This window comes from Macaca fascicularis, chromosome 6, assembly GCF_037993035.2.
Source record: "Macaca fascicularis isolate 582-1 chromosome 6, T2T-MFA8v1.1".
Taxonomy (NCBI): Eukaryota; Metazoa; Chordata; class Mammalia; order Primates; family Cercopithecidae; genus Macaca; species Macaca fascicularis.
This window is the reverse complement of record NC_088380.1, coordinates 139514315-139567416: the sequence shown is the minus strand read 5'-3', so window position 1 is coordinate 139567416 and position 53102 is coordinate 139514315. Positions and strand designations below refer to the sequence as shown.

At 44.1% G+C, this 53102-nt stretch overlaps 2 protein-coding genes across 20 annotated transcripts; one reads left to right on the top strand and one right to left on the bottom strand.

The window, feature by feature from the left end:
* The first annotated feature begins 21332 nt into the window (after positions 1-21332).
* On the top strand, positions 21333-52883 carry ZCCHC10 (zinc finger CCHC-type containing 10). Of its 19 annotated transcripts, none has more exons than XM_065546739.1 (6): positions 21333-21385; positions 37217-37338; positions 38745-38861; positions 42610-42771; positions 49682-49723; positions 51012-52883. In XM_065546739.1, the coding sequence occupies exons 3-6, from the start codon at positions 38848-38850 to the stop codon at positions 51277-51279; spliced, it is 486 nt and encodes a 161-aa protein (XP_065402811.1). In that variant the 5' UTR covers positions 21333-21385; positions 37217-37338; positions 38745-38847; the 3' UTR covers positions 51280-52883. The 19 variants fall into 19 exon arrangements, with proteins under 19 accessions (XP_065402811.1, XP_065402809.1, XP_065402800.1 ...); XM_065546737.1 differs by lacking the exon at positions 37217-37338 and adding an exon at positions 25114-25179; XM_065546728.1 differs by lacking the exon at positions 38745-38861 and adding an exon at positions 25114-25179.
* On the bottom strand, positions 45558-45806 carry LOC123574038 (cytochrome c oxidase subunit NDUFA4). Its single transcript, XM_045394228.2, has one exon. The coding sequence runs from the start codon at positions 45804-45806 to the stop codon at positions 45558-45560; it is 249 nt and encodes an 82-aa protein (XP_045250163.1).
* Positions 52884-53102: the final 219 nt, after the last annotated feature.

Genomic DNA, 53102 nt, shown 5'->3' with positions numbered 1-53102 from the left:
GAAAAGACAAAGGAATGAAAGTCTGATAAATGCTACAGCATTAATGAACCTTGAAAATATGCTAAGTGAAAAGTCAAATCAAAAATATTTTTTTTAAATTTTTTTAATTTTATATTCAGAATTTAATATGATTCCACTTGTATCAGGCACCTACAATAGACAACTACATAAAGAGAGGAAAGCGGTTTCACGTAGAGTGAAATGGAGAGTTTAAGGGATACACAGTTTCAGTTTGGGAAGATGAGAAAGTTCTGGAGATAGATGCTGGTGGTAGTTGCATAACAATGTGCATGATCAGTGACACTGATTTGTACATTTAAAAATGATGAAAATGGTAAATTTTATGTATATTTTAATCATAATTTTTTAAAGTTTTTTTAAGTTAGGTTGACCTTGACCTTTCTTCCTCTGTCTGTTTTTCTCCTACCTAGGGGCAGTATCAGTAATACCAAGGACACTGTTGACCTTAATTATGACACAGTCCTGTCTCCATCTGTTTATCTCAATTGTTAATCACTGAGCAAACAGCCCGAGCTGCCTATGCTAAATTGTCCAGTGGACCTAAAGATCACTGTCTGTGTTACTGCCTGTTTCTGCCTTCCGTCTATTGGAAGACCTCCCTAGGTCTTAGCTAAATTGATGAAAAGTACACCCCTATCTTATTGTGTTCCAACTTCATACCTCAACTACCTTGTTTGCCTTGGTTCTGCTTTCAGTTTAAAATACCACCAGCCCTATCAATCTTTTTAATGATTTGTCCTTCTCAAAATAAAACATAACTACCATCAGTCACAGAGAGTACTCATCCTGCTATAAATAGTTTCCTGGATCATCAAACTTATAGCTCAAGAGATTATTCTGGGATATTTAAATAAATGAAGTCAGGAAAAGGTTATTTTAGAATCCTGAGGAATCTAAAGTGGCAAGTTTCCAAGAATCACAATTGTGAACCAACAAAGTGTCCAGAATATTTAATGTTGGAGACACTGTGATCGGAGGACAAATTCTTTCCACTTGGCAGAGTATCTTAAGTATTTAAGTATTTTAGAAGCAGGAAGTTGTTAAATGCCACTCTCAAATATGATTAAATTTAGTCCTAAGCAATTCCGGAAGTGTTTGTTTTTAGATATACAGTGTTCATAGGCTGCCCACCAAAAGACAAAAGGTTCTCCATCAACTGGGGACTCATATTTCTCCCTGCCAAGTGTCCAGTGGAATCCTGCCCTACACTCTGGAGCAGTTTCTGCAATTTTTTGCTTCACAAGGAAACTACTTCCTCAGGTAATGGTGATTTTCTGACCTCCCTGATCTTAAAGTGAGTGGATCAATGCCTATAGTCAAAGCAACAACTCTTTCTTAAACTCTAAAACTCCAATAACTCAATAATGTAATTACCATGTCTCTGGCATTCCTACAGCATATGCTAGCATTATGGCAGACATTTTACTGATTTCAATATCATAATTCCTTTACATAGCAAACCCATCAGGTAGTTGTTATTTTTCCTATTTTATAGAGACCTGATAAGGTTAAGGAACTTGTTCAAGATCACACAACTTTCTCACAACTACACTGCTTCTCAATTTATTTTTCTTTTAGATGATCATGTTCTGTCACCCAGACTGGAGTGCAGTGGCATGGTCATAGCTCACTGCAGCCTGGCCTCAAGCAGTCCTCCCACCTCAGCCTCCTTAGTAACTGGGACTACAGGCATGTGCTGCCACATGCAGCTCATTTTTTTATTTTTTTGTAAAAACGAGGATCTTGTAGCCAGGTGCAGTGGCTCACGCCTGTAATCCCAGCACTTTGGGAGGCTGAGGCGGGTGGATCACCTGAAGTTGGGAGTTCAAGACCATCCTGGCCAACATGGTGAAACCTCTTCTCTACTAAAAATACAAAAATTAGCTGGGCCTGATGTCACGCATTTGTAATCCCAGCTACTCGGGAGGCAGGGGCAGGAGAACCGCTTGAGCCTGGGAGGTGGAGGTTGCAGAGGTTGCAGTGAGCTGAAATGGTACCACAGCACTCCAACCTCGGCGAGAGAAAGAGACTCCGTCTTAAAGAGAGAGAGGGAGAGAAAAGAAAGAAAGGGAAGGGGAAGGGAAGGAGGGAGGGAGGAAGGAAGGGAGAAAGAAGAAAGAAAAGAGGAAAGAGAGAAAGGAAATGAAGGAAAGAAAAGAGAGAAAGAGGCCAGGTGCGGTGGCTTACGCCTCTAATCCCAGCACTTTGGGAGGCTGAAGTGGGCAGATCACAAGGTCAGAAGATCGAGACCATCAGGTAAGTGTTAGCCAGGAGTGGTGGCGGGCGTCTGTGGTCCCGCTACGTGGGAGGCTGAGGCAGGAGAATGGCATGAACCCGGGAGGCAGAGCTTGTGGTGAGCCGAGATCGCACCACTGCACTCCAGCCTGGGCGACAGAGCGAGACTCTGAAGAAAAAAAAAAGGAGGGAAAGAAAGAAAGAAGGAAATGGATGGGGGTCTTGCTACATTGCTCAGACAGGTCTTGAATTCCTGGCCTCAAGCAGTTCTTCCACCTCGGCCTCCCAAACTGTGTTTCACAGGACAGCGTTTGTTCTAGGAGATATCGATAGGTTAATATTACCATTTTTAAGGTTCCGAGAAGTCCTGTGGAAAACCTCTTTAACTTTGTGTAATCATAAATAAAAATATAAATATAAGAAATACTGGGAGCTCGGGGGCAGTGGCTCACGCCTGTAATCCCAGCACTTTGCGGGTCCAAGGCGGGCAGATCATGAGGTCAGGAGTTCAAGACCAGCCTGACCAATATAGTGAAGCCCCTTCTCTACCAGAAATACAAAAATTTGTCAGACGCAGTGGCACATGCGTATAGCCCCAGCAACTCAGGAGGCAGAGGGAGGAGAATCACTTGAACCTGGGGAGATTGCAGTGAGCTGAGATCGCACCACTGCACTCCAGCCCGAACCACAGAGCAAGACTCCATCTCACAAAAAAAAAAAAAAAAAAAAACTACCAGATTAATGGCTGGGCACAGTGGCTCACACCTGTAATCCCAGCACTTTGGGAGGCGGAGGAGGGTAGATCAGGAGGTCAAGAGATCAAGACCATCCTGGCCAACATGGTGAAACCCCATCTCTAGTAAGAATACAAAAATTAGCTGGGCGTCACAGTGTGCGCCTGTAGTCCCAGCTGCTCTGGAGGCTGAGGCAGAAGAATTGCTTGCACCTGGGAGGCAGAGGCTGCAGTGAGCCGAGATCGCGCCACTGCTCTCCAGCCTAGGCAACAGAACAAGACGACTTCTCAAACAAAAAAAAAAAGAAAAAGAAAGAAATACCAGGTTAAAAATACTGGGAGAACATAGTTTAGTCTTCTGCTTTTTTTACTCAAGCATTTTTCTTTTTTTTTTTTTTTTCAGATGGAGTCTCACTCTGTTGCCCAGGCTGGAGTGCAGTGGCGAGAACTCTGCTCACTGCAACCTCCACCTCCTGGGTTCAAGCGATTCTCCTGCCTCAGCCTTCCAGGTAGCTGGGATTATAGGTGCCCACCACCACACCCAGCTAATGTTTGTTTGTTTGTTTTGAGATGGAGTTTCACTCTTGCTGCCCAGGCTGGAGTGCAATGGCACAATCTCAGCTCACCACAACCTCCACCTCCCAGGTTCAAGTGATTCTCCTGCCTCAGCCTCCCGAGTAGCTGGGATTAGAGGCATGCGCCAACACGCCTGACTAATTTTGTATTTTTAATAGAGACAGGGTTTCTCTTGTTGGTCAGGCTAGTCTCAAACTCCTGACCTGAGGTGATCCACCCACCTCGGCCTCCCAAAGTGCTGGGATTACAGACGTGAGCCACCACACCTGGCCAATTTTTGTATTTTTAGTAGAGACAGGGTTTCACTATTTGGCCAGGCTAGACTCGAACTCCTGACCTCAAGTGATCCACCCACCTTGGCCTTCCAAAGTGCTGGGATTACAGGCCTGAGCCACCTCGCCCAGCCACTCAAGCATTTTTCTAAGCATAATGCTTTTTTTTTTTGACACAGGGTCTCACTTTGTTGCCCAGGCTGGAGCGCAATGGCTTAATCATGGTACACTGCAACTTCAACCTCCCGGGCTCAGGCCGTCCTCCTGCCCCAGGCTCCTAGGTAGTTCAGGCCACAGTGCATGCCACCACACCCAGCTAATTTTTTAATTATTTGTATATATAGGGTCTCTCTTTGTCACCCAGACTGGACTCGAACTCCTGTGCTCAAGTGATCTTCCCACCTTGGCCTCCCAAAGTGCTGGAATTACAGGCGTGAGCCACCATGCCAGGCCCATAATGCTCTTGATACAAAAACTACCATCACAGTCCACTTCTCTTTTTTTTTTTTTTTTTTAAGATGCAGTCTCAGTGTTGCCAGGCTGGAGTGCAGTGGTGCAATCTCGGCTCACTGCAACCTCTGACTCCCTGGTTCAAGTGATTCTCCTGCCTCAGCCTCCTGAGTAGCTGGGATTACAGGCACGTGCTACCACGCCCAGCTAATTTTTGTATTTTTAGTAGAGACGGGGTTTCACCATGTTGGCCAGGATTGACCTCACGAGGTTGACCTCGTGATCCGCCTGCCTCAGCCTCCCAAAGTGCTGGGATTACAGGCATGAGCCATCGCTCCCGGCCTCACAGTTCACTTCTAACTCCAAATTGGCTAAAATCCCAGGGTCTTTACTCCACTCTGGCTATCAAACTGTCTGCTTATATAACAGCACTATGATCTAATCGAGCGGCCTTTTCTCTTAAGCCCTATTTTTTTTTGTCCTTATTCAGGTTGGTTCACTTAATGTATGTGGCTTGCAGTGTCATTAATAGTCCCAGCCCTTTCCCTCTGTAACTTTTAAATGCTGTGGGAACTCTGCACAGATTTCTCTGGGCCACATAAGCTGACATTATTCTGAAATGTTAACCCTTTCATCTAGGACCCTTGATCATCAGTGATTTTCCTGACATGACTCACATTTTCACTGGCTCCAACACTCCTCACCTAGCCCCAGACTAGGTCTTTTTCCACCTCTAGCAGCTAATGTTCCAACTCCACCCCCAAGTCCTGCCTACTGGCCTAGTATGCTGATGCCCAACATGATTCCCTGCTTAGCTCTGCTCTGGCCTGGCCTGTCCCTGTCCTATCACTGAGTATATAGGCCCCTACAGGGAACTATACTGCAGTAACAGCAGCTGCCATCTCATACCTGCAACTTACGAAACTTTTTTTTTTTTTTTTTTAAGAGTCTCACTCTGTTGCCCAGGCTTGAGTGCAATGGCACGATCTCAGCTTACTGCAACCTCCGCCTCCTGGGTTCAAGCGATTCTCCTGCCTCAGCCTCCCAGGTAGCTGGGACTATAAGCGCTCACCACCACACCCAGCTAATTTGTTTGGTTTTTGTTTTTTGGTTTTTTTTATTATTTTTTGAGACAGAGTCTTGCTCTGTCGCTCAGGCTGTTGCGCCCAGTGGCGCGATCTTGGCTCACTGCAAGTTCCGTCTCCCGGCTTCATGCCATTCTCCTGCCTCAGCCTCCCTAGTAGCTGGGACTACAGGTGCCTGCCACCACGCCGGGCAAATTTTTTGTATTTTTTAGCAGAGACAGGGTTTCACCGTGTTAACCAGGATGGTCTTGATCTCCTGACCTGGTGATCCACCCACCTCGGCCTCCCAAAATGCTGGGATTAAGGCATGAGCCACCGCGCCTGGCCAATTTGTTTGTATTTTTAATAAAAATTGGGTTTCACCATTTTGGCCAGGCTCGTCTCGAACCCCTGACCTCAGGTAATCCACCCACCTCAGCTTCCCAAAGTGCTGGAATTACAGGCGTGAGCCACCTCGGTGAGTGTGAATTTGATAAAGGATCAGTGTGATGGTTAATACTGAGCATCAACTTGATTGAAGGGTGCAATATTGATCCTGAGTGTGTCTGTGAGAGTGTTGCCTAAGAAGATTAATATTCAAGTCAGTGGGATAGGGAATTAGATGGTGGGCAGGCTGGGGATTAGATGGTAGGCACCATCTAATCAGCCACCAGCAAATACGAAGCAAACAAACATGAAGTGAGGAGAGGGGCCTCGCCTCCCAGCCTATATCTTTTTCCCGTGCTGGATGCTTCCTGCCCTCCGACATTGTACTCCAGGTTCCTCAGTTTTGGGACTTGGACTGGCTTTCCTTGCTCCTCAGCTTACAGACAGTCTATTGTGGGACCCTGTGATCATTTAAGTTAATAAACTCTTCTTTATGTATATGAGCGTCCTACCTATACTAAAAAGGTTACTTTCGGCTGGGCGCAGTGGCTCACGCCTGCAATCTCAACACTGTGAGAGGCTGAGGCAGGCAGATTGCCTGAGGTCAGGAGTTCAAGACCAGCCTGGCTAACGTGAAACTCCGTCTCCACTAAAAATACAAAATAATTAGCCAGGCATGGTGGTGCGCACCTGTAGTCCCACCTACTCAGGAGGCTGAGGCAGAGGTTGCAGTGAGCCGACATTGTGCCACTGCACTCCAGCCTGGGCAACAGAGCAAGACTCCATCTCAATAAGTAAGTAAATAAATAAATACATAAATATATAAAATTTAAAAATAACTTTTTGTAGTTTAGAACAGTACCTGAAATATCTCCATTAGGGCTTCTCTCTCATGTTCTTTCCAAGGGCATCCTCTCTCAAAGTAGAATTCCTTTCCAAGGTTAGGAGACAAAGTAACAGTCTGAGATCTCCATGTGAATGAAGACAAATGATAACCACAGAAATGAGAGGAGTTTAGGGAAAAGCATGTAATGCAAGCACAAGAAGGAAGGCTCAAAGGGGCAAAGGCAGACAAACGTTACCCACTTTACCGTTTTGCTGAAGGGGCCGACTATGCACTATCTAATCCAGTTAGAGTAGGCTTTTTTTGGAGAGTGGCAAAAATAATTTAACATTAATAACAGAACCCTTTTAAAGGAATGGAAAGTTATGTGACAGCATATTGAATCCCTCTAGAGATCCTACCACAGGCCAAATCAGGATGTTGTTTTAATTCAAAACCACCAGGAGGTTGGGCACGGTGGCTCATGCCTATAATCCCGCACTTTTGGAAGCTGAGACAGGAGGATTGCTCGAGCCCAGTAGATGGAGGCTGCAGTGAACCCTATTCATGCTACTGCACTCCAGCCTGGTGACAGAGTGAGACTCCGTCTCAAAAATAATAATAAATAAAAATAACAAAAACCCACACACACCATGAGAAGATAAGATGGAATCAAAAACTAGGATTCCAAATACCATGGCCTAACTATAGAATACAGGGTACCTGGACCAACCAACCTTTTCTCTAGGTGCATCATGACTCTTCATTTGTTTGGGTCTGATTTGGTCAAATCTTAACTTAGTGTTCAGGGAGTACATGGAGTAGCTTCAAAGGGACTTTAAATATGAAGTTGCAAGCCAGATTGCAAAGGGACTGTGAATTTAAAGTTACAAGCCCAGCTGTGGATGTGTGGGCATGCAGGCACATGTAACATAGGGAGAGACAATGCCTGTGTGCGGGGACAAATTAAGAAGATTGGAGAAGGAAGGGACAGATCAGAAAACAAAGAATGAAGACCTGTGGTACCTGGCTGGTTTTGGAAGGCTGCTCTTAACACTTCTGCCTGACAGTTAAAATCCTATAAACTCACATCTTGAACTTCTGGGAGATCATTCCCGGAAACAGGCCATTCTTTTCCTAGTGTAGGCAGGCCCCTGATGCCTGTTCCTGAGACCTCACTGCATGCCAGGATGAAGAGGAGGAGGTGCAGCCTCAGCTCAAAGAATATGGCCTAAGAAGGGCAAGAGTGAAAAATGGTGGCTGGGCGCGATGGCTCATACCTGTATTCCTAGCACTTTGGGAGGCCGAGGCGGGTGGATTGCCTGAGCTCAGGAGTTCGAGACCAGCCTGGGCAAGATGGTAAAATCTTGTTTCTACTAAAAATACAAAAAATTAGCCAGGTGTGGTGGCAGGCACCTATAATCCCAGCTACTCGGTAGGCTGAGACAGAATTGCTTGAACCTGGGAGGCAGAGGTTGCAGTGAGTCAAGATCACGCTGCTGCACTCCAGCCTGGGCGACACAGTAAGACTCCATCTCAGAAAAAAAGAAAGAAAAAGAAAAATGGCAAAGGGAAAAGTACAGAAAAGAAAGGGCTCCTCTTTTGAGAACCACTCAAGTCAAAGATTTCATTTATTTGCCTTCTCTGAGTACACAAGTTTGCTGATTCTATCTCTCCCCACCTAGACACACACACACACACACACACACACACACACACACACACACACACCACTCAGCATTTGCTTTGCTTTCAAGTTCCTTAAGTTAGTGTCTTTCTCTAGGACTTTCAATGGAAGTTCTTTTTTTTTTTTTTTTTGAGACAGAGTTTTGCTCTTGTTGCCCAGGCTGGAGTGCAATGACGCAATCTCAGCTTACCTCAACTTCTGCCTCCCAGGTTCAAGCGATTCTTCTGCCTCAGCCTCTCGAGTAGCTGGGATTACAGGCATGCGCCACTATACCCGGCTAATTTTGTATTTTTAGTAGAAATGGGGTTTCTCCATGTTGGTCAGGCTGGTCTCAAACTCCCGACCTCAGGTGATCTGCCTTGGCCTCCCAAAGTGCTGGGATTACAGGCGTGAGCCACCGCACCTGACTTGCTTGACCTTTCGATATCATACTAAATCGTTGTCTAATGAGTCCATCTAATAGTCATGCACTTCTCAAAGAAAATGTAACTGACTTGCCGTTTTCTACTGATTAAGGTTCGGACTATAAAATTAGCTGTTAACTTATAGAAGACTGATAAATTGCAAATACTATTTGTATGGTAGAGATATTAATTATTTCTTTTTTTTTTCCTTTTCTTTTTTGCCTCCACCTCTCAGGCTCAAGCCATCCTCCTGCTTCATCTTCCGAAGTAACTGGGACTACGGGCTCATGCCACTATGCTTGGTTAATTTATTTTATTTTATTTGCAGAGACAGGATTTCTTCATCTTGCCCATGCTGGTCTCAAACTCCTAGGCTCAAGCAGTCCACCTGCTGCATCCTCCCAAAGTACTAAGATTATAAGCATAACTCACCCACCATGTCCAGCTGAGATGTAAATTATTTGTATCTGGTAGAAAAAAATATTCCCCCACAGGAGCAATGGATTGCGCCTGTAATCCCATCATTTTGGGAGGCCAAGGCAGGGGCATCACTTGAGGTCAGGAGTTCGAGATCAGCCTGGTCAACATGGTGAAACTCCGACTCTACTAAAAAAATATATAAAAATTAGCTGGGCGTGGTGGCAAGCACCTGTTATCCCAGCTACTCAGGAGACTGAGGCAGGAGAATCGCTTGAATCCGGGAGGTGGAGGTTGCAGTGAGCCAAGAGAGCGCCACTGCACTCCAGCCTGGGTGACAGAGCAAGACTCTGTCTGAAAAAAAAAAAAAAGGCTGGGCACAGTGGCTCATGCCTGTTATCCCAGAACTTTGGGAGGCTGAAGTAGGCAGATCGCCTGAGCTCAGGAGTTTGAGACCATCCTAGGCAACATGGTGACACCCCATCTCTACTAAAATACAAAAAATTAGCCAGGCATGGTGACACATGCCTGTAGTCCCAGCTAGTCGGGAGGCTGAGACACGAGAATCACTTGAACCCGGGAGGTGGAGGTTGCAGTGAGCTGAGATGGCGCCACTGCACTCCAGTTTGGACTACAGGGTGAGATTCCGTCTCAAAAAAAAAAAAAAAAAAAAAGATAAAATATTCTCCAAAATTATGTTTTTATGCTCTGTAGAATAACAAGTTTTGTATCTAATTTATAGCCAAGCATAGTGTTACCTGTGAGCCTGCAGTTCCACTCACAAGTGCCTGTATACCCAAAGGAATTGAAAGCAAAGACTCAAACAGATACTTGTGCGTCAATGTTTATAGCAGCATTATTCACAATAGCCAAAAGATGGAAGCAACCCATGTCCCTCAACAGATAAATAAACAAAATGTGCTATATACATAGACTTTTTTTTTTTTTTTTGAGACAGAGTCTCGCTCTTACTGCCCAGGCTGGAGTGCAATGACATGATCTCTGCTCACTACAACCTCTGCCTCCTGGGTTCAAGCGATTCTCCTACCTCAGCCTCCCAAATAGCTGGGATTACAGGCGCCCACCACCTTGCACAGCTAATTTTGTATTTTTAGTAGAGACAGGATTTCACCATGTTGGTTGGCCAGGATGGTCTCGAACTCCTGACCTCAGGTGATCCTCTCACCTCAGCCTCCCAAAGTGCTGAGATTAATTACAGGCGTGAGCCACCATACCCAGCTCTACATGGACCATAATTCAGTCATAAAAAGGAATGAAATCCAGATAAATGCTAGAACATGAATAAACCTTGAAAACATTGTTTTTTGGCCGGGCGCGGTGGCTCAAGCCTCTAATCCCAGCACTTTGGGAGGCCGAGACGGGTGGATCACGAGGTCAGGAGATCAAGACCATCCTGGCTAACACGGTGAAACCCCGTCTCTACTAAAAAATACAAAAAAAAAAAAACTAGCCGGGCGCGGTGGCGGGCGCCTGTAGTCCCAACTACTCGGGAGGCTGAGGCAGGAGAATGGTGTGAACCCGGGAGGCGGAGCTTGCAGTGAGCTGAGATCCAGTCACTGCACTCCAGCCTGGGTGGCAGAGCGAGACTCCGTCTCAAAAAAAAAAAAAAAAAATAAGAAAACATTGTTTTTTGTTTGTTTCAGATAGGGTCTCACTCTGTCACCCAGGCTGGAGTGCAGTGGCACAATCTCGGCTTGCTGAGACCCCCACCTCCCAGGCTCAAGTGATCCTCCCATCTCAGCCTCCTGAGTAGCTGGGACTACAGACTTATGCCACCACACTTCACTAATTTTTGTATTTTTTGTAGAGACAGAGTTTTGCCATGTTGCCTAGGCTGGTCTCAAACTCCTGGGCTCAAGCAGTCCACCTGCCTTGGCCTCCCAAAGTGCTGGGATTACAGGTGTGAACCACCACCCCCCTAGCTGAACTTTGAAATTATTATGCTAAGTGAAATAAGCCAGACCCAAAAGGACAAATAGGATATGATTACACTTATAAAAGGTACCTAGAATAAGCAAACTCACAGAGACAGATGTAAAATAGAGGTTACCAGTGGCTAAGCAGAATGGATGGGGTTGGTTGGTTGGTTGTTTTTGAGATGGAGTCTCAGTCTGTTGCCCTGCCTAGAGTGCAATGGCACGATCTTGCCTCACTGCAACCTCCGCCTCCCAGGTTCAAGCAATTTTCCTGCCTCAGCCTCCTGAGTAGCTGGGACGACAGGCGCCCACTACCATGCCCAGCTAATTTTCGTATTTTAAGTAGAGACAGGGTTTCATTATGTTGGTCAGGCTGGCCTCCAACTCCTCCTGACCTCGTGATCTGCCCGCCTCGGCCTCCCAAATTGCTACGATTACAGGCATGAGCCACCATGCCCAGCCAGATGGGGAATCGTTTTTAAGTGAATACAGAGTTTCTATTTGGGATGATGAAAATGTTCTGGAAACAGGTAGTAGTGATGGTTGCCAGACACGGTGGCTCACGCCTGTAATCCCAGCACTTTGGAAGGTCTGGGTGGGGAGATCACTGGAGCCCCAGAGTTTGAGACCAGCCTGGGCAATATAGCGAGACCCTGTCTCTACAAAAAGCATTTATTTTTATTTATTTATTTATTATTATTATTATTATTATCAGAGAGAGAGTCTCACTCTGTCACCCAGGCTGGAGTGCAGTGGCGCCATTTCGGCTCACTGCAATCTCCACCTCCTGGGTTCAAGAGATCCTCCCACCTCAGGCTCCTGAGTAGCTGGGACTACAGGCATGTGTCAACATGCTCGGCTAGTTTGTTTTTTTGTTTTTTTGTTTTTTGAGATGGAATCTCTCTTGCCCAGGCTGGAATGCAGTGGCGCAATCTCAGCTCACTGCAACCTCCACCTGCTGGGTTCAAGCAATTCTCCTGACTCAGCCTCCCAAGTAGCTGAGACTACAAGCATGTACCGCCATGCCTGGCTAATTTTTTGTATTTTTAGTAGAGTCAGGGTTTCACCATGCTGGCCAGGCTGATTTCAAACTCCTGACCTCATGATCTGCCCGCCTCAGCCTCCTGAAGTGCTGGGATTACAGGCATGAGCCACCATGCCTGGCCCTGTGTTTTTAATAGAGACAGGGTTTCACCATTTTAGGCTGGTCTTGAACTCCTGACTTCAAGTGATCCACCTGCCTCAGCCTTCTTTCTCTGTAGACCAGATTTCTCTCTCTCCAGACACTGGCTGCCCCTTAGCTCTGAATATACATGCTTCAGAACCAGCCCTATACAGGGATGAAAAGTAAAGACTGTCAGTTCTTTTTTTTTTCTTTCTTTCTTTCTTTTTTTTTCTTGAGATGGAGTCTCACTCTGTTGCCAGGGCTGGAGTACAGTGGCGCAATCTCGGCTCACTGCAAGCTCCACCTTCCGGGTTCACGCCATTCTCCTGCCTCAGCCTCCCGAGTAGCTGGGACTACAGGCGCCGCCACCACGCCCAGCTAATTTTTTGTATTTTTAGTAGAGACAGGGTTTCACCGTGTTACCCAGGATGGTCTCGATCTCCTGACCTCGTGATCCACCTGCCTCGGTCTCCCAGAGTGTTGGGATTACAGGTGTGAGCCACCGCACCCGGCATCTAAGACCGTCAGTTCTAACATAAAATTTTCAGATAAGAGGCCTTGACTGACCCAGCTCGGATCAGTCAAACTAGTTCAGTCAAGTGTGGCTAGGGGTACAGGGTCACCAACATCCAGTTTTTAGAGGACTATCATCATGAACTAGAAAGATATACTAAAATGGCCGGGCTCAGTGACTCACGCCTGTAATCTCAGCGCTTTGGGAGGCCGAGGCTGGTGGATCACTTGAGGACAGAGTTCAAGACTAGCCTGGCCAACATGGTGAAATCCCGTTTCTATTAATAATACAACAATTAGCAGTTGGGAGGCTGAGGCAGAAGAATTTCTTGAACCTGGGAGGCGGAGGTTGCAGTGAGAGGAGATTACACACCACTGCACTCCAGCCTGGGCGGCAAAGCAAGACTCTGTCTAAAAAAAAAAAAAATACCCTGGCCAGGCATGACGGCTCACGCATGCAATCCCAGCACTTTGGGAGGCCGAGGCGGGTGGATCACGAGGTCAGGAGATCGAGACCATCCTGGCTAACACGGTGAAACCCTGTCTCTACTAAAAATAGGAAAATTAGCCAGGCGTAGTGGTGGTCGCCTGTAATCCCAGCTACCCGGGAGGCTGAGGCAGGAGAATGGTGTGAACCCGGGAGGTGTAGCTTGCAGTGAGCCAAGATCATGCCACTGCACTCCAGCCTCAGCGACACAGCCAAACTCCGTCTCAAAAAAAAAAAAAAAAAAAAAACCTTAAAAGATATCTCACAGTGTTGATGTAATTAGAGGAAAAGTTGTGCACCAGAGTACCAGTGAGCAGAGGAATCCAAATAGGCCTGGGTGGGCTTTGAGTTAAATTATATGGGGGGGGGGACACTTATTTACATAACTTTCTAGTAGTTTCGCAAGGCGATATGTAGGGAGTGTGGGGTTTTGGAAGGGGTCCTGATCAGAGAGGAAGTGGGGAAAGTCATTGAGAGCCAGAGAGACAGCGGTCACGTCATCTGGCATGTGACAATCCTTTACTGCAGCCCACAAACCTTCAATAAAATCATGAGATGCTTGGCTCAGTGGGATTTCTGGTGGGCACCCACAAATGAGATGCAGCCTCTTATTCAGATGTGACCTGGAGCAGGAACAGAGACAGTGAAGCCTATGTGAAATTAAATCCCTAAAAGTATAGAGTCATCTTTCAACTACCCTAGACTTTAGATGTTGGAGCCAAGAAAACCCAGTTCTCCAAGTTCAACAAAGCCCCTAGGTAACACCTGGGTTATAATTTTAAGGGTCAAAAAAAGAAAACCACGTAGATTTCACTAATAGTAGCCTGATTAAATAACCTGTGATTACATTAAGCCCAATTAACTACTGGTTGGAAATCCAATTATTCACAAGAAGAGATTTCTGAGCTCTTTTTCCCTGTTTGCATTTTCACTGGTTGGAATGGAAAGGTAAGGATTTAAAAACTCTTCTGTGTTTCTTAAGCTCTAAGACTTCCTGTCTATATTTGCTTCTTTTGGCCCAAGGAATCCAATTTCCCTGGAGCATTATTGAAAGGCTGTTTTCTCACCTTACTGATTCAGATATCTTGAGGCTTTAAAGCTCTTAGGTGTTGGGAATAGGGACTTCTGTGACCTCTAGCTCACATTAAGCCAAATTAGGCCTTGAGGTAGGATGGGAAATTAGGAAGTACTGACAAAAGAATTGTCAAAAACAGAGTAACTTGAAATATTACCAACACGGCTGGGCACGGTGGCCCATGCCTGTAATCCCAGCACTTTGGGAGGCCGAGACAGGCAGATCACAAGGTCAGGAGATCGAGATCATCCTGGCTCAAACGGTAACCCCGTCTCTACTAAAAATACAAAAAGCCGGGCATGGTGGCGGATGCCTGGTAGTGCCAGCTACAAGAGAGGCTGAGGCAGGAGAATGGTGTGAACTCAGGAGGCAGAGCTTGCAGTGAGCTGAGACCGTGCCACTGCACTCCAGCCTGGGTGACAGAGTGAGACTCCATCTCAAAAAAAAAAAAGGAAAAAAAATATTACCAACGCTTCTTAACATTTGCCATCTCACCTTTTTTTTTTTTTTTTTTTTTTTTTTTTTTGAGACAGAGTTTCACTCTTGTTACCCAGGCTGGAGCGCAATGGCATGATCTCGGCTCACCACAACCTCCACCTCCCAGGTTCAAGCGATTCTCCTGCCTCAGCCTACTGAATATCTGGGATTATAGGCATGCGCCACCATGCCCGGATAATTTTGTATTTTTAGTGGAGACGGGATGTCTCCGTGTTGGTCAGGCTGGTCTCAAACTCCCGACCTCAGGTGATCTGCCCGCCTTCTCAGGTAATCGGCCTGCCTTGGCCTCCCAAAGTACTGGGATTACAGGCGTGAACCACCACGCCTGGCCTTGCTGTCTCAATTTTATAGAACTAAGATTTGAAAGAGGGAGGGGCAATTTTTCTGAGGAAGGGAAACATGAGACTCCTTGGACTGTCTAAAGGTCTAGAAAAAGATTCATGGTAACTTAGGAGCATTATCATTATAGTGCCACTATCTGATTTTATCTAATTTTTAATCTAATTTTGAACAAAAGTTTGTATCTTTTTCTGCTCTAAGAAAAAGTTTTCAAATTAAGTTCCATTGGAATTAAATTGTGACAGTTTGCCCACTGTGGTGGTGATTTTTCTTGATCTGCCCAGGACCCATTCTTTTTACCACGCTAACAATAGGAGTGGGCATAACCCAAGCTGAGTTATTCACAGCACCTCCTCTCACTGGACCACGATGATTTGAATGAGAGATAAGCAGATAAGCATGTGACCAAGCATATGGAGCTCTCTTCAGAGTGTCTCTTTCAGCTGGTGGAATAGTCTTTCTTTCTCCTGTTTTCACAATGTTGAACTCTATGTAAGTCCTACACTTCTGGAAAACTGAGATGGTTAAGAACCAACCGCCCCCCACCCCCCACCAACCGGTGACACACACACTCTTTGTCCCAGCTTACTGCAAAGAATCACTCTTCTGGATAGGACTTAGATAAGGCCACTGAAGACACCCCTGTTTACTTATGGCAAGACCAGACACAGACTCTCCAAATTTGCATTATTTTCTCATAAGGGGAACTGTTTCTCCCCCTGAGACTAGCTAGCCATAGAGATATTTCCTGTTCAGCTGATTGAGACTCACCTTGATCACAAAAACAATTCCAACTATAGAACAGCCCACCTATGAATTATCGACTCCTCCCTGTAAGTGTCGGACAAACATACCCTGTCAAGAGTCTGACCTTCAGATCTAAGGTGCTTTCTCTATCACAACAGCCTGAATAAAATCCATTTCCTTATTTGCTTGGGTTTTGTCTTTGACAGGCTGTGGAATCATAAGAATGTGTTCCCAAGGTTTCAGTGGCCATACTTTCAGCCAGAGAGGCCTGAAGGAAAGAGACCACTACTTGGAGGAAAGCAGAGGCTAGTCTGTCCTGCCAAAAGGCATCACATCCTTGGTTTTGGACCGAGGAGCTTAGTTTCCCTGCTCTGGCATCTCCCAGTATCTTCCCATCCTTTAAATACACTTTTTTTTTTCAAGGATTGATTTTGGTTCACTTGCAATTTGAGGAGCCCTAACGAATCAGTCTACCACATATAAAATTCATGATGCAGGTGCAGTAGGTATGTACACATAAAAATGCCAGGGATTAAAATATACTTTGAGGGTTTATCAATGATGAAAAACCCTTTAGCTGGATCTGGTGGTGAGCACCTGTAGTCCTAGCTAATCGGGAGGCTGAGGCAGGAGAATCACTTGAGTCCAGAAGTTTAAGACTAGCCTGTGTGGTCGTGAACCTGCAATACCCTATCTCTATCCTCCCACAATTTTATTTTTTTAAATTAGCCAAGCATGATGGCACATGCCTGTAATCCCAGCTACTCAGGAGGCTGAGGCTGGAGGATGGCTTAAGCCCAGGAGGTCGAGGCTGCAGTGAGCTATGAATGCACCACTGCTCTCTAATAGTCCTAGCTATTCAGGAGGCTGAGGCAGGAGAATCGGTTGAACCTGGGAGGCTGAGGTTTCAGTGAGCCGAGATCACGCCACTGCACTCCAGCCTAGGCGACTGAGCAAGACTCCATCTCAAAATTAAATTAAATTAAAATTTTAAAAAATAGCCCTTCAGAACATCGATTTTTAAATGACCTCTAATAAAATTTCATCAGAGAAAATGGAAAAGAAACAGTTTTTTGTTTTTATTTTGAGATGGAGTTTTGCTCTTGTTGCCTAGGCTGGAGTGTAGTGGCACGATCTCGTCTTACCACAACCTCTGCCTCCCGAGTTCAAGCGATTTTCCTGCCTCAGCCTCCAGAGTAGCTGGGATTACAGGCATGCACCACCATGCCCAGCTAATTTTGTGTGTTTAGTAGAGATGGGGTTTCTCCATATTGGTCAGGCTGGTCTCAAACTCCCGGCCTCAGGTGATCTGCCCGCCTTGGTCTCCCAAAGTGCTGGTATTACAGGTGTGAGCCACCGCGCCTGGCCAGAAACAGTATTTTTTAAATGCAAAGATAGAACATGAATATTTTGTCACAAAAATAATCCTGGCCCCATATATAATAAATGAACAAGTGTACTGTATTACCTAAAGTGGACACATTTACAAATGCTGGCAATACTTGGAAATTTGAAGCAAGCTTTAATATGCATGTGATCCTAGCACTTTCGGAGGCTGAGACTGGTGGGTTACTTGAGCCCAGGAGTTCAAGAGCAGCCTGGGCACGCCCACACACACACGCACACACAAACTAGCCGGGTGTGGTGGCACATGCCTGTAGTTTCAGCTACTTGGGAGGCTGAGGTGGAAGGATGGCTTGAACCTGGGAAGTGGAGGTTGCAGTGAGCTGTGATCGCGCCACTGCATTCTAGCCTGGGTGACAGAGTAAGACTCTGTCTCAAAAATAAAATTAAATAAAAACAAATTTTAAAATTATATATAATATAGTTCTATCATATATATATATATATATAATAGAGACAGAGTTTTGCCATTTTGCCCAGGCTGGTCTCAAATTCCTGGGCTCAAGCAATCCACTCACCTCAGCCTCCCAAACTGCTGGGATTACCGGGATGAACCACCATGACTAGCCCTAAAGTGTTCTTAAGCTATATTTGCTTTTTGTGGAGACAGGCTATCTTGCCATTCTTATTTATAAAACAAATTATAATTACTGTTTTATTTTGCATTACACACCATGTAAACTTAATCTTGATTTAGTATTTTTCTTTTTGAGATAGGGTCTTAGTCTGTCAACCAGGCTGGAGTGCAGTGGTGTGACCTCGGCTCAAGCCGAGGCAACATTAGGTACACTGATACTGCAGGGGGTTGAACCTGATGATCTGCTTGCTGGCAATTGTCTAAAAAGGAAGCACATAAGTTCCCAGTCCTGAGATCTGAACTTTTCTCATTCAAGATCTTTGCAAGGCCTGGGTGTTCAATTACTTATATACTATGAGCTAGCCAATAAACTTCCAATAAATTCATTGTTTATTTAGCCAGAGTTTTGTTTTGTTTTTCTTACAATCGAATCTGAATTGACATAAGGAAATTGGTTCTATGTTATCTCAAACAAAACTGGCTGAAGGGGAGGAACAGATGTGTAATGGAAAAAGCTCAAGGCTATGGGCCTTGGACACATCTCTTAACATGCCTGAGTCTCAGTCCCTTTTTTTGTAAAATGAGGATAAACCCTACCTCTGGTGATAAAGTCAAGAGTCATTTGGGGTCAAGAAACAGAAACCTAACTTGAACTATCTTAATAAAAAAAGGAATACAGGCTGGGTGCGATGGCTCATACCTGTAATCCCAACATTTTGGGAGGCCAAGACGAGCAGATCATTTCAGGCCAGGAGTTTGAGATCAGCCTGACCAACATGGTGAAACACCATCTCTACTAAAAATACAAAAAATTTAGCCAGGCATGGTGATACATGCCTGTAATCCCAGCTACTTGGGAAGCTGGGGCACGAAAATTGTTTGAACCCGGGAGGCAGAGGTTGCAGTGAGCCGAGATCATGCTGCTGCACTCCAGCCTGAGTGACAGAGTGAGACTTCATCTCAAAAAAAAAAAAAAGAAAAAAAAAAAAAAAAGGAATATACTGAGGAAGCTGAGATAACCCCAAATAATCAAAGGAAAAGCAAATCAAGTCTAGGTAGGTCTTTTTCTGTCTCTCATCTCTCTTTCTCTTGGTATGTCAATTTCCTTCTCTTCTACTGCAGACTAGTTTAAATTACCAGAGGAGCCAGCAAATCCTGGACTCACAATCACACAGCCTTATGATCTATGTTACAGCAAAGTGCTGCATCGAAACCCAAGGACTTTAAGGAACCCAAGAAGCTTCATCTGAAGATAAGGAAACATGACACAACTTTTGAGCATTTTGTTTTTAGGTCATCTTGGAAAGTGGAAATAAACTGAGGAAAGCAGCTCTCACCTCATTCTGGGGAGTTTCAGGCACTACTCATGCCCTCAAGAGCCAATCCTGTTTTCATTTGGAGAATCAGAGCTTCTTACCCACAGAGGCCCAGAATGGCCATTCTCAAATCCCCTTGCATAGCCACTCTTCTTTACAAAATGAGTGGTCACCCTGCTCCCCTAGTTATCCAAGTTAGTTTTCTTTTTCTTCTTCTTTTTTTTTTTTTTGAGGCGGAGTCTCGCTCTGTCGCCCAGGCTGCAGTGCAGTGGCGTGATCTCTGCTCACTGCAAGCTCTGCCTCCCGGGTTCATTCCATTCTCCTGCCTCAGCCTCCCGAGTAGCTGGGACTACAGGCGCCCGCCACCACGCCCGGCTAATTTTTTGTATTTTTTTAGTAGAGACGGGGTTTCACTGTGTTAGCCAGGATGGTCTCGATCTCCTGACCTCGTGATCCGCCCGTCTCGGCCTCCCAAAGTGCTGGGATTACAGGGTTGAGCCACCGCGCCCGGCCTCTTTTTTTTTTTTTTTTTTTTTTTTTTTGAGACGGAGTTTCACTCTTGTTGCCCAGGCTGGAGTGCAATGGTGCGATCTCGGCTCACTGCAACCTCCGCCTCCCGAGTTCAAGTGATTCTCTTGCCTCAGCCTCCCGAGTAGCTGGGATTACAGGAATGCAACACCATGCCCGGCTAATTTCTTTGTATTTTTAATAGAGACGGGGTTTCTCCATGTTGGTCAAGCTGGTCTGGAACTCCCAACCTCAGGTGATCCACCCGTCTCGGCCTCCAAAAGTGCTGGGATTACAGGCATGAGCCGCTGCGCCTGGCCGGGAAACATTTTCATAAATACACTGATGAATGAAAAAAGCAAGCTAGAAAACACAACACGTAAGAGCCCAAGATTTTTGAAGAACAAGTTGTGCTCAAAGGTCACATCATCACTCTCCCTAACTCCTAATCACTCTTTAATCCCTTACTCTGAGATATTTTTCGTTAAGAGTACTTATCCCATGGGAATAGTTTTCATTCATGGTGTGTAGAAAGTTCCATGTGTACACGGATTTTATTTGTTCAAATGCTCTGTCCTCAGCTCCTAAAACATTTTAAGTGTTAATTATTAATTGAAAACATATGGCTGGGCGCGATGGCTCAAGCCTGTAACCCCAACACTTTAGGAGGCTGAGGCGGGCGGATTATGAGGTCAGGAGATCGAGAAAATCCTGGCCAACATGGTGAAACCTCGTCCCTAGTAAAAACACAAAAATTAGCTGGGCATAGTGGTGTGTGCCTGTGATCCCAGTTACTCGGGAGGCTGAGGCAAGAGAATCTCTTGAACCAGGGACCTGGAGGTTGCACTGAGCCAAGGTGGCGCCACTGCACTCCAGCCTGGCGACACAGCGAGACTCTGTCTCAAATGGAAAAAAAAAAAAAGGAAAAAATATGGATGACCCGGAAACACACACACACATACACTTCAGAAAGTTATATATATTTCAGAGAACGTGTTTTAAGAGAATAATAGCTCCGTGAGCTGACATTAGATGTAGGTGCAGCTAAAATATTGTAAAATATTTGTATAGTCCTTTTCTGCTTGACAAAGCAGCTTTACACAGTCCCATTTAGTACTTGTAACAACCCTGTGAAATACATACAAAACAGAAATAACGTGTATGTTTGCACTCTATGGCTTGCTAAAGTCATTCTTTCAATTGCTGGTCAACTAATTCCTTTCTATTCTCCAGACTACTTCTAAGTTTCTGAACACCACAGTTTCATTCTTTGTCTTTGTATGTGTATCCCTCGTTCGAGAATGTGGTCCTCATTTTCCACAGATAATGTTCTTGCCTGTAATCATCCTTTGAAACCCGGTTCCGCCAGAGAACCCGAGACCCACACTGGAGACACCGGCCCCTCCCGATCCACCAGCCCCTCCCCTCCCCTCCTCTTCCGACCCTCCATCCCCTCCCTTCCCCTCCCCTCCATCCCCTCCCTTCCCCTCCTTCCCCTCCCTCCCCTCCCTCCCCTCCCCTCCCTCCCCTCCCTCCCCTCCCTCCCCTCCCTCCCCTCCCGAGCCGGCACTGAGATCCTGCCGCGGAGGCTGCCCCAGAACCCCTAGAGGCCTGTCTGGCCTCGCCTACGTCTACGGCCTGCCGGTTGGAAGCCCCGCCCTTCCGAGGAGTTTCCCAAAACCCTGCGCGGCCGGCTTTGACCGCGCTAAGATGGCGACTCCCATGCATCGGCTCATAGCTCGGAGGCAAGCGTAAGTAAGGATCCGGTTCGGGCCCACCGGCGGGCTGGGAGCGGTGAAACGCGCGTCAACGGGCTAGTGTCGGACCCCTGTTGGGACCGGCGGAGAATGTCTGTTTCTCAAACACGCTTCTGGCTCCCGAGGGGCTCGGGCCCGAGCGATAAGTCTGGTGACCGTGGGTTAGCGATTTCACGGAAGACAGCCGTGTAAAGTCTGCGGCACGGGACAGAGCGGGGTTTGAAGACAACTGTCGCGTTTGGTTTCTCTGAAGGGAACGCCCACAGTTGGTCACTCAGTGATTTATGCCCCTCCGCCAACCCCACGCGTCGACAAGGGAGCCCTGAAGCCCCGGTCCGACACCTTTATGCCGGCCGACGTAAACCTTCAGTTTCCTATTTAGCGTCCATCCCTGCTGCCTTTTCCTACTTCCTTATTCTAGCGCCTTCCCTAGGAATCCTGCCTACAATGCCGACTGCCCTCCCAAGCTATCTTATCACTTTTTGGTACTCATTCTTTCAATAAATATTAATTTATCTAGTACCTACCGTTCTGTGCCAGACATTGGGTATAAAGAAAAAGAGGTGTTTTTTAGGACAAAAATCCTTGCTTTCAGAGAGCTTACATTCTAGTGATGGAAACAGTCGATAAACTACTAAATGTAAATACAGCTGGTGATAACAGCTTTGAAGGAAACAAACTGTTGTGATGGAAAGAGAGAAAGGCCCACTTTAGGTTGGTTGGACTGAAAAGGCATCTCTGAAGAGGTGGAATTTGAACAGAGATTTAAAGGGTGAAAAATTAACAGTCATAAGAGGATTTGGAGAAAGAGCATCCGGATAGTGGCATAATTGCTTTGAGGCTGAAACTTACTTTTTAAAGAACTGAAAGATGGCCATTACGCCTAATGAATAAGAGAGAGTGGCAGAAGAGATTCACACCTGACAAATAATGCAAGGGTCACCCCAGATGCCCTTTCTTATAAAGCTTTTGCACAGCCTTTGCACATCCAAACATCTGCCTCTTTTTCATAAAATATTTCATGCCATCTCCATTTTCATGTCCATATATAGCTCAAAGTCTGCTAGTATATATATGTGTATTTATATCTTTTTATATATTTTTAATTCAAATAATCCCTTTTTTTCTCTTTTCCTTTCCATCTACACTTTCAGGCCTGATAAGAAGAGTTCCTCAAATGTACAGACAGACTTAGGGAGTTAGAGTAGTAAGCTTGGTGAAGAAAGAAGGCTTGAAGTCAGACGGTTCTTTTTTTGAGACCGAGTCTCACTCTGTTGCCCAGGCTGGAATGCAGTGGTGTGATCTTGGCTCACTGCAACCTCTGCCTCCCTGGTTCAAATGATTATCCTGCCTCAGCCTCCCGAGTAGCTGGAACTACAGGTGCCCACCACTATGCCCTGCTAATTTTTGTATTTTTAGTAGAGACGGGGTTTCACTATGTTGGTCAGGCTGGTCTCGAACTCCTTATCTCAAGTGATCCCACCTTAGCCGCCCAAAGTGCCGGGATTACAGGCATGAGCCACTGTGCCTACCATTAAGTCAGACAATTCTGAGATCAAAAATGGGATGATAATACTTAAAGGGAGTGCTAAATGATGTCACCAGGTTCCGTTTCTCCCTGTCTGTCTCTCACACTTGCTCTTTGGTTGTTGGCTCCATATTTGAATAGGCTCTATTCTTTGCTCCCAAGATGGCTGCAGTATCCAGGGTCCTTTATATTCTCTCAGCTTCAAGTTGATTGTACTTCTTTGGTCTAGATTGGATTACATGCCCAATGTTAAACTATGCCTGTGGGATTGTGAATATCTGATTGATTTAGAGATCTTATTCTCCTTTCAGTACAACTGAATGGATGACCATAAGCCAATGATAACCAGGGTAGATAGGTCAGAGGAGGTAAATGAATGCAGGATTGGCAAAACTAATGTCCACTTTAAATATGAAGTGAAAATAAGACTTAGCATCTGAATAATACTGCTATTTATTGTTTCAGAAGTATCAAAAGTTAAATGTTTTATATCTACAATGTGTCTGTATTTGGTACATGAGTTACATGATTTGTAAAAGACAAATCTTACCTTTAAGGAGCTTTTGGTCCTGTTGGGAAGCAAACATGTGGCATACTGTAAAAACCGTTGTGGTATACTGCCCCACGTTGGGCGCCACGTATCCCGGCCCACGGGATAGTCAGAGCAGTCCCTGGAGGAGGGGGTGGGAATTTGGGGAACAAGAGACAGGAGAAATGGAGACAAGACAGTGCTCTGATCAAGTCTCGTTTAATGGTGGTAATGCAATGCCTTATATACATTTGGAGGGGAAGGGGTTGGGCTAAGGCGGAAATGACCTCATTGCGGAAGGTGTGGCCAGATAGGCTTCGGTTTCTCCGGTCGGACGTCATGTTGCGCCTGCGCAGTCAGGTAGTCTTTTCGCGGGTGTGGGAAAAATGAATGAAGAAGAAGCAGGAAGAGCGCCATCTTTTAATGGCGGTATTAATACAGGGAAGAAGGTAAATCTAGGGAGAAGGTGTGGGGTGGAAATGAATATAGCTCAGGCGTTTAATCTTTAATTATTATTCGCTATGGCCGGGGCGTGCAGCTCCGGACAGACTTACACAGAGTGTAAGTCTCCAAGGGATTCAGCAAAGGAGGGCCTTTAGAGGCTTGCGAAGTCCAAGAGAGTTTGGGGAATGTATTTGGGGGGAAAGCAGGAGAGGAGCCTTTACTTTTCATTTTATATTCATCAAAAAGGTTTAATTTTATTTACAAGGAGCATATATTACTTCTATAACAACAAATTTAAAATAGTTTTTAAGTTAGTAATGAGAAGTGAGAAAGTACTATCATCATTTTTTTTTTTTTTTTTTTTGAGATGGAGTTTCGCTGTTGTTGCCCAGGCTGGAGTGCAGTGGCACAATCTTGGCTCACCACAACCTCCACCTCCCAGGTTCAAGTGATTCTCCTGCCTCAGCCTCCTTTAGCTGGGATTACAGGCATGTGCCACCCGCCTGACTAATTTTGTATTTTTGGTAGAGACGGGGTTTCTCCATGTTGGTCAGGCTGGTCTCGAACTCCTAACCTCAGGTAATCTGCCTGCTTCAGCCTCCCAAAGTGCTGGGATTACAGGCGTGAGCCACCGCGCCTGGCCTTATCGTTCTTAAAAAAAAAAAAAAAAAAAAAAAAGATCTTTGGACTAATAGAAGAAAACGGGGAAAAAAGCCTAAATACAAACTCCTCATTGAGTAGCTCTTTCAGAGACTTAACTAGTCAGTCTACTAAATCAATTGGAATGAAATTATTTTTACCTTGTAAACTGTACTTACATATACCCATATTAAGTAAACTATGGAATCTAGGCAACATTTGGGGTCATTTCTTCTATTAAACCTTATATGAGATTCCACTACTTCCTCTTCAACATCCAGAGTCATTATCAAACTTGGCTTGAAGATTTCCAGTAATGTGTACTACCTCCTGACGTGGCCTGTTGTGTTTTTCAAATCTATCTAAAAGTTTATGTTGAGCTGAAAAGAAATAATATTTATAAAGTTAAACCTCACTTTTTTCTTACTCCCTTGTTTTTGACCCTTGCTATGATTTCAGTCGGCTAAAAAACCTTGTTTTCTACTTGAATTGTCATCAAGTCAGACCTCCCCTGCCTTGTACTGATTTTCTGGACTTAAGTGTCAGACTTACCTTTGTCCTTGTTAAATTTCATCTTGTTAGATTCGACACAGAGTTGCAGCCTGTCAAGACGTTTTGGATCCTGATTCAGCCATCCATCGTTATTAGGTATCCCTGTCAGCTTTGTGTCAACTGCAGGTTTGATAAATATGTACATTTGTGTCCTCATACAAGGCATTTATGAAAATGTTGAACAAGGCCGGGTGTGGTGGCTCACACCTGTAATCCCAGCACTTTGGGAGGCCAAGGCGGGTGGATCACAAGGTCAAGAGATCGAGACCATCCTGGCCAACATGGTGAAACCCCGTCTCTACAAAAATTAGCTGGGTGTGGTGGCACGCGCCTATAGTCCCAGCTACTCAGGAGGCTAGGCAGGAGAATTGCTTGAACCCAGGAGACAGAGGTTGCAGTGGGCCAGGATTGCACTATTGCACTCCAGCCTGGTGACAGAGCGAGAGTCCGTCTCAAAAAAAAAAAAAAAAAGGTTGGACAGTACCAAACCATGCAGGCCGTAACTGGATCTTTCTCTATTTTGTCATGCACCACATAACAGATCCCATATATTAATTCTGTGGTTGTCCCATAATATTATAATGGAGGTAAAAAAAAAAAAATTTTTATTGCCTAGTGACATCTTGATGATCCTGACCCTGTGTAGACCTAGGCTAATGTGTGTGTGTCTTAGTTTTTAACAAAAAAGTTTAAAAAGAAAAATAAATTTTAACAGAAAACAGCTTATAGAATGAAGATACAAAGAAAGAAAAGTATTTTTGTACAGCTATGTGTTTGTGTGTTGTTATTACAAAAGAGTCAAAAAGTTTTAAACATTTATAAGTTATAAAGTAGGCTGGGTGTGGTGGCTCACGTCTGTAATCCCAGCACTTTGGGTGGCCCATGGCAGGTAGATGACCTGAGGTCCAGAGTTCAAGACCAGCTTGACCAACATGGTGAAACCCCATATCTACTAAAAATACAAAAAATTAGCCAGGTGTCATGGCGGGCACCTGTAATCCCAGCTACTTGGGAGGCTGAGGCAGAAGAATCACTATCACCTGGGAGGCAGAGGTTGCAGTGAGCCGAGATCGCACCATTGCACTCCAGCCTGGGTGACACAGCAAGACTCTGTTTCCAAAAAAAAAAAAGTTATCAAGTAAAATTATAGTAAGCTAAGATGAATTTAATATTGAAGTAAAAAAAATTTGTAAATTTAGAGTGGCCGAATGGACAGTATTTATAAAGTCTGGTAGTGTCATGATTACTGTAGCTTCATAGTAAGTCTTGAAACCACGTGTTAGCCCTCTGATTTTTCTCTTTTTCAGAGTTATTTTGACTATTTTATATTGTATTTCCAGATAAATTTTAGAATTAGCTTACCAAAAGCTGCCGCAATTTCAGCTGGGATTGCGTTGAGTGTACAGATCAACCTATGGAGAATTGACATCTTAACAGTATTGAGTTCTCTGATCCGTGCATGTGTATATCTCGCCATTTGTTTAGGTCATCTTTAATTTCTCTTAGCAGTGTTTTGTAGTTTTCAGGGTAGAGGTCTTGCATGTCTTTTGTCAGATTTGTCCTGAAGTATTGTAATAGTGTTTTTAAAAAATTTTAGTTTCAAAAGGCTAGGCGCAGTGGCTCACACCTGTAATCCCAGCACTTTGGGAGGCCGAGGTGGGCGGATCACAAGGTTAAAAGATCAAGACCATCCTGGCTAACACGGTGAAACCCCATCTCTACTAAAAATACAAAAAATTAGGCCAGGTGCTGTGGCTCACGCCTGTAATCCCAGCACTTTGGGAGGCCGAGGTGGGCGGATCACAAGGTTAAAAGATCAAGACCATCCTGGCTAACACGGTGAAACCCCATCTCTACTAAAAATACAAAAAATTAGGCCAGGTGCTGTGGCTCACGCCTGTAATCCCAGCACTTTGGGAGGCCGAGGTGGGTGGATCACAAGGTCAGGAGATCAAGAACATCCTGGCTAACATGGTGAAACCCCGTCTACTAAAAATACAAAAAATTAGCTGGTCATGGTGGTGGGTGCCTGTAGTTCCAGCTACTCAGGAGGCTGAGGTGGGAGAATGGCGTGAACCTGGGAGGCGAAGCTTGCAGTGAGCCAATATTGCACCACTGCACTCCAGCCTGGGTGACAGCGCGAGACTCTGTCTCAAAAAAATAAATAAATACAAATTAAAAAAAATTTTTAGTTTCACTTGTTGCTGGTGGTCTTCTGTATAATGTTCTTATGTCCTCTGACCTTACTAATTTTTTAGTTCTAGTAGCTCTTTTTTTTTTTTTTAAAGAGACAGGCTTTTGCTCTGTCACCCAGGCTGGAGTATAGTTGTATGATCATATCTCTCACTACAGCCTCGAACTCCTGGCTCAAATGATTCTCCCACCACAGCCTCCCGAGTAACTGAGACTACAGCTGCAACCCACTACACTCAGCAATTTTATTTTATTTTTTTATTTATATTTTTTTGAGGCAGAGTCTTGCTCTGTGGCCCAGGCTAGAGTACAGTAGCACGATCTCGGTTCCTTGTAGCCTCTGCCTCCCTGGCTAAAGTGATTCTCATGCCTCAGCTCCCAAGTCGCTGAGATTACAGGCTAATTTTTGTATTTTCAGGAGAGTCAGGGTTTCGCCGTGTTGGCTGGGCTGGTCTTAAACTCCTGGTATCAAGTGATCTGCCTTGGCCTTCCAAAGTGCTGGGATATTACAAGCGTGAACCACCACTCCTGGTCACAATTTTATTTTTTGTGTAGGCAGGGTGTCGCTATGTTGCCCAGGCTTGTCTTGAACTCCTGGGCTCAAATGATCCTCCCACCTCTCTTTCCCAAAGTGCTGGGATTATAGGCGTGAGCCACTGTGCCTGGTCTAGTTGCTCTATTTTTTGGATTCTTAGGTATTTTCTAGATAAATGGTCATCTTTTATGTTCCCTTTTTGGTATGCACTATTTATTTATTTATTTATTTATGACATGGAGTCTCACTTTGTCACCCAGGCTAGAGTGCAGAGGCACGATTTCAGCTCACTGCAACCTCTGCCTCTGGAATTCAAGCAATTCTCCTGTCTCAGCCTCCTGAGTAGGTAGGACTACAGATGCACCACCCCACCCAGCTAATTTTTTTATTTTTAGTAGAGATAGGGTTTTACCATGTTGGCCAGGCTAGTCAACAGGTCACTCCTGACCTCAAGTGATCTACCCGCCTTGGCCTCCCAAAGTGCTGGGATTATAGGTGTGAGTCACTGCACCTGGCTGGTGTGCACATTTTAAATTTTTTCGTTGCATATTAACAAGTTGCTCTTTGAAAAATTTGTGCCACTTTACATTCTCACCAGCGGTGTCCATTTACAGAGTGGCTATTCCCCGCTTTTGCCGACAATAGGCATTAAAAAAACAACTTTGCCAATATGGGAAGTGTGTCCTAGTATTTTTGGTATCAAAGAACGTCGTTTCACGTAAAAAGCCTGTACCATTCAAATACATCCTTCAACTTTACCTTAGCAAACAGAAATGAAATATTGTTTGAATAGATAATTCATTTGGGTAGAAAGAAATGGTAATTGTGTTTGTTTTGAAATTATGTTTGTCTAACTCAGCAATCTTTATGGAAGATTAGTATTTTTAGGGGTGATTCGTGAGTTGTGAGTGTTTAAAACATACATATAAAATATGATAATCATACCTGGGCTTCATTTGTTTTCTCTCTCTCTCTGTTTTTTTTCCTTTTTTTCTTTTTTTTTTCTTGTTTTAGAGACAGTGTTGCCCAGGCTGGTCTCAAACTCCTGAGCTCGGGTGATCCTGCCTTGGCTGCTCAGAGTGCCAGGATTATAGGCGTAAGCCACTGCGTCCAGCCTCGTACCTGAGCTTTAGATGATATTTGTGAATGTCATATTTATAACAATAAAAAACAAGCTGCACAATGTCTGGTGGATATTTTTAATGACTAGGGTCCCAAGCTATCAATTTCTCAATTTGGAGAAAACAACCTATAAGCTTGGAAAAGAAGACTATGGACCTCCACCCCCAACACCCTCACATATTTTCATTTTTAGGGAAAGTCGTGAAAGGCTTTGAAGTGGACAGAAAGACAAGATGATTACTGAGTGCTCCGTTTAGTCCACCCTTCCTGGCTATGTGACTCTATGAGGGCCCGCTTCTTTCATTGTCTTTGCACTGTTTCTCAAATCTTTAAGTCATAGGAAACTTACAGTATTGCGGAAGATTCTTGCTCGTAAAAATGCAGTGCAGGCTGGATGTGGTGGCTCACACCTATAATTCCAGCACTTTGGGAGGCCGAGGCAGGCGGATCACTTGAGGTCGGGAGTTTGAGACCAGCCTGGCCAACATAGTGAAACCCCATCTCTACTAAATACAAAAATTAGCCGGGCATGGTGGCAGGCGCCTGTAATCCCAGGTACTGGGGAAGCTGAAGCAGGAGAATTGATTGAATCTGGGAGGCGGAGGTTGCAGTGGCCTGGGTGACAAAGCAAGACTCCCTCTCTCAAAAAAAAGAAAAAAAGGCCGGGTGTGGTGGCTTACGCCTGTAACCCCAGCACTTTGGGAGGCCGAGGAGGGTGGATCACTTGAGGTCAGGAGTTCAAGATCAGCCTGGCCAATATGGTGAAACCCCATCTCTACTAAAAAATACAAAAATTAGCCAGGTGTGGTAGTGCATGCCTATAGTCCCAGCTACTCAGGAGCCTGAGGCAGGAGAATTGCTTGAACTCGGGAAGCAGAGGTTGCAGTGAGCTGAGATCATGCCACTATACTGCAGCCTAGGCCACAGAGCAAGACTCCATCTCCAAAAAAAATAAAATAAAATAAAAATTTAAAAAGGCAGTGCAATACAATCAGTTATTGCCCAATGTCTACTGACCAGTTGTCAACTATTTGTAAATTCATTTCAGCATTACTGATTGCCCATATAAGTGTGTTGTTGGAATTATCTTTTTTTTTTTTTTTTTTTTTTTGAGATAGAAGTTTTGCTCTTGTTGTCCAGGCTGGAGTGCAGTGGCATGATCTCGGCTCACTGCAACCTCCACTTCCCAGGTTCAAGTGATTCTCCTGCCTCAGCCTCTCGAGTAGCTGGGAATACAGGTGACCGCCACCATGCCCAGCTAATTTTCTGTATTTTTAGTAGAGATGGGGTTTCCCCATGTTGGCCAAGCGGGTCTCGAACTCCTGACCTCAGGTGATCCACCCGCCTCAGCCTCCCAAAGTAATGGCATTACAGGCGTGAGCCACCATGCCCAGCCTGAATTATCTTTTGAACCAGTGACAATATCTACTGGCTCCCTCAATGACTTTTTTGTTTTTGTGTTTTTCCTGAGACAGGGTCTCACTCTGTCACCCAGGCTGGAGCACAGTGGTGCTATCATGGCTCACATGCCTCAACCTCCTGGGCTCAAATGATCCTCCCACCTCAGCCTCCTGAGTAACTGGGACTATGGGGTGCCACTACACCCAGCTAATTTTTTATTTTTTTATTTTTATTTTTATTTATTTACTTTTTGAGTCGGTATCTGGCTCTGTGCCAAGGCTGGAATGCAATGGCGCCATCTTGGCTCACTGCAACCTCTACCTCCCAGGATGAAGCAATTCTCCTGCCTCAGCCTCCCAAGGAGCTGGAACTACAGGCGCGCGCCACCCCACCCAGCTAATTTTTGTATTTTTAGTAGAAACGAGGTTTCGCCATATTGGGCAGGATGGTTTCGATCTCTTGACCTCGTGATCCGCCTGCCTCGGCGTCCCAGAGTGCTGGGATTACAGGTGTGAGCCACTGTGCCCGGCCTACTTTTTTTTTTTATTTTTTTTGAGACAGAGTTTCGCTCTTGTCACCCAGGCTGGAGTGCAGTGGCACAATCTTAGCTCTTTGCAACCTCCATCTGCCATGTTCAAGCAATTCTCGTGCTTCAGCCTTCCTAGTAGCTGGGATTACAGGAGCCCACCACCATGCCTGGCTTAGTTTTGTATTTTTAGTAGACACGGGGTTTTACCGTGTTGGCCAGGCTGACCTCAAACTTATGACCTCACATGATCCACCTGCCTCGGCCTCCCAATGTGCTGGGATTACAGGTGTGAGCCACCACACCCAGCCTTAATTTTTGTTTTTTTGTAGAGATGAGGTCTCACTGTGTTATCCAGGCTAGTCTTGAGCCTGGGAGGTGGGAGGCCTGCATGCGACTTCACACCTTTTATTTTTAAAACAACCATGTTTTGCTGGGCGCGATGGCTCACGCCTGTAATCCCAGCACTTTGGGAGGCCGAGGCAGATGGATCACCTGAGGTCAGGAGTTCGAGACGAGCCAGACCAACATGGAGAAACCTCATCTCTACTGAAAATACAAAATTAGCCAGGCGTGGTGGCGCCTGCCTGTAATCCTAGCTACTCGAGAGGCTGAGGCAGGAGAATTGCTTGAACCCAGGAGGTAGAGGTTGCGGTAAGCTGAGATTGTGCCATTGCACTCCAGCCTGGGCAATAAGAGCGAAACTCCGTCTCAAAAACAAACAAAAAAACCAACAACCATGTTTTGAGAACATGTTAATTTCTGTGTATCATTAGTCCACATCGTTCTGATTGCTCTAATATGTGGATTAGTAATAATAGCTCTCATTTATTTGTTACTTTATGTCAGATGCCTTACTGCTTGCTTTATATACTTTCCAATCTATAGAATGGAGATATTGCTTCCCAATCTACAGAGTAGATAGTGCCCTTAATTCATTGGGTTGTTATGATTGGGTGTGACCACATATAAGTAGTACTTACTTAAATTCTTGGCACACAGTTTGTATGAGCCATGGTTATGGTCTCAGCTAATTCTCTGAATAACCTAGTAAAGTAGATATTACTACTTTTTCTTTTTAAATAGAGATGGAGTCTTGCTATGTTGGCCAGGGTAAGTCTCAAACTCTTGGCCTCAAGCAGTCCTCCTGCCTTGGCCTCCAAGTACTGGGATTATAGGCATGAGCCTCCACACCTGGCCAGTATTACCACATTTTTCAGAAGAGGGAACTCAGTTCAAAAATCGGCTTGCTTAGCCAGGCATGGTGGCTCACACCTGTAATCCCAGCACTTTGGGAGGCCAAGGTGGGCCGAGGTGAAGGATCACCTGAGGTCAGGAGTTCAAGACAAGCCTGGTTAACATGATGAAACCCTGTCTCTACTAAAAATACAAAAATTAGCAGGGCAGGGTGGCACGCCCTGTAGTCCTAGCTACTTGGGAGGCTGAGGCACGAGAATTGTTTGAACCTAGGAGGTGGAGGTTGCAGTGAGCTGAGATTGCGTCACTGCACTCCAACCTGGACAACAGAGGAAGACTCCGTCTCAAAATAAAGAGAGGCCAAGGAGGGAGGATCGCTTCAGCCCAGGAGTTTGAGACCTGATTGGGCAACATAGTGAGACGTTGTCTCTATTGTAATTAAAAAAAAAAAAAATCAGCTTGCTGAAGATCATATCGCTATGTAGTGGAAGAGTAAAGATTTCTTTAAAACTTTAAAGAAGTGCTGGGGTTACAGGTGTGAACCAGCACGCCTGGCCTCGGTTTATATTTTTACTGTCTGTGCACTACAGTTTAATTTTGTCTTTTTTTTTTTTTTGAGACAGATTCTCATTTTGTTGCCCAGACTGGAGTGCTATGGCGTGATCTCGGCTCACTGCAACCTCCACCTTCTGGGTTTAAGCGATTCGTAGGCCTCAGCCTCCCGAGCAGTTGGGACTACAGGCATGTGCCACGACACAGCTAATTTTTTGTGTTTTTAGTAGAGACAGAGTTTTGCCATGTTGCCCAGGCTAGTCTCGAACTACTGGCTTCAAGTGATCCACCCACCTGGCCTCCCAAAGTGTTGGGATTACAGGAGTGAGCCACCACACCTGGCTATCTCTTTAAACTTTGTATAGAATCGTTCAATTTGGATTCTTTTGAGTCTATCTTATATCTTATGTTAAATAAAGCTGTAATTTATTCTTTTTTATTACCATGAAGTATTCCACTGTATTCTGTACCACAAATTTCTGTTCTACTTTCATATTATTTCCAATTTTGAGGATACTGCAAATCATGCTGCCAACCACAGTGGCTCATGCCTACAATCCCAGCACTTTGGGATGCTGAGGTGGAAATATTGCTTGAGGCCAGGAGTTTGGAACTGGCCTGGGCAACAGAGCGAGACCCTATCTCTACAAAAACTAAAAATATTAGCCATGCATAGTGGTAGGCACCTGTGGTCCCAGCTACTTGAGAGGCTAAGGTGGAAGGATGGCTTGAGCTTAGGAGATTGAGGGGGCAGTGAGCCATGATCATACCATTGCACTCCAGTCTGGGCAACAGGGTGAGACTCTTGTCTCAAAAATGAAAAAATCATGCTATAAACATTTTTATAGTTCTTCCTCTTCCTTTCCTGAACAATGCAATCCTAAAGGTATTGGTTAGAATAAGCACACTAGGTGTCTATGCAGAGGATCAACCTGGCTTTGAAATATTAGAGCTGAATGTGGAGTCAGGAGAGCACCTACAGAGGAGCTTGAACTGGCTTGTGATGTCAACAGGTTGCAGAGGGCATCCAGTAGTGGGGAAGTCTGGTGCAGGGCGTCAGATCCCAAGCTGGGTCAGGGGTGTCCACACAAGGCAGTTTAACAAAAGTTGTCTCCTCATGGAGAGAACATCCACACAGGGTATGTGGGTGTGTATAATTTGGTATAGGGTACCGGAGCCTGAGTATAAAGAGAAATGTGGCTGGGGGGCCCGCCTGGCAATGGGAGTCAGGGGGGTGGGGGTGCAGGGCAGATCTCAAGTGAAGTGAAGAGGATATGGGGGAGGAGTCAGCAGTGGCAACAATGGGCATTTGGTTATGTAAGGGGAATTGACCAAATAAGTAATCTATTAAGGATAGTGGCAACCAGGTTTATTCTTGAAGAAGGAAATATAGAAGAGAAAAATAGCTGGGCGCGGTGGGTCACGCCTATAATCCCAGCACTTTGGAAGGCTGAGGTGGGCAGATCACCTGAGGTCAGGAGTTCAAGACCAGCCTGTCCAACATAGTGAAACCCCACCTCTACTAAAAATGTAAAAATTAGCCGGGTGTGGTGGCAGGCGCCTGTAATCCCAGCTGTTTGGGAGGCTGAGGCAAGAGAATCGATTGAACCCAGTAGGTGGAGGTTGCAGTGAGCCGAGATCACGCCATTGCACTCCAGCCTGGGCACAGGAGCAAAAGTCCATCTCAAAAAAAAAGAGAAAAATAAACAATAGTTGCTTCTCGGCTTTTTGGCTAAGATGAAGTGGAGAAAAATTTTAAAAATCTGTGAATTTGGGTTAGAATTAAGATTATCAGTGTGAAATCATGGTTTTCAAAATATTAAATATAGATGTAAGTGTGTATATTTGACAGATGAGTAGGTGTGTGTGTTCCCTAGCTCTATCCGCTGACACTAACTAGGAGCAGCAATATCCCAGTAACAGCAAGCACATGTGTGCCCCCGTGTTGGCTCCAAACATTATCAGAGCACCTTGGAGAAATGGCTGGTTTCAGGCTAGGGCAGGGAAAATACAAACTGAGCCTGGATGTTTTTGTTGTTGTACCAGAAAGCAAGGAAATACTCAAATAATAAAGGAGCCGTGTCAAAAGAACACAGAATCCAGCTTGAAGGGGCTCCCACTGACCAAAACTGTGACAATTTGAGCCTCAGACTAAAAGATGGTGATGGATTATAACCCATTGAATAAAATTGAAAAACATTAATCCATACTCATGAATAAAGGAACTAAATATTTAATGAGGAGTAGGATATTTATGGACTTTCAAGTATTAGCCCACAAAATAATTACTGTATTAGTTACCAATTACTGTGTAACAGATTACTTCTAAAATTTAGTGGCTTATAACAATAAATATTAATGCATAATTTCCCTGGGTCAGGAATTGAGGAGTGACCTAGGTGAGTGGTTCTGACTCAGGCTGTCCCATGTGGTTGTGATCAGGATGTTGGTAGGGGCAGCAGTTATCTGAAGGCTTGACCAGAACTAGGAATCTGCTTCCCAGATGGTTCACTTACATGGCTATTGACAGAAGGGTGAGGTTCCTTGCCACATAGGTCATTGTGGCGGCTGCTTGACTATCTTGATAACATGACAGCTGCTTGACCTAGTCTTCAAAGTCACACTCCCTCACCTTGCTTCATTCTGTTAGTTGGAAGCAAGTTGTGAAGTCCAAGCCACACCCAAGGAGAGGGGAATTACAATTCCACAAAATTTGTGGACATATTTTAAAACTGCCACAATTACAAAAGGATGAAAAGTAAGTTTACAGGCCAAACGCTGTGGCTTCTGCCTGTAATCCCAGCACTTTGGGAGGCCAAGTCAGCCAGATCACTTGAGGTCAGGAGTTCGAGACCAGCCTGGTCAACATGGTGAAACCCTGTCTCTACTGAAAATACAGAAATTAGCTGGGTGTGGTGATGCGCGCCTGTAATCCCAGCTACTCAGTAGGCTGAGGCAGGAGAATCTCTGGAACCCGGGAGGCAGAGGCTGCAGTGAGCTGAGATCATGCCACTGCACTCCAGCCTGGGTGCCAGAGCAAGACTTAGTCTCAAAAAAAACCAAAACAAAAAACAAAAAAACCTCACAATGGCGAAGTCTGGTAGATACTCCTTAACCAAGGGATCAAAGTGAACGTCATCAGTAATAAGACAAATTTAAGTCTTATGGTAACCTGCTAGGATACAATGAGAAGTACACAGCATCACTTCTATTTTATTCCTGCCAAAGATACTCAGAGATATCAGATGTGATAGCCAGCCTCCAAGATGGACTATGATGATCTCTGTCTCCTGGTACACCCTTGTGTAATCACGCATTATACCATGGTTGGTCTGTGTGATCAGTAGAATACAGCAAAAGTGATGGTCTTGGTCATTCACTCTGGGCAAAGCTGTGTTGTAAGCAGCACTGTGGAAAGGCCAACATGGCAAGAAACTAACGCCTTCTGCAAATAGCCACATGAGTGGGCTTGGAAGCAAATTTTCCGACTCAAATTAAAGCACACTGCAAAGATACCTGGCTTGTAATTTTCAAAAAAGTGTCAAGATCATGAAAGCAAGACGTGACGGAGGAACTCTTCCTACTGAAGGAGACTAAAGAAATGTGACAAGTGCAACTCTGGCGCTAAACTGAATTTGCTATACGGGACGTTAAGACATTTGATGAAACTTAAATGTGGTCTAAAGAGTAAATAGTAGGAATGTATCAATATTAATTTCTTGATTTTGATTGATATATAGGAGAAGTTTCTAGTTTACAGAAAATATGCAGTAAAATATTTTGGGTTGATGAGGAATCAAGTGGGCAACTTACAAATGATTCAGGAAAAATAATTATTTGAAACAGAGTTAGAACTTTTCTGTAAGGTTGTGACTGAAAATTTTTAAAAGCTATAATACATAAAGGAAAAGCAATATTGTAAATATTTTTTGGTATACTTGCGCGTGGATTTCTATTGCATGCAAGTAGAATTGCTGAGCCATAGAGTAAGCATATCTTTTCAAATATAGTAAATGGTTGTTTTTGAGGTTTTTTTTTTTTTCCAAAATAGTTGTACCAATTTGTATTCTTATCAACAGTGGATGGATGTTTCTTTTCCTACATAACTTTTTTTTTTTTTTTCTGTTTGAGACGGAGTCTTGCTTTGTTGCCCAGGCTGGAATGCAGTGGCGCAAACTTGTCTGACCACAGTGTCCACCACCTGGGTTCAAGCGAGTCTCCTGCCTCAGCCCTCCTAGTAGCTGGTACTACAGGTGCGCACCACCATGCCCAGCTAATTTTTGTATTTTTAGTAGAGATGGGGTTTCACTATGTTGTCCAGGCTGGTCTCGAACTACTGACCTTGTGATCTGCCTGCCTCAGCCTTCCAAAGTGCTGGGATTACACATGTGAGCCACCACGCCTGGCCTCTTTTGCTACATATCTTTGCTAACATTTGCTATTACTAGTTTTTATTTTTAGTCTTTCTGGGAGGGGTGTAGTGGTGTTGGGGTTTTAATTTGCTTTTCTTTGATTACTAATGAATACTTTTTCATATGTTTATTGTTCATTTGTGTTTCCTAGTCCCTTTTTTAAAATTTTTTTGTTTTTTGTTTTTTGTTTTTGAGATGGAGCCTCATTCTGTCGCCCAGGCTGGAGTGCAGCGGCGCTGTCTTGGCTCACTGCAGTCTCCGCCTCTCAGGCTCAAGCAATTCTCCTGCCTCAGCCTCGCAAGTAGCTGGGACCACAGGTGTGTGTTGCCATGCCCAGCTAATTTTTTGTATTTTTAGTAGAAACGAGGTTTCACCATGTTGGCCAGGCTGGTCTTGGGCTTCCGACCTCAAGTGATCCACCCGCCTTGGCCTCCCAAAGTGCTAGGATTACAGGCATGAGCCACTGTGATTGGCCCCTAGTCCCATTTTTGTACTGTCTTTTCATATTCTACTTCATCTTGTTTTTCTGTTATATTTTGTCTGTTACTAGCCTTTTGAATTTCTGTACACTTTTTTTTTTTGAGATGGAGTCTCAGTCTGTTGCCCAGGCTGGAGTGCAGTGGTATGATCTTGGCTCACTGCAACCTCTGCCTCCCAAGTTCAAGAAATTATCCTGCCTCAGCCTCCCAAGTAGCTGGGATTACAGGCATACACCACCACACCCGGCTAATTTTTATATTTTTAGTAGAGGTGAGGTTTCACCATGTTGGCCAGGCTGGTCTTGAACTCCTGGCCTCAGGTGATTTGCCTGCCTCGACCCCCCAAGGTGCTGGGATTACAGGAGTGAGCCACCGAGCCTGGCCCACTTTTTTTTTTTTTTTTTTTTTTGAGATGGATCCTCTCTGTCGCTCAGGCTGGGGTGCAGTGGCACGATCTTGGTTCACTGAAACCTCTGCCTGCCAGGTTCAAGCAATTCTCCTGCCTCAGCCTCCCAGGTAGTTGGGGACTACAGGTGCATGCCACCATGCCCAGATAATTTAAAAAAATTTTTTTTGGTGGAAATGGGCTTTCACCATGTTACCCACGCTGGTCTCGAACTTCTGACCTCAAGTGATTGCCTACCTTGACCTCCCAGGTAGTTGGGGACTACAGGTGCATGCCACTATGCCCAGATAATTAAAAAAAAATTTCTTTTTGGTGGAGATGGGCTTTCACCGTGTTACCCATGCTGGTCTCGAACTTCTGACCTCAAGTGATCTGCCTACCTTGGCCTCCCAGAGTGCTGGGGTTACAGGAGAGAGCCATCGAGCCTGGCTGTGTACACATTTTATAATGAGCTTGTTAAGTTCTGCACCCAAAGAAACTTTTGGGATTTTTATTGGAATTGCTTTGAATCTATACAGGAATTTGGAGAGAATTGACATTTTATAATATTGAACCTTCCAGTCTATGAACATGGTATATCCCTCTATTTGTTTAGCTACTTATATTGGTATTTAATTTATCTCAGTCAGGGTTTTTGTTTTTTTGTTTGTTTGTTTTTGTTTTTAGATGGAGTCTCACTCTACTGCCCAGGCTGGAGTGCAGTGGTGTGATCTTGGCTCACTGCATCCTCTACTGCCCTGGTCTTGGTTCAAGCAATTCTCCTGCCTTAGCCTCCTGAGTAGCGAGGATTACAGGTGTCTGCCACTGCGCCCAGCTAATTTTTTTGTATTTTTATTAGAGATGGGGTTTCATCATCTTGGCCAGGATGGTCCTGAACTCCTGACTTTGTGATCCACCTGCCTTGGCCTCCCAAAGTGTTGGGATTACAGGCATGAGCCACCATGCCTGGTCTAAGGTTTGTTTTTGCCTAAAAGTCTCACACTTCTTTTCTCTGTTTTCTAGGTATTTGGTAGTTTCTAGTATTATTATAAATATTATCTTTTTAAAATGTTCACTTATGCAGTGGCTCATGTCTGTAATCTGGGAGGCCAAAGCAGGAGGATTGCTTGAGCCCAGGAGTTCATGACCAGCCTTGGCAACTTAGTGAGACCTCTTCTCTTAAAAAAAAAAAAAATTTTCTTTTAAATTAAAAGATTCCTTTTAGCCAGGTGCGGTGGCTCACACCTGTAATCCCAATACTTTGGAAGGCCAAGGTGGGTGGATCACCTGAGGTCAGGAGTTCGAGACCAGCCTGACCAACATAGTGAAACCCCGCATCTACTAAAAATACAAAAAAAATTAGCTGGGTATGGTGGCAGGCACCTGTAATCCCAGCTACTGGGGAGGCTAAGGCTGGAGAATCACTTGAATCCAGGAGGTAGCTGTTGCAGTGAGCTGAGATCGCGCCATTGTACTCCAGCCTGGACAACAAGAGCAAAACTCCATCTCAAAAAAAAAAAAAAACAAAAAAACAAAGTTCCTTTTAAACTGTTTTTGTGGCTTGGTGCAGTGATTCACGCCTGTAATCCCAGCACTTTAGGAGGCCAAGGTGCGAGGATCACTTGAGCTCAGGAATTTGAAACTAGCCTGGGCAACATAAGGAGACCTCATCTCTACAAACTAAATACAAAAACTGTTTTTGTTGTATAGAAACTCAATTCATCTTTATATGGTGCCTCTATAGCTAATATAAGGTTCCACAAACCATGGTCACTGAATCCTGCCTGCTACCTGTTTTTGGAGGCTCATAAGCTAAGAATGTTGTTTATGTATGAGCCTCCATTTTGTCCACAAAATATGGAAATTTGTTTTCTCTCATGTTACATGAGTACCTATATAACATCCACAGTTTTGCCTCTTGTTCCACAAAGACTGTAATATTTACTACCTGACCCTTTACAGAAAAATTTGCTGACCTGTACCGGGCGTGGTGGCTCACACCTGTAATGCTAGCACTTTGGGAGACTGAGGCGGGTGGATTGCCTGAGCCCAGGAGATTGAGACCAGCCAGGATAACATGGTGAAACCCCATCTCTACTAAAATACAAAAAATTAGCTGTGCGTGGTGGTGTGTGCCTGTAGTTCCAGCTACTCCGGAAGCTGACGCAGGAGAATTGCTTTAACCTGGGAGGCAGAGGTTGCAGTAAGCCGAGATCGCGCCACTGCACTCCAGCCTGGGCGACAGAGCAAGACTTTGTCTCCAAAAAAAAAAAAAAAAAAAATTGCGGACCCAAATGTAAAACCTTGCTAAACTCACTTAATTCTAATTATTTCAAAATATTTTATCTGTAGATTCATTAGGATTTACAGTGTACCTAATGCGTAATCGATAAGAAATGACAGGTTTTTTCCTTTTCAGTTCTTTTATTTCTTTTTCTTCCTTGGCTGTATCAGTCCAATTTCAGGGACTGGATTTTTCTCAGTCTTCTAGGTAACTAGAAGTTGGCTGAAGTTTGTAAAAACTTGGGTTTATTCATAGGGTATAGCCCTTCGTCTTAACTCTGACGCAGAGTTTGTCTCCTTAGCTTGTAATATGTGATACTTACTCTCTTGTGATGGACAGACACACCCAGCATAGTTGTTGACTGAACTCTGGATTTCTGTCTTGTTCCATATCTTGTTTTATTTATTTTTTTTTTTTTTTGAGACAGAGCCTCACTCTGGCGCCCAGGCCAGAGTGCAGTGGCGTGATCTCGGCTCACTGGAACGTCTGCCTTCTAGGTTCAAACGATTCTCCTGCCTCGGCTTCCTGAGTAGCTGAGATTACAGGTGTGCGCCACCAAGCCTGGCAATTTTTGTGTTAGTAAAGACGGGTTTCACCATGTTGGCCACGCTGGTCTCGAATTTCTGACCTCAAGCAATCCGCCTGCCTCAGCCCCACAAAGTGCTGGGATTACGAGAATAAGCCACCGTGCCTGGCCATTTTTTTTTTTTTTTTTTAAGAGACAGAATCAGGCAGGGCACAGTGGCTCATGCCTGTAATCCCAGCACTTTGGGAGGCCGAAGTAGGTGGATCACTTGAGGCCAGGAGTTTGAGACCAGCCTGGCCAACGTGGCAAAACCCCACGTCTACAAAAAATACAAAAATTAGCCGGGCATGATAGTGCATGCCTGTAGTCTCAACTATTTGGGAGGCTGAGGTGGGAGAATCGCTTGAACCTGGGAGGCAGAGTTGTGGTGAGCCAATATCGTGCCACTGCACTCCGGCCTGGGCAACAGAGTGAGACTCCATCTTTTAAAAAAAAAAAAAAAAAAGAGAATCTCCCTCTGTCACCCAGGTTGAAGTGCAGTGGCGCAATGATAGCTTACTGTAGCCTTGAACTCCTGGGCTCGATTGCGCCTCCTCTCTCAGCTTCCCAAGTAGCTGGGACTAGAGGTGTTTGCCACCACACCTGGCTAATTTTTGTAGTTTTTGTAGAGACAGGGTTTTACCATGTTGCCCAGGCTAGTCTCAAACTTCTGAGCTCAAATTATCTGCCTGCCTTGGCCTCCCAAAGTGCTGGGATTACAAGCGTGAACCACCGGGCCTGGCCTGGGCTAATTTTCCAAAATTTGTGGTAGAGATAGAGTCTTGCTGTGTTGTCCTGCCTGGCTGGTCTCAAATTCCTGGCCTTAAGCAATCCTTCCACCTGTGGCCTCCCAGAATGCTGGGATTACAGACGTGAGCCACTTCAGCTGGTCAGGTTGATTATTCTTTATCCCCTTGTTGATTTGCTGATTTTTTTTTTTTTTTTAGATGGGAGTCTCACCCTGTTGCCCGGGCTGGAGTGCAATGGCGCAATCGAGGCTCACTGTAACCTCCATCTCCCAGGTTCAAATGATTTTCCTGCCTTAGCCTCCCATGTAGCTGGGATTACAGGTGCCCGCCACCACGCCCAGCTAATTTTTGTATTTTTAGTAGAGACGGGGTTTCACCACATTGGCCAGACTGGTCTCGAACTCCTGACCTCGTGATCCACCCACCTCGGCCTCCCAAAGTGCTGGGATGAGCCACTGCGCCTGGCCTGATTTTCTGATTCTTTTTTTTTTTCTTTTTTTTTGAGATGGAGTCTCACTCTGTCACCCAGGCTGGAGTGCAGTGGCACGATCTTGGCTCACTGCAAGTTCCGTCTCCCGGGTTCATGCCATTCTCCTGCCTCAGCCTCCCCAGTAACTGGGACTACAGGCGCCCACCACCACGCCCAGCTAATTTTTTGTATTTTTAGTAGAGATGGGATTTCACTGTGTTAGCCAGGATGGTCTCCATCTCCTGACCTTGTGATCCGCCTGCCTCAGCCTCCCAAAGTGCTGGGATTACAGGCATGAGCCACCGTGCCTGGCCGGAAACTCCTATTTTTAAAACCATCACATCTTGTGAGATTTATTCACTATCACGAGAACAGCACAGGAAAGACTTGCCCCTATGATTAAGTTACCTCCCACCAGGTTTCTTCCACAACATGTGGGAATTCAATATGAGATTTGGATAGGGACACAGCCAAACCATATAATTATACTTATTAGACTTGTATTCAGTCTCACATAATACAAAGAATAAAATGTTTATTTTTGTGAATTGGACCATAAGAGTAAACATAATTTTATTCTTCATATTTTTTATAGTTCTCAGTGTGAAAGTCACAAGATAGAATTTTAAGGCTTGTATTCTACTTTTTGTTCTGTAGTGAAGCAAATAAGCAACATGTAAGATGTCAGAAATGCTTGGAATTTGGACATTGGACTTACGAATGCACAGGAAAAAGAAAATACCTACACAGGCCCTCAAGGACAGCAGAACTAAAGAAAGCTTTAAAAGAAAAAGAAAACAGATTATTATTACAGCAAAGGTAGGTTTACATGTGGTATACAAAGGAATATTTTTTTAATGTGTATTTATAGACTTTATTAAAGGACCAAATGTTTAATGGTGGTTCTCCAGATTTTAATTATAATGTTAGTGATGTTTAATGGATGCTTACTATGTGCCAAGCACTATTCTAGGGTCTTTATAAGTATTAGTTTATTTAAACCTGATATCTACACTATTAAGGTGGGTAGTATTATTGTCTTCATTTTACATATGAAGAAACTAAAGCAAGGAGATTTGAATAACTTACTCATTGTCATACAGCTAGTAAGAAGAAAAAGTGTGTTAAAGCATGCAGCCTGTCCCCCAGATTCATGGTCTTAGTCATTTTGCTTTATTGCCTCAACTGTCAATGAAATGACAATTGAATTAAGAGATTGATTATATGAACTGACATGGAAAGCTATCCAAGAAGTATCAGGTATATTAAATAAGGTAGAGAACAGAATATATAATATGCTATGATTTATGTTTATAAAAAGAAGAATTGGCTGGGCACAATGGCTCACACCTGTAATCCCAACACTTTGGGAGGCTGAGGCGGGCAGATCACATGAGTCCAGTAGTTTGAGACCATCCAACATGGTGAAATCCTATCTCTACTAAAAATACAAAAATTAGCCAGGCATGGTGGCAGGTACCTGTAATCCCAGCTATTCAGGAGGCTAAGGCAAGAGAATCACTTGAACCTGGGCGGTGGAGGTTTTGGTGAGCTGAGATCGTGCCACTGCATTCCTGACTGGGCGACAGAGCGAGACTCTGTCTCAAAAAAAAAAAAAAAAAAAAGCAGCATCTTCGTAAGGGCTGTTAGCTGTAGAATAGTGTCTTAAGTATTTAGACTTTCAAGGCAGCAGTCTTCCAATTTGTGGACATGAAAGTTCTTCAAGAGTTATGCAGGAACAGATAACCAATTTCTAGATTATCAACATTCATATACAATTCTTCCTAAAACAAATCTGGATGAGGACTTGCCTACTGGTCTCCTTTTCTACTTCCCCTTTTCTAACGATGCTTTTCTAATCTCATAAAAGAAAGGTATACCTCTCACCCATCTCTAACATACCTTAGTGTATTGTCCTCACGTATGAAAACCTAGACGGTTTTTCAGAATGGTGACGTTTGTGCTGAGAAAGTGAATGGTCATAATAGTTTTGTTTGTTTGTTCGTTTGTTTGTTTTGAGACAGGGTCTCACTATGCCACCCAGGCTGGAGTGCAGTCTCATCTCACTGCAACCTCCACCTCCTGGGTTCAAGTAATTCTCCCACCTCAGCCTCCCAAGTAGCTGAGACTTCAGGTGCCCACCACCACGCCTGGCTAATTTTTTGTATTTTTGGTAGAGATGGGATTTTGCCGTGTTGCCCGGGTGGTCTCAAACTCCTGAGCTCAAGCAGTCTACCCACCTCAGCCTCCCAAAGTGCTAAGATTATAGAGGTGAGCCACCGTGCCCAGCTGGCCATAATTTTTGAGAGTAAAATTTTTTTTTTGAGTCAGAGTCTCACTGTGTCACCCAGGCTGGAGTGCAGTGGTGCGATCTCAGCTCACTTCAACCTCTGCCTCCCAGGTTCAAGTGATTTTGCCTCAGCCTCCAGAGTAGCTGGGAGTACAGGCACATGAATTAAGCTGGGCATGGTGGCTCATGCCTATAATCCCAGCACTTTGGTAGGCTGAGGCGGGCGGATCACCTGAGGTTGGGAGTTCGAGACCAACCTGAGACCAACATGGAGAAACGCCGTATCTACTAAAAATACAAAATTATCCAGGCGTTGGTGGTGCATGCCCATAATCCCAGCTGCTTGGGAGACTGAGGCAGGAGAACTGCTTGAACCCGGGAGGCAGAGGTTGTGGTGAGCCGAGATTGCACCATTGCACTCCAGCCTGGGCAACAAGAGCAAAACTCCATCTCAAAAAAAAATAAATAATAAGAATTAATTCCCCAGGAGCCATCTCTATTGAAAAAATAAAATTTAAAAATAGGAATTTAATTGATGCCAAACCTGGTCACATTCTACTATGAAGAAATATTTATTTATAGATACATAAACTAGAAAAAAATCTGTCATTAAGAAATGCATTTCCGGACTGGTCACAGTGGCTCATGCCTGTAATTCCAGCACTATGGGAGGCCGAGGTGGGTGGATCACTCGAGGTCAGGAGTTCGAGACCATCCTGGCCAACATGGCAAACCCCTGCCTCTACTAAAAATACAAAAATTAGCTGGGTGCGGTGGTGCACCCTGTAATTGCAGCTACTTGGGAGGCTGAGGCAGGAGGCTTACTTGAACCCAGGAGGCAGAAGTTGCAGGGAGCTGAAATCACACCACTGCACTCCAGCCTGGGTGATACAGCAAGACTCTATCTCACCAAGAAAAAAAATATATATATATACACATACACACACACACACACATACACATATGTGTATATACATTACCAATAAATTTGTTTTAATGTAATAATTATTAAACTTTATACTATCAACCAGATGCTGTGGCTCATGCCTGTAATCCCAGCACTTTGGGAGGCCAAGATAAGAGGATCACTTGAGGCCAGGAGTCTTAAGACCAGTCTAGGCAACATAGCAAGACCCTGTTTCTTTTTTTTTTTTTCAACTTTCAGTTATTTATTAATCAGTGTAATCTCCAGTAGATTACATCAACATGATTTTATGCATTTAGAGGAGAAATATTTCCTGGTTAAGTGGAAAATTGGGCAGATGGCTTCTGGAAGACCTTCATTCTAAAGCAGCTTTATAGTGAAACATTTCATTTAGAAATCTGTACCTTCTTTCTTTAATTTGCTGTAATCCACATTCACTGAGTAGAACTTGTATTGATCGTTGGGACCTAGTTTGTTCCAGGGCTCTGGGTTATTCTTTCTGTCCCAACAAACATCTGGATTGAACAATGCCAGATGCAAGAGAAACAGTGCTGCTCCAGTACCTCCAGTTCCAATAAATACAAAGAGGGGGATCAGCTTCGCATGCTTCTTGGCCTGACCGGTGATCGGGCGGAGCATGTTTGCGGCAGAAGCCTCCGCCAGGAAAGGAGAGAGCCAGCCTAGCCACCAGGCCCTGAACTAAGTAGTATCGCCAAGACCCTGTTCCTTAAAAAAAGGCTGGGTGGCCGGGCGCGGTGGCTCAAGCCTGTAATCCCAGCACTTTGGGAGGCCGAGACGGGCGGATCACGAGGTCAGGAGATCGAGACCATCCTGGCTGACACAGTGAAACCCCTTCTCTACTAAAAAATACAAAAAAACTAGCCGGGCGAGGTGGCGGGCGCCTGTAGTCCCAGCTACTCGGGAGGCTGAGGCAGGAGAATGGCGTGAACCCGGGAGGCGGAGCTTGCAGTGAGCCAAGATCACACCACTGCACTCCAGCCTGGGCGGCAGATCAAGACTCTGTCTCAAAAAAAAAAAAAAAAAAAAAAAAGGCTGGGTGTGATGGCTTACGCCTATAATCCCAACACTTTGGGAGGCCAAGGTGGGTGGATCGCCTGAGGTCAAGAGTTCAATACCAGCCTGGCCAACATAGTGAAACCCCATCTCTACTAAAAGTACAAAAATTAGCCAGGCATGGTGGCGGGCACCTGTAATCCCAGCTACTCAGGAGTCTGAGACAGGAGAATTGCTTGAACCTGGGAGGTGGAGGAGGTTGAAGTGAGCCGAGATCACGCAACAGCACTCCCACCTGGGCGACAGAACGAGACTCTGCCTCAAAAAAAAAAAAAAGTATCAACTGTTAAACATGTTCACATGTTCTTATGTGAATAATAGGTATTAAATTATTGTAGAACTTTTTATAATATTTATATAACATGCCCTTTGCAAATACTGAAACTTAGAATTGCTAGTACAAATTTTCCAGAAATTATTTTATTAGGAATGTAAGCAAAAAAAATGTTTGAAAACCCCTGTCCTAAAGAATGAAATACGGGTTATGAAAATTTTCATTCTAGTTTAGGCACACACCTATAATCCCAGCACGTTGGGAAGCTAAGGTGGGAGGATCACTTGAGGACAGGAGTTTGAGACCAGCCTGGGCAACATAGCAAGACCCACCTCTACAAAAAATAAATAAATAAAATTTTATTTTGACATTTATGTTTTTCTAATTGTATCTCACAAGTATTTTGGTCTAAAACGTATATAATTACATAAATCTGGCTTTGTTAAACAAAAGACTGCTGGCCGGGCACCGTGGCTGACACCTGCAATCCCAGCACTTTGGGAGGCCGAGGCAGGTGAATCACAAGATCAGGAGCTCGAGACCATCCTGGCTAACACGGTGAAACCCCATCTCTACTAAAAATACAAAAAAATTAGCTGGGCATGGTGGCAGGCTCCTGTGGTCCCAGCTACTCAGGAGGCTGAGGCAGGAGAATGGCGTGAACCCGGGAGGTGGAGCTTGCAGTGAGCCAAGATCACGCCACTGCACTCCAGCCTGGGCAACAGAGGGAGATTCCATTCTCAAAAAAAAAAAAAAAGATTGCTGAGTTTTGATTCAGTTATAATTTAGTAAGTATACTTCACCCTCTTATTTTACTCCCAAAATGACAATTCAGTAAGTAATTCCATTGTGTAAAAAACTTTACATAAATACATGTTTATGTTTGGAGACTCAGGAAATAAGGATGGAAGCATTATCTAGGAAATATAGAGAAGGCCAGAAGATAAAAACATTGGCCATGTGTGGTGGCTCACACTTGTAATCCCAACACTTTGGGGGGCTGAGGTGAGCAGATTGCTTGAGCTTAGGAGTTCAAGACCAGCCTGGGCAACATGGTAAAACCTCGTCTCTACAAAAAACACAAAATTTAGTTAGGCTTGGTGGTGCATGCTTGTATGCCCAGCTACTCCGGAGGTTGACGTGAGAGGATTGCTTGAGCCTGGGAGGCAGAGGTTGCAATAAGCCAAGATCGTGCCACTGCACTCCAGCCTGGGTAACAGTGAGACCCTGTCTCAAAAAGAAAAAAAAAAAAAAGTTAAATTTTCAGGACAGTGGTGATAGAATTAATTCTGTTTTTTCTTGTTGTTGTTGTTGTTGTTTTTATTTTGAGACAGAGTCTTGCTCTGTCACCCAAGCTGGAGTGCAATGGTGCGATCTTGGCTCACTGCAACCTCCGCCTCCCAGGTTCAAGAGATTCTCCTTCCTCAGTCTCCTGGGTAGCTGGGAGTACAGGCGTGCACCACCAAGCCTGGCTAATTTTTGTATTTTTTTAGTAGAAACAGAGTTTCACCATGTTGGCCAGGCTGGTCTCAAACTCCTGACGTCAAATGATCTGCCCGCCTCATCCTCCCAGAGTGCTGGGATTATAGGTGTGAGCCACTGCACCTGGCCTAATTCTGTAATTTAAAAACCTGATTTAGTATGCATGTTGTCTGACAGAATAGTAGCAGCAAGCCATTTGTCCCTTTCGTTCAGATTTACCAGACTTTATTCTTCATAAATAATGTGAGTGAACATAGTTTTGAAGTATTAAATTTCTGGTCTTTTTTTTTTTTTTTTTTTTTTTTTTTGAGACGGAGTCTTGCTGTGTCGCCCAGGCTGGAGTGCAGTGGCGCGATCTCGGCTCACTGCAAGCTCCGCCTCCCGGGTTCACGCCATTCTCCCGCCTCAGCCTCCTAGTAGCTGGGACTACAGGCGCCCGTGACCACGCCCGGCTAGTTTTTTGTATTTTTAGTAGAGGTGGGGTTTCACCATGTTAGCCAGAATGGTCTCGATCTCCTGAGCTTGTGATCCACCCACCTCGGCCTCCCAAAGTGCTGGGATTACAGGTTGAGCCACCGCACCTGGCCAAATTTCTGGTCTTTAAAGAGTAAATCGGCCGGGCGCAGTGGCTCACGCATGTAATCCCAGCACTTTGGGAGGCCGAGGCGGGCGGATCACAAGGTCAGGAAATCGAGACCATCCTAACACAGTGAAACCCTGTCTCTACTAAAAATACAAAAAATTAGCCGGGTGTGGTGGCGGGCGCCTGTAGTCCCAGCTACTCAGGAGACTGAGGCAGGAGAATGGTGTGAACGCTGGTGGCAGAGCTTGCAGTGAGCCGAGATTGCGCCACTGCACTCCAGCCTGGGCGACAGTGAGACTCCATCTCAAAAAAAAAAAAGTAAATAACTCGGCCAGACAGGGTGGCTCACACCTGTAATCCCAGGACTTTGGGAGGCCAAGGTGGGCGGATCGTAAGGTCAGGAGTTTGAGACTAGCCTGGCCAGTATGGTGAAACTCCATCTCTACTAAAAATATAAAAATTAGCCGGGCTTGGTGGCATACACCTGCAGTCCCAGCTACTCAGGAGGCTGAGGCAGAAGAATTGCTTGAACCCGGTGGAGGTTGCAGTGAGTTAACATCGTGCCACTGCACCAGCCTGGACAACAGAACAAGACTTCATCTCAAAAAAAAAAAAAAAAAATAGTAAATAACTCAACAGTTGGGGGACATACAGAAAAAGAAATATTTTAAATTAAAGGGCTGATTTTGAAAAATTATGAAATAGCTATTTATATGATTCTGAGAACTCAAACTACAAATTACGGCTATTGTGCTATTTGCTTTGTTCTGTTGTTCAGTAAGTAGTGATATAGCTATGTCAGCCTCAGTTTCAGACTAAAAAAAAGTAATCATCTTAACTACTAACCTACCCGACTTTTATACAGGTGCTAAGATATGTTATCTTGCTTAAATGCTGGTTAAGTTGACTGCATGTACCATATACATCCTACAATAGCAGACTTTCCACTTGCTTATAATAAGAAATACTGTACTCTAGATGTGATAAAAAGACAGAATGTTTCTCCAGAGTAAAATGGTTTGGGGGATAGCAGAAGGGCTTGTCTGAGCTGTGTATAATCACTCTATTAACAGGAGCTTTTTTCCCCCTCATGTTTATCAGCATTGGAGAAACCAATGTGGAAAGAAAGGCCAAGAAAAAAAGGTATGTGTGGTTTTAGTAGTGTTTTATAGATAACATGTAATACTAACTGGAGGGATGGGAAAGGTGATTTTAAAATAATAGCTATGCTGGACGCGGTGGCTCATGCCTGTAATCCCAGCACTTTGGGAGGCTGAGGTGGGTGGATCACCTGAGGTCAGGAGTTCGAGACCAGCCTGTCCAACATGGTGAAACCCTGTCTTTACTGAAAATACAAAATTAGCTGGGTGTCATGGCACATGCCTGTAATCCCAGCTACTCAGGAGGCTGAGGCAGGAGAATTGCTTGAACCCAGGAGGCGGAGGTTGCAGTGGGCCAAGATCATGCCATTGCACTCCAGCCTGGGCGACAGAGCAAATTTTGTCTCCAAAAAAATAGCTATAAGATTTGGATCTGAAGTCTCTTATTGCAATTTATAATTAAATAATCATCCTATTTTCCGATAAGTTCCTTTTTTTAACCTGTCTGGAAATGCATTGCTTCTGTTTCTCCTTTTACTCCAACTTTCTAGAGTCCTTATACCTGGAAACAATAAATAATTGTCGTCCCTTGGCTTAGAATAGGAAGTGTTAATAGACTGATAGGAAATTATTGGCCCGCCATATCTAGTCCAAAGTAGTTAAAATAAAGATGACGAAACAGTCACCAGCTATGCTACGTGAGGTTTAAATAGACCCAATTGTTATACTGCAGCTTTATTCTAACATTATTCCCTCTGAAACATAATATAGTAGATATGCTTATCTCGAATTCCATCCAAGAGAGTTAAGTTGCTGAAGTAACAATGCCTTGTAGAGAGAGGAGCTGTGGTTTACAGCAGTTAGGCAATCTCCAAAACATCAAACCTAAGGATAACATGCTAGCAAAGCTTCAGAATATAGGCATATTTATAAACGGAATCATATGAAATTGCTTTTGGCCGGGCATGGTGGCTCATGCCTGTAATCCTAGCACTTTGGGAGGCTGAGGCGGGCGGATCATGAGGTCAGGAGTTCGAGACCAGCCTGGCCAACATGATGAACATGGTGAAACCCCATCTCTGCTAAAAATACAAAACTCAGCTGGGCGTGGGTGTGCACGCCTGTAATCCTGGCTACTCGGGAGGCTCTGAGGCACGAGAATTTCTTGAACCCGGGAGGCGGAGGTTGCAGTGAGCTGAGATTATGCCACTGCACTCCAGCCTGGGTGACACAGCAAGACTCCGTCCTGAAAAGAAAAAAAAAATGAAATTACTTTTAACATTCTATTACATGTCACCTTCCCATGTATATAACTGTGTATTGTCTGATAGGTCTAAGAGTGTAACCAGTTCCAGTAGCAGTAGCAGTGACAGTTCTGCCAGTGATTCTTCATCAGAGAGTGAAGAAACATCTACCTCTTCCTCCTCAGAGGACAGTGACACTGATGAAAGCTCCTCTAGTTCCTCATCCTCAGCCTCCTCCACAACCTCTTCCTCCTCCTCTGATTCAGACTCAGACTCCAGTTCTTCCAGTAGCAGCAGCACCAGCACAGATAGCAGCTCTGACGATGAACCACCAAAGAAGAAGAAAAAGAAATAGAGTTGCTCCATCCATATTGGACCGATGGACTGAAAACATTAATGTGATTCTTGAAAGGGAATTTAGAATATGTTAAGGCCAAGTAGGTTAACTGGTGAACATTTCTAGAATTCAAAAGTTTCTCAATGTTTTACATTGTAAGAGCATAAAGAGTATTAATAATGGCTTATAGAGAGAGACTTTTTTATTTGAAGGGTGAATCTTGTTTTTCTTTTTTATCTTTAAAATATATCTCTAGAACTTAAAGCTGAAATCTGCAAATCTGTTTGTGTGATGAAACTATCTTTTCTCTCTGTGAAATAAATGCCATACTTTGTTATATATGTTGGTGGTATGTATCAGACATATTTTCAGGATGGTACATCAGGACATCTGGCAGTGAATTTCTAATGCTTTTGGCTGTGTGTTATGTAAGATATAATATGTTGTTACTGTAAGCTTAGTTTTCCTACCGTTAATAAATGTGCTCTATTTTTACATTTATGTTCAGAAAGTTATCTGACTTTTTGTCCTAAGTGGTATGTTCAAGGAGTCTATTAATATATTTATAGTTTTTGAATGCTATAAGTTTCAAATTACTGTGTTATATCATTCATTTTCTTCTGGTTCCTTAAGTTTTTCAAGTTATCCTTTTCTGAGGAAAATTATTCTAGAGGAACCTAAAAAGGGACAAAACATTTGAAACTACTTAGGAGTCTAATATTGGTGCCTTCTGACAAAAGTCAGTGTATCAGAAAAGAAAGCAGCCATGTAAGAGGCTAACTCAAGTAGAAGTGCTAGAAATATCTTTGTGTATTAACATGCAATAAAAGGTACCATTCAAAGCAGGGGGAAAGGTAGGAAGAAGACGTAATTTTTACTGAAAATTAGGGCAGTGTTGGTCACCTTTTATTAAAAGCTTTTTTTAAGCTTTCATAAAAGATTGCCTTTGCTATTTTTGAAAACACGTTATGACAGTTTGTATGGTAACTGGTCATATATATGACAGTCTACTGCATATATATGAATGACTAGGATTAATCTGGTGTGTTTACATAGGATATACATAGTTGAAATCTAGCATGAAAGGTCAAAAAGGAAATACTGCACAATATTTCTTAAAAGTAAAATGCTGTTATTGTTATGAGTCTTTGGTTTAACATCACAGTATTCTGTGATGTCTTTTTAACTTTTTGGAAAGAGGTATCATTTGTAGAAAAAATTTGATTTGGGTTAAATATAGGTTTTTAAAACTATAAATGTTGTCTTTTTTATATTTTTATGAAAAAGCAGTAGAAAATTACTTTTGAAGAAAACAGGCTATTTAAATATTAAAATATATGTATGTTGTGAGTTTAAGGAGCTTATAATTGTCAGTTTTACAAAACCATCTGTGTTCAATGGTTGTAAATAAATTCTCAAAACATCATTTCAAAGGCTGCCTACAGAATATTATCACTTGACAGATAGAGTTAATAAATTACCAATCAGGTACATTTTATAATGTTTGTCTCTGTAAAGGTAATATTAGCAGTTAAAGAACACGGATGAGAAAAGAATGTGTTACATAGGTTGCATCACTTGCAGTTAAATAAAACTCACAATTTGTGCTCACAAGCTTAAAATTCTGTTATCTCTTTACTGTTTTATTTAATGCCAGTTCTTATTCCATTTGAGGTGTAAAGACATTTGAACAAATTCCAATTTTAGAGTTTTACTATTATGGCTGTTAAAAGTATGACTGGAGAAGTAGAGAGAGCAGGAACTCAGTTCTTCTAGTCAAGCATTTCACTCAAAAACACAGAATCAGGCTTGTCACAGTGGCTCACGCCTCTAATCCCAAC

What these genes read in the sequence shown, in the direction of transcription:
- ZCCHC10 (XM_015451365.3), top strand. Translation starts at nt 21,345, where the DNA reads ATGGCGACTCCCATGCATCGGCTCATAGCTCGGAGGCAAGC. An exon ending in CTCATAGCTCGGAGGCAAGC is followed by an intron (nt 21,386 to 25,113) that starts GTAAGTAAGGAT and finishes TCATCTTGTTAG; the next exon opens with ATTCGACACAGAGTTGCAGC. An exon ending in AGATTATTATTACAGCAAAG is followed by an intron (nt 42,772 to 49,681) that starts GTAGGTTTACAT and finishes CATGTTTATCAG; the next exon opens with CATTGGAGAAACCAATGTGG.
- LOC123574038 (XM_045394228.2), bottom strand. Translation starts at nt 45,806, where the DNA reads ATGCTCCGCCCGATCACCGGTCAGGCCAAGAAGCATGCGAAGCTGATC.